This window comes from Dipteris shenzhenensis, chromosome 9 (assembly GCF_047967505.1).
Source record: "Dipteris shenzhenensis isolate YYH24624 ecotype China chromosome 9, Dip_SZ_1.0, whole genome shotgun sequence".
Classification (NCBI taxonomy): domain Eukaryota; kingdom Viridiplantae; phylum Streptophyta; class Polypodiopsida; order Gleicheniales; family Dipteridaceae; genus Dipteris; species Dipteris shenzhenensis.
Genome location: NC_141604.1, coordinates 10114284 through 10186372, shown reverse-complemented (window position 1 = coordinate 10186372; position 72089 = coordinate 10114284). Strand labels below are relative to the sequence as shown.

General features: G+C 41.8%; 2 protein-coding genes across 6 annotated transcripts in view; one reads left to right on the top strand and one right to left on the bottom strand.

Annotated features, from left to right (window-relative positions):
* Positions 1–2061, bottom strand: part of LOC147898172 (FT-interacting protein 3-like) — a 4477-nt gene extending 2416 nt beyond the window's left edge. For 2 of the 4 annotated variants that reach the window (XM_087379036.1, XM_087379039.1), the window contains exons 1-2: positions 1969–2061; positions 1–1476 (exon numbers count right to left, since the gene is read on the bottom strand). The exon at positions 1–1476 is cut by the window's left edge and continues 583 nt beyond it. In XM_087379036.1, the coding sequence (XP_087235162.1) occupies positions 1–1414 (1414 nt within the window). In that variant the 5' untranslated portion in view covers positions 1415–1476; positions 1969–2061. The other 2 variants (XM_087379038.1, XM_087379037.1) reach the window with 2 other exon arrangements.
* Positions 2062–47655: 45594 nt separating this feature from the next.
* On the top strand, positions 47656–58498 carry LOC147898171 (uncharacterized). 2 transcript variants are annotated; one of them, XM_087379615.1, is made up of 4 exons: positions 47656–48826; positions 49014–49565; positions 57709–57784; positions 57846–58498. In XM_087379615.1, the coding sequence occupies exons 1-4, from the start codon at positions 47945–47947 to the stop codon at positions 57926–57928; spliced, it is 1593 nt and encodes a 530-aa protein (XP_087235741.1). In that variant the 5' UTR covers positions 47656–47944; the 3' UTR covers positions 57929–58498. The 2 variants fall into 2 exon arrangements, with proteins under 2 accessions (XP_087235741.1, XP_087235743.1); XM_087379617.1 differs by having other exon boundaries at positions 57709–57940.
* The last annotated feature ends 13591 nt before the right edge of the window (positions 58499–72089 follow it).

Here is a 72089-nt window from a genome sequence, read left to right as displayed (position 1 = left end):
GGATTTTGACGCTGCTGAGAATCTCATGCTTGTTGGGCGCAGCGTGGTCGAGAATGGAGACGGTGAGCACTTGCTCTGTTAAGGGCTCTGAGGCTACAAACATGAACTCCTCGTCCCACGTCGGGCTGGTGGCAGCAGCAACACCGTCCCCACGACCGGCAGTAGCTGTGCGGGTGTGTTGCGTTTGGGAAGCGAGCTCCAATCTGACAATCACCTCGGGGATGCGATTGGGTTTGTCAGCGGGGAGCAAATCTTGGGCCTCATGGACGAACACACGGACGTACCACAGACGAGGGACGAGGTAAATTTGTGAGCGGGTACGAGGATCCCAACCGCTATCGGACTGGCGAGCGCGAGGGAAAGATTCATCAGCCTGGGTGCCGATCCAGCAGGCAAGCATGATTTCGCCTTGGGCACGTTTGCCGTCGTGGGGGCGGGACTCCAAGCGGTACCATTGGGGAGCAAGGGGAGAATCGGGAAGTCGGCGTTCGGGGATTTCAGAGATGTCGAAGGAGAGGAAGCCGAGGAAGTCGTTTTTGACGGTATCGTGATCCCAAACTGTGATTTCCAAGAACGGTGCCTGGTACTGATCCTGCGAGAAGGCGAACACTTCTCCCCAGAATGGATGTAAGCTTCTGGGGATGATTATCGTCGATACTTTGACATTGCCTACTCTCAATTCCGTAAAAGGATCGGAGCTTCCTGTGACGTCCTTCGCAGCCAGCCCCCGAGCTCGGTCTACTCTCACAAACAGATAGCTCAGTGGAGAAACCAGATCGTGATGCCGGATTTTGTTGTCCCTCCGAAGCGACGTAGCCTTCACGGCGAAGTCGTCCGACGAGCTCACTGCACCCTCGCTTCCGCGCTTCAGCTTCGGATTTTCTCCTGCTGACCCTCCCACACCAACAATTGAACCACCTCCACCTCCACCACCTTTTGCTGCAGCCATTCCACCACCACCACCACCACCCCCTCCCCCTCCTCCTCCCCCTCCCTCTCCTCCCCCTCCCTTTCTCGCTTCATCATAATAATAAACCTTCAAATATAGCTCCCCCTTCGATCGCATCGAGAAAATCCACCACCCCTTCTCTAGCACAAACCTCATCGGCCTCTCCCCTCCTCTTCTCGTTATGTGCTGCGGTTCCACTATTGCCCTCCCCAGCCTTGCCCTGTGCCCGCTCCTCTGCGTATACACCACCGCCTCTATGCACTCCTCCTCTAACGCGTCCCTGTCGCCCACTACGAACTCCAGGGTCTCGTTCCACACAGGGTTTAGGTCCTTTGGCTTTGTCTTCGTCCTCAGCCTCTGCAAATCAAATTCCACCTCCACGTATGGGCTTGCTGAACCTTCTCCGTCCTTGGGCGACAGGTTGGTCGCATATAACACTTCTACCACCAGCTTTATGTTCGCCATGTTTTCAACATATGGTCACTATCGAGCTCTCTTCCTTCCTCGATGCTACCAGCTCCAAGATCCTGTACACAAACATCAACATAGAAATAATGAGACCTGACACAGACGGTTCTCGAAAACGGATTACACTATAAGGAATGAAGAAGATTGCGAAAGTCTGATAAAGAGGACTCTGCAGAAACGAAGACATAGTCGGGAGAAAACGGAGACGAAATTGGAGACAAGCGAATGCTTACTATTGGAGGCTTAAATAAACTGACACATGACATAAACTACTAGGAAGTTCGAATGCACCCGGGATGTAAGGCAGGCTCAGGAAGAGAGCAGAGGACGAACTGCTCATGCTGTATAAAGGCGAATCGTAGTAATCAAAACGATCAGTAGTTGTTGTTAATTAGTCGCGCAAAATTCTCCGCCCACTTTCTACACGAAACTAGTCTACACAAGCTGCAGACCCATCGACGATACCCTCATATCCCCATTCTCTTTCCCTTCCACTCATATCGTCCTCTATTCTTTCCGTCAACAGAGAGAAAACAATCCTAAGCACAAACCTGTGAGAAGGATACACAAGTGAGAGGAGCGAAGGAGATGCTAGGATGGGTAGAAACGAAAGGAGGGAAGGAGAAGGAGCGATGGGAACGAGGAGGGGAAGGAGGTGGATGGATGGAGGGTGGTGGTCACCATCGCCATCGCCACTGCCACGATGTTCCGTGGAGAAGAAGAGATCCGCTGTTCCGGTTAGCGAAGTTGCATCAACTTTTGCACTGAATTAAGGTGTGTGCTGGGGTGGTTGTGCACCGTCCGATCATGTAGTGAGGTTTGCATCACGTAGACTGGATGAGCTTGTGAATCTAATAAGATTCATATGCACTCCCTTCTTCCACGTACTCCCCTCCATAATTTTCACCTCTTCTATTCCCTTCGAAGGCTCGAGTCGCACATAACCCAATCTCAGCCGTTCGATTAGAGATCTTGCAGATTCTGAATTTTGATCCACCCAAATGCCCATTGTCAGAATGGTACACGTGGCGCACTTCGCACGCCTCTAACGGAAGGGAAAGGGGGGTTTCAACCTTTCAAATGGCTCGCGGAATGCCCGCCTGCTCGCCATTTTATAAGGGGGTTTCAACCTTTCAAATGGCTCGCAGGGTGCCTGCCCGCTCGCCATTTTATGAGGGGGAAAGGCTTCCCCCTCCCTTTCCCTACTGCAACTCAAGGGGGGGAGTTCAACCTTTCCCCCTCATAAAACGGCTCGTGGACTGCCCACTCGCTTGCCATTTTATGAGGGGGAAAGGCTTCCCCCCTCCCTTTCCCTACTCCAACTCACTTACTTGGGTCTCTCTTCCCCTCCTCTATCGTCAAGGTCTCTGTCTCCTCATATTTGATCTCATCACCAAGATTCTCTATATCAAGGAAACTCTTCGGGGGGTTTCACACCCACCCGTAGCAGCAAAAATGCAAGTCTGCCCTCCTTTTGAAGAAAACTTACCATCCTTCTGTGGGGCCATTCACACTAAGGCAGATGGGATATGATTAAATAATAAATGCTTCATACTTGGCCTAGTTGCTAAAGTTGTGTGACTATCAGTGGCAGGTCCCAAGCTCTTCCTGGCCTGGACCCAGTTGGAAGCTAGAAGTAAAAAATTCGCATGCCCAAGCGTGACAAGGATGCCGCCTCACTTTTTCGAAGTCGGTGGACGGACGTGTGTGATTGGGTTTTCCTTGGCCGCCATTTTTTATTGGTTCTTACACCATTCGCAACTTCGCAAGCGGACGAGTGTGAAACCCCCTAACTAAAAAATCGACAGAAACTAGTCCGAAAATTGAACCGCCATCACTCTCTTGCTCACCTTGATGGGACATGGAGTTCCCCATGTCAGGCATTCACATTAGAATCCGAGAATATTCTATCTCTCGGAGTGACAGCAAATCGCCATCCCACATTCCTCCCCAAAATGCTTGTCCCTACCCCATTCACTCTCCATCAATTCTTATCGCCTTCAAGGACATCTCTTGGCCTCCAAACCACAATCCCATCTATGGTACATGTTGCTTCAGGCCTCCTTAACGGCCAAGAAGTGATGCAAATCAAGCATCTTGGTTGAAATCCTACCAGAATGTAGTTCGGATTCCTCTCCAATGGCCCTCCCCATATCACTTCTCGGCCCCTTCCACTCAAAAATGCCTTTAGCACGACTAACTCCAAAGTCTTTCCACTCGTACCCATAGTTGGAGGGAAATCCCTTTTACGGTGCCACGTATGTATGTTTTTTTCTAGAAAATATGCGGGCAAACTTCACAATGAGAGTTAGGCCATTGATGCTGCCAAGTGTGTATGTGTTTGTTTGGAATATATGGGGAAGAAATGGGGTCTTGTGTTTTTTGCAAGCACTTCCTCTAATGTGTCAAATTTCGACCCAACAACCTCACTCTGCTACTACATGTAATTAAAGAAAGGGTAGTTTTGCACAAGATTGTAGCCTCTACAAAGAGGGTCTTCTTACATTTAAAGAAAATTAATATGTTTATATTATATCGCAATGGTATATATTTTATAAAGGCACCACATACAAGGTTTTTTTAAAGCTTCAAACACCCACATGACAAGGGTCCCTATAGTGCAACTAAATCCTTAGGGAGTAGAGGCTCATTAGAGGTGTTGGATTCCCCTTTGCTTAGTTGCATACAAAGCCATATCAACTCTTGTGGAAGAGGAAAGAATGAGAATGTGCATAGTCATTTGCTTCCCTTTTTGTTTCCAATATACAAACATCAAGGGCAGCATGTTGTTGTGTATTCACACTAGACCACACCAAGTAAACCAAACATGATTAAATGTCACCCATGTTCCCTTTCCACATCAATAGTTGGCTTCATTTTGGAAATGACAAAGAGAAGAATGGCACCATAGTGTATTTGTTCTCTTTAGTTGTGATCAGTCTCTCGACATTGCATGAAAAGGGATCCCTTTTCTAACTTAACAATGCTATTTTTTCAAGACATCAATGTCCGCAATAGATCCCATAAATAGAGTCACAGCCATGTGGTATGCATGTCTCACTCATTTATTTAAGCGTTGGTTAGATTTGGGTTGATGGTAACATAAGGCCACGATGTCTAGCCCATCATCTGAGCAATCATAGCCTTTGATTCAAGAAAAGATCGTACAAAAGTGGTCCTCGAATAATAAAAAACATTGAGAGATGATGATGGTTAGGGTGGATTGTTCTTTGTCAAAGCATGCTCAAATGGCTCTTGGCTAAATGGTTGATCACTTGTTTCACTTGTAACAAAAATATATTTATAGAGGCTTATATCATTAAAAACATATTGACAAAACGTTGCAAATTTTTAGGAAAAATAGTGTCTTTTAATCATATAATATTCATAAATCATGGATTTATAAATTTAGGCTTTAAATGCACGTGATACATGGTGTGGCTCCCCCAAGTGCCGAAATACAATCATAGTGACTATCCCTTGCTTCACATGCCTGCAATGCAAGCATTGGCATTTGGATGGTCACTAATTTTCGGTAAAATGTACGATAGGGTCACGACCCTAGCAATAGGAGGGAGCATGGAGGGGGGAGGGGGCCGCATGTATGTCACGTGGAAAAAATGTGACTATTTAATGCGCTCAATAGAAGGAAATTTCTAAATCATATTTTTAACAAAAACATATTTATAGAGTCCCATATCGTAAAATACATTTTGGAAAAATGTTGTAGATTTGTAGAGAAAACCAATGCCTTTTAATAATATAATATTCATAAATGAAATATAGGGTTTACATCCCCTAAGGGCTGAGATGCAGTCATAGTCCCTTGCTTCATCATGCCTACGATGCAAGCATTCACATTTGGATGCTCCCTAATTTGGGTGAATAGTATGATAGGGAAACGACCCTAGGAGTGTGCGCACGGGGGGGGGCATTGGGGTTATGAAAAATGTGACTATAGTGTGCATTCAATAGAAGGGCATTTTTAAATCAAATCATATCTATAGTCATTTATCATAAAAAACATTGCAGATTTTTAGAGAAAACTATCTTTTAATGATATGGTATCCATAAATCATGGATTTAGAAACTTGGCCTTAAATGCAAGTGATTTGTAGGGTTTACATGCAGTGGCTCCCCGAGGACCAAGATGCAATCATAGTCCCTTGCTTCATCATGCCTACGATGCAAGCATTCGCATTTGGATGCTCCCTAATTTTGCATGAAATGTATGATAGGGTCATGACCCTAGGCGTTCAGTTGGAAGGCGTCCCCATTTGCACTAATACCCTGCAAATTTGAATGCCTTCTTTTACAAGGATGCGAGAGTAACATTCCCAAGCCTAGCTCACAATGACAAGAACACTCCTCCAAAGGGTCTAAGGTTGGGCTAGATTGCTGGTAAGGAATATTGTAGATTGTCCACCTTCTCATTCATCTCTTTCATGAAAATGGAATTCTCATTCAAGCTCATGAGATTTTTATTGTACACAAGTGGCCACATGTCTACAACTCATGAGACTTGTACTTGGGTGGTAGAGGAGTTCGAAAAGATGTTGGGGCCTAACAAAAGACAAGATCTTTTCTCTTGCCCCTTCAAAAAGTGTGTTTGAAGTTGTTGACAATTCAATGAAAGGGCAATATCTATGTAGACTTTTGTGATCAAAAGTAGATATACTAGATACATGTGAACTTCCTCAATCTTCAAAATATCCCATATTTTCATTCATATGTCGAATCCATCACATAAAACGATTAAAATCAAAAGAAGGATAATAGGAATGAAACATCGTATGCCTTTTTAAAATAAACGATTTCGTTTCAAAAAGTATAACATGAAGGAGGAAAGGCATAGAAGAATGGTAGGAACAAGTTCTTTTTTTATTGCACTCATCTCTTGAAGCTATTTCATGGTTTTTGTCTTTACTTTCTATGCAACCAATCAAAGGTTATTCATATCAATTCCCATACCTTTTTCTGCCATCTCTTTCTTTGGTATTATCTTCTTTTGCAACTCTTGAAACATTATCCTTACATATATCCCATATATTTTCTTTGCCATATATTATATTGTCTTCTTTGACAACTCTTGAATCATTATCCCTATAGAATTCTCATGCTCTTCCCATGCAACTTCTTTCCTCTCTCCTATAATATGTTTAAATTTTACCTCTCAAAAACTTGCAACAACTTCTTGATTTATATGCATGCTACGTGATGGTCAAATAGCTTTCATCTTTGAGGTTTAATTTCCTAGGATGTCCTTGCGTTGTGATTTTAGAATTTCAAGGAAAACCTATCTTATGATGGATGTGTATAATTGAGAGAAATTGGTGTCAATGATCAAAATCATGTATAATAGATTGTCTATGTAAGTTAAGGTTTGGGTTGAAACTCCCTAGTGGGAACATGGGGTCCCCATATATATCTGCATATTTGTCATCAATACCTTACATTCATTGGCCTTTCTCAATGCTTATCACCTCTGATGTCTAATTGGGACCAATTCCACTCACAATTGCCTTTCCCTCAATCTTAGAAGGGACAACTCAATATTTTATGCATCGTTAAGCATTGATCAATGCAAATCCCTTTTATAAGTCCGAGTGGGTATGCCTTTTTGGAAAGAACTTAGGGGAAAATGTGGAGTCACCAAGTATAGTGAAAGGTAGGGCCTTCAGAATTCCAAAAGTTACTTTGGTCATTGGGAAAATATGGGGGGAAACATGCTGTACCTCTGATTTTCTACTTTTCATTGGAATTTCATCACGTGTGTGTGTGTGGGGGGGGGGGGGGGGGGGTGTGGGTGTGTGACTTATAAATTAAGACACTACGTGACAAGATAATGTTTACACAGAGGGATTGAAAATATATTCAATTTTCTAAATTATAAATACCCAATGATATTGAAGGAGCTCCACTCACCTGCATCCATCCACAACAAGGACAAGTTTGAACAAGAACCTTAGATTGTGGGACTGCAGGCTTCAAAGCACAGCTCCACTTGTTATCGATGTCACAACACCATAAGATATTCATAATAGCAAATCTTATCAACCTTGGATGGCGATGCATCGTGTGGCACCCCAATGTTTGAGTCAAAGGTATCCAGGTGCTGTATGTATTTCTATTTCTAGAATTGGCACTATACAAATTCCCCAGTATTGGCTGATGAAACAATTCCCATTATAATTTATAAGGTATCCTCATCAAAAAAAAAAAGGTCAATTAGTCAATACACAAAATATAAAGACCATGATCATCATAATATAGGCTTATATCCCTATGTGGAAGCCATAGTTGCCTTCTCTCAAATGCCTCTTTTTACCAAGGTCTTTGTTGCGTTACCTCCCCATAAAGCCAAGGCCAAAAGGACTTGTCAGATTCATTTCTTATCACACACAAAAAATAACATAATCGGATTAATTCCATAGCCCAGGCGTTCCATATCCAATCCCATAAAGGATGGTAAGAAAGACAAGTCTTGATGAAAAATAGACAAGTCTTGGTGAATCAATAACCGATGTATAAAGCCACCGTGTGCATGCATATACATGACTATATAAGCATTCATTTTAAGACATAAGCCGTGATACCTCTTGGAGAATGTCTCTTGTTGCAAAGGGTAGATTAGCTTGGTACTCCGTAGTAGAGATCCACCTTTACAAGTACTCATGTACCATACGAATTGGTCGGCCTATATCGTATGCTTGCATATTCTGCAAATTTGCAGTAAGAGAAATCCAAGATAGTAATCTAATTATCTCCATGGGAGTAGAGAATTCTCACGAGTCGTTAGTGTCTTTGTTGTGTATTTACGTAGCTATGTAGCTTAAGAAGAATACACGGCTCTTACCAGTCCATCATACGCTACTACTTGCAAAGATTGCATTATTTCAGCAAATGGATCGGGATTAAGTGGCCAAAAGCTTATGAAATCCCGGCGGTAGTTCAATCTGAGGAATGCAACGACAGATTTCATCGACCACCAGGCTCTATCTATAGTAATCCTACTGTTTATACGTCGTGTGAGACTGTGAGCCGTCTCACTCAAATAACAAGCTATGCATACACAAGTTTCAGCAAATAGCTACGTAGTAGATGACACTTACCACAGTCTTTTGTGGTTGTAGACCGGTACACAAATATCTTGCCTTAGACGTGATAGCCGACTGTCGCTCCTTGTATCATGAACGAAAAACACCCAAAGATCACGTGTGGTCAGTCACTGCGTAATGGCAATGGTGCCTTCTTCCCAGTTTAAAGAGCTCGCCACCTTCTATCAACTGTGTGTAGCCATCTGCTGGCCGTGTAAAATGACACTAATCTTTCCCGTAGGCATTGCAAGCTTGATGATGAGTGTACTTGTACTGTATTGGCGCTCACTTAACCTTCTTAGTGTGGCTGTCTCTATGTATAGGAGGGTAGCAAGATTACCAGCTCAAGGGAAGAGAACCAATCAGATGTGGATTAAGGGAAGAGAGGCGAGTAGAAGTTTATGTATCTAGCTCAATAGGAAGAAGCCATGTCTATGGCTAGTCTGGGCGGTATATATAGCCTTTTCGTGTCCAAGCCGACCCAGTCGGTTCTTTTTTGCAGGTCGTTCTCTTTCCTTGTGTGGATTTCTACGTAGAATTAAGTATAATGGTCACGTAAAGTTTTTTTCCATCATTTGAATAACCTCATGCTTAGGATGTGAATCGACTAGGCATGGGTTGATTTCCACACATGTCTGCTAAAGTACCATTCTTCCTTTCAGCTCTTGCATTCTGCTGAGGAGTATCTGCACAAGTGAATTATCTTCGAATGCTGTGAGTTCTGCAAAAGTTCATGAATGTTGAAGACATGTATTCACCTCCTCGATCTGATCTCATGACTATGATCTTTCTGCCTATCTGGTTTTCTACCATGGCTTCGAATTCTTGAAATCTAGAAAACACTTCAGATTTCTCTTTCAGAAAGTAGACCCAACAATAATTGTTGTAATCGTCGATGAAAGTCAAGTAGTAAAGTGAACCATTGATGCTACAGGTCTGGGCATAACCCCATACATCTGTATGTATCAAATCAAGAATAGCTCGTGCACGAGAGGTACTTCTGCCAAACTTGGTTTGCTTTTGTTTGCCGAAGCAACATGCTTCGCAAACTTTTCCAAGAAACTGTAACTTCGGAATCCTAATTGCCATATTCTGATTCCTGAGATCTAACAAGTACTTGAAATTGACATGACCATATCTCTTGTGTCATTTTGCAGCAAATAGTGACATCTGTTGCGGTTGAGATGACATGGCATGCTTCTCTGGTACTGTAGCTACCATTCTGTACAAGCGTCCTTCCTTGACACCTTTTGCTACTAGCTGACATCTTCAAGATTTGTCTCTGATAGTGCATTCATCTCCGTCAAAGATGACTCGATAATTGTGTTCCATCGTTTGACCTACTGATGAGAGGTTCTTACTGAGCTTCGGAACATACAGCACATCTTTCACCAATCCTTTTGTACCAGTGAAATTGTTCATAGGGATAACACCTGTCCCTTGAACTGGATTCGGTGTATTATCTGCTGTGTAGATGACATTTTTCTAACCTTCTAATGGTTTCATCTCTGTGATGATTTGTCATGTGAGATGATGCACCTGCTATCGATATACCAAGGATCCTGTTGCACTTGATCGACTTGATAGCTAAAATCCTCTTTGGGATTGTAATCAGTGTCTAGGTACACTGTATCAGTTTGTTGCATTTCCTCGTTTGCAAGAAACATATTCTCATGTTCATTTGCAAAATGACTATGACTAGCACTACTACACACAGATCCTATTGCGACGTTTACGTACCAACATTTAGTGCCCGCGTAGCGTTAATCATCGGTATGAAAAGCGGCTTCCATAAAGCATCGCTATATAGCGACGCTTGCCAAAAGTCGCTATATAGCGACTTTTAAGTGTTGCTATATAGTGACACTGATATACTATTTTATAGCGACATTTTCTAGAGAGGTTTTTTTTTCCATATAGGCCTTAAAAGTTAGTTTTTTCTAATGATAAATTTTTTTTAATTTTCATACATGTTTGATCTCATAGAGAATAAAAAAATGAGAGCATGTACATCAAGCCTTTGAAGCTCATATATTCATGTCTAAGTTTGAGAATAAAAAAATCAATTAAGAGCATTTACATCAACTGTTTCATCTTGAGCCAAGTCTAAGGTGCCAAACAAGTCTATCTCCAACTCTATACCGAGTTGATCTCCTATATCATCATCGTACTCTAGCATCGTACGTTCACCTAAAAGTATTTGATCATCTTCTTCAATAAAGTGTGGTGATTCTTGATGATCGTTGTCTTCTTCCTCAATATCGTGATCTCCATCTTCCTTTCGTGCGATGTCATTATGCGCATTTTCCTCTTGGCTCATATGGTGATCTACATCTTCTTCGCTAGATTCATCAATTGGATCTGGCATTGGTAGTGGCATCTCCATATCCACATCTCTATCTTCAAAAATTTGCTTACTTCGTGGTGCAACTTGGATCACGTACCACCATCTTGGATCAGAACGATCCGGATGAAAAACCACCTATATTGAAGATGGGTGCCAAATGTCGTCAATTATATATATGTAATAATGCTCAAGTACATGTATCAATGGATCTTTAAAAACGAAAGCTTCGATTAATTAAATCATTAGTATGCACCTACTCACAGTGCTTGGGAAGAACAAAAGTATCACTTTCATCGGTCCAATGTTTGGTGGAGTCTCACTATCGCATGGGGACCGTTGTAAATAGTTCTAAACCATTTTACATCAAGAATGAAAATAATAAATTGTCTAAAATCAACTTCATAGATGTCGTGTATGGTTCCACAATAATCCAACTGTGAGGAGAGAAGATTGGTCTCCGAAGCACTTGCTCTCGGCTATCTTGTGTGAAGTTAGCCATGACTCCATAATCATACATGACTCTCTTTGAATCGATGCGTTCCACGCAAAAATGTCATCCATATGACCATAATGCACTGTACTTTTTGTACTGTAAAAGAGCATCATTAAAACAATGAAGATGCATCTATTTTATAGCATATATTGCCACAAATAATTACTTAATTACATCAAGAGGTAAGAAACTTACATGCACCATACATCCACATGATAACTCTTGCTCGCGCTCGTTTATTATCTCTCCATCACATTCGGCTTTACGTAGAGCTAGTTGTAGCCAATCAAGTGACATGTGAGTAGGGAGAAGAGCCAGATCCCATGGATATGGTTGTGATCACCTGTACATTACTTTGAATCTCGTCCTTGCATTTATTCTTTCTGCTTTGGCCACTTCATATCTCTCAATCCACTTCTGCATCTCAGGGCTATTGAGGATACAAAACTTATTGAATTTCTCCATTTGCTCTTCGCTCATCTTTCTTTCAATCCCTTTTCCTTGGGGAACCTCGCCAATGATGCGATCATCATCCTTGTTATGCCAAGCTTGCGGCATATCGGGATCCGTGGATGCAAGAAACTCTATGATATATACTAATGACTCTTGCACAAGCCATCCCTCTGCCATGCTTGCTTCTGGTCTTGCACTTTGTCTTACAAATCCCTTTAAAGTTTCCATAAACCGCTCGAGAAAAAACATCCATCGACTATGAATGGTATCTGCTATAGCCACCTCATCAACTATGTGCACAAGCAAGTGGACTTGAGTTGTCATAATGCTCGAGGGAAAGTGCTTCTCAAGCAAGCATACGGCTTCGATGGATTCCACCTTAGCCTTATCGATGCTTGATATGGAGATCTCTTTTTGAGATATCCACCTATTTCACATGTCCATGTAAGATATTTTTATAATCAGTCTACAGATTAATTAGCTTAAATTGAAGAAAATATATTCAATGCGATTTGATAGTAAGCATACCTCACAATACCACAGATCTTGAATATAGCATTTCTAACATCTTCTTGTAAGCACCCTTTTATTGTAATTGGGAGGATGAACTATCAAAGCAACAAAGAAGTCATGTCAACAATATAACATAATAATAATTACGCTAACACATCACGATTATCGGTACACTAATTCTACTTAGAATACCTGTAAGACCTTGTGCCAATCATGGGACTTGAGCCCACTAAGCTTATTGTCCTTTGAAAATGCTCCTTTCAAGCAACGCATGTACCCTGTCGGTGTTTGAAAAGAGGCAATGTCTACCTTGACCGTTGCCTCCTCCCTCGTAGAGAGGATCCACATTGCTTTCGGGAGGACAACTTTTCCCAAAGCATGCACTTGGGGCCACAAACGAGACATCCTATTCATAGCACACAAGCCTTCTTGCACTCCTCTCGAGTCTTTGGAACCAACCAAGTGTGCCCAAATAGTAGCCCCCACATTCTTGAAGATATGCATGGGATCCAAGAGATGATTGATTTGTAACTGACCCCAATAAGGAAGCTCGTGAAAGATCGATAGCCTCTTCATACCAAGAGGAGGTTCCTCTCCATTTGCCCTCCAAGCTTGAATCCAGTCACTTACCTTCAAATATGATGGTGGTGGATCAAGCTGACCTCCACATGCGAGATGGTCGAGCAGAAGGTATCGAGCATGACCTTCATAAACATTTTTCCTCATATGTTTGGAGTAGCATTTCAGAGCCGGTCCACAAATAGGACAAGCACGGTACCCACTTGTAACAAGTCCTGCATGCATGCATGAATGTGTTAGTACAAGGCATGCATGCGAAAGAGAGTCATAAAAGCATAATCCCTTATTGTACATGTAAAGACACAACCACGTACCTGCGCACTCTCCATATCCTGGGTAGTCATGCATGGTCCACATCAAGATACCCCTGACCAAAATATCATTGGTATGTCTAGGAGCTCTGGAAATATCAAAGACCTGCACTCCTCTCCATAATATCTGTAACTCCTCTATCAAAGGTGCCATGTACACATCCATATTTTTTGCCTTGTACTTTCCTGGCACAAGTAGTGGAAGCATGAGGTGTCCCTTTTTTATTGTTAGCCATGGTGGGATATTGTAACTCACCACGACTATGGGCCATGTCGAGCGTAACCCGAAAGGATTCACGCCGTCCATGGCGAGCCCAACATGTAAGTTGCATGGCTCCCTCGCAAAGTCCGGCCACTGATTATCTATGTGCTTCCAAGCTACACAATCTACGGAAATCCTCAATGTGTCATCAGTGGACCGATGAGATGCATGCCATGTCATCAACTCCGCTATGGATTTGCATCAGAACATGTGTTGTATTCTTGCAATGATGGGAAAGTGTCTCAAGACCTTTACCGGTATCCGCTCACCCTACAAGTCATCTCTATATCGTTGTTCCCCACACTTTGGACAACTAGCCAAATCTCCATGCTCACAACAAAAGAGAATACAATCATTACGGCCAACATGGATGGTATCATAATCCATACCCACCGTTGTTAGCATCTTTTTCGCTTCATGTCTTGATGCGGGCATGGTATTTGGTGCATGCAACATCTTCTGGAGCAACCTATGATAATTCAAACATACATAGGCTTCGAACAATGATGATTCGGTATACACTATCCAAATGATGATTCTCAAAACAAACAATGTCCAAATAATGAGTCAAATTAATGCAAGAGCTAACGTCATTAAGGCTGAGACACTTGTATCTGACCACCCATACTTTACTTGTAGATTCAAGATTGAGAGACAAGCACGTAGTTTAGACATCCTAGCACCCTCGTACAATTGTGTTGATTGCAACTCTCGCATTTTGACCTCAGACTCTGACATCACGTGTACATGGGATGAAGTGCCCCTAAAAATGGAATCCATCATGTCGACCATACCCTCGTCATCATCCGAGAGACTATAGTCTTGCTGAAAGTGAGAAGGTATATGCGTACCCTCGTCATCCTCCTCATCCTGTTTTAAGATTTCGTGTAAATATAAGATCTTGTATTTCCTGGTATACAATAAGACTGCGAACTTAAATAGCTTTGACTTACCGATGGTCCATCAACACGTGCAACACCAACGGTGGGTACTGGTTCGGGCTCCTCCCCATACATCTGCAAGTGGCACATGATAATACGACATTGATGTCGTACTTCTCGCTTGCAATGAGTGCAATGATAGTATAACCTCTCCGTAAGCCACTTCGTGCTCCCGGGCATTGGCGCATCATCGGACAAGCTTCCACTCGTCCCTTCCATCTACACTTATAAAATCACAACATAAGTTGCAAGAAGATATATTAACAGTTATAAAATAGCATCTATGAGCTTCCCTTCATGTTACAACAAAAAGTGACTTAAAGCGTCGGTATATAGCGACTTTTTGCTCTGTTCCATCGCTATATAGCGACAGAAAAGTGTCGCTATATAGCGACGCTATGGGTTAAAACTCAAGGCTCCTATCGCGCGGCGCTTTCTTTATCCCCTTTCTCTAATCTCTCAAGTAACCAAGGCAATCTCTCCTCCCACCTATTTTCGACGACCTCCCACCTATTTTCGACAACCTCCCACTCTATTCTCCACTCCTCACCCTTCTCCTAGCTCTTGTACTCCCTCTCTATCCTTTTTCCTCTTTGGTTTCTTGAAAGGAAGTTCTTCAAGAGGTGAGTTTGTTTCAACAATGTAGGTTATTTATTTATTAGCTTTAGTTTTGTGAGTGCTTCTCCTTGTATTGCTAAACCTGTAAACTAGTTTTCATGCTTGTTTTCAAAGGATTGAAATAAAAAACGAGATTTCAAGAAAGAAAGAAGACTCACCTCTTTTCTGTATTTCTCTTCCTTCTCTTTCTCCTCGTCTCCTCAATCTCCTCCTTTCAAGAAGTTACTTTTGTAATCTCCTCCTTCCTCTAACATCTTATTTGAAAAATGGTATGTTTCCTCTCTTTTGTAGGGCCAGTCCACAACACCGAGCGGGATGTACTATTTCAGGTAAGTGCTTCCTCTTTTTTCCATTTATTATTTTTGTTATTTGCATTGGCCTGCAGCTAGCGCTTAAGTGCCTTAAGCGCTAGCTGTAGTGATGGGTGTAGGAACCCTCTCTTCCCCTCAATCTCTTTCCTTCTTCTCTCCTTCAATCTATTTCCTCCTCTTTTTCCCTCTTTCCTTTTCCTCTTCTTCTCTCTTTCTTTCCCTCTTTTTCCCTCTTTCCTTTCCCTCTTCTTCTCTCTTTCCCCCTTCTCTTATGCTCATGCATAAACATAAGCATGAGCATAAGAGAAGGAGACATATGCTCATGCTTATGCTTATGCATGAGCATAAGAGAAGTAGACATATGCTCATGCATAAGCATGAGCATATGTCTCTTTTTTCCTCTTTTCTCTTTCCCTCTCGTTCTCTCCCTCTTTCCTCTTTTCCAATCTCTCTTCTCCTCTTTTCCCCTCTTTTCCCTCTTTCCTTTCCCTCTTATTCTCTCTTTCCCCCTTCTTCCTCACTCATGCATAAGCATAGGCATGAGCATATGCTTATGCTTATGCTTATGCATAAGCATGAGCATAAGAAAAGGAGACATATGCTCATGCTTATGCTTATGCATGAGCATAAGAGAAGCAGACATATGCTCATGCATAAGCATGAGCATATGTCTCTTTTTTCGTCTTTTCTCTTTCCCTCTCCTTCTCTCTTTCTCTCCCTCTTTCCTCTTTTCCAATCTCTCTTCTCCTCTTTTCCCCCTCTTTTCCCTCTTTCCTTTCCCTCTTATTCTCTCTTTCCCCCTTCTCTTATGCTCATGCATAAGCATAAGCATGAGCATATGCTTATGCTTATGCTTATGCATAAGAAAAGGAGACATATGCTCATGCATAAGCATAAGCATGAGCATAAGAAAAGGAGACATATGCTCATGCTTATGCTTATGCATGAGCATAAGAGAAGTAGACATATGCTCATGCATAAGCATGAGCATATGTCTCTTTTTTCCTCTTTTCTCTTTCCCTCTTCTTCTCTCTTTCTCTCCCTCTTTTCTCTTTTCCAATCTCTCCTTCCTTTCCCTCTTCTTCTCTCTTCTCCTCTTTTCCCCCTCTTTCCCTCTTTCCTTTCCCTCTTATTCTCTCTTTTCCCCTTCTCTTATGCTCATGCATAAGCATAAGCATGAGCATAAGATAAGAAGACATATGCTCTTTCTTCAGATTCCCTCCTTCTCTCCCTCTTCTTCTCTCTTTCCTTTCCCTCTTTCCTCTTCTTCCTCTTCTCCTCCACTTTCTCATTTCCCTCTTCTCTCCCTCTTCTTCAGATTCCTCTTCTCGTCCACTTCCTCTTTTCCCTCTTCTTCCTCTTCTTTCCCTCTTTCCTTTCCCTCTTTTCCCTCTTCTCCTCCACTTTCTCATTTCCCTCGTCTCTTCCTCTTCTTAAGATTCCTCTCCCTCTTCTTCTCTCCTTCTCTCCCTCTTCTTCCTCTTCCTTTCCCTCTTTCCTTTCCCTTCTCTTTCCCCCTTCTCTTATTCTCTCTTTCCCCCTTCTCTTATTCTCTCTTCTTTCTCTCTTCTTCCTCTTCTCTCCCTCTTCTTCCTCTTCTTCTCTCTTCTCCTCTTTTCCCCTCTCCTTTCCCTCTTCTTTCTCTCTTCTTTCTCTCTTCTTCCTCTTCTCTCCCTCTTCTTCCTCTTTCCTTTCCCTCTTTCCTTTCCCTCTTCTTCCTCTTCTCGTCCACTTCCTCTTTTCCCTCTTCTTCCTCTTCTTTCCCTCTTTCCTTTCCCTTCTCTTTCCCCCTTCTCTTATTCTCTCTTTCCCCCTTCTCTTATTCTCTCTTCTTTCTCTCTTCTTCCTCTTCTTCTCTCTTCTCCTCTCTTCCCCTCTCCTTTCCCTCTTCTTTCTCTCTTCTTTCTCTCTTCTTCCTCTTCTCTCCCTCTTCTTCCTCTTCTTCCTCTTCTTTCTCTTCCTTTCCCTGTTCTTCCTCTTCTTTCCCTCTTTCCTTTCCCTCTTCCTCCTCTTCTCCTTCCCCTTCTCTTTTCCCTCTTCTCTCCCTCTTCTTCAGATTCCTCTTCCTCTTCTTCCTGTTCCTCTTCCTCTTCTCTCCCTCTTTGCCTATGCTTATGTTTGTTTTTTTGTTTTTTGTTTTCGTGTTTGTGTCTATGTTAGACATGGGATCACGTCGCTCATCCGACGAGTATGGACAGCCTTGCAGGAGGAGAGCTCACGATCTATATGCTCCAAAGGACTTTGATTCCTCTTAGGCGACTACCCCAAGGACTACCCCTGGTCCAACTCCTCTCAGACCTAGTACTACGACTTACCCCTGGTCCGACTCCTCTTCCATGTAGCACTGCGACTACCCCTCAAGGAACTCCTTTGCTAGCTGCACATGGCTTTGTCGGGAGTCTCGACGAGTTTGTAGCGCAGATGAGCGATGAGGAGGCAGTGAGATTCTTCTCTCTGCTATCTCAGAGGACCTCAGCAATTCCCTCCCCTACACCGATGGCTAGACGTACTACCCAGCCGTCCCCTCGTGCCCCTTCGACCGAGGGGTCATCACCTACGCATGCCTCTTGTAAGGGAAGGAAGAGTAGGAAGGGCAGCTTATGTTGTGCTGACTCGGGACATGTAGACGAGTCAGCACACTCACGTTCCTACAGGTCTCCACTTGGTCTGGAGACACAGTATCAGTCAGGTCCCTTGCCCTCTCCTACTCCGACTGCTACTCCTCGCTCCGGAAGCGCGTGCATAGCTTCCACTCCTTCTGACTCTGCTACCATCAGTCCTCCTTACTCATCAGGGGATCTCTCCTATCAAATCACGGCTGCTGGAGAGATAATAGAAGATAGAAAGGGCAAAGAAGTGATGGCCACCATGAGGCGGTTGATGAGCCATCACTTCAAGAGCAGCATTGCTACCGATTGGCGGTATCAAGATGACCAAAAGAAGCAAGCGGTCATGGATGAATTAAAACAAAAATACCCTAGCCTGCCAAATTAGGAGTTTAATGAGAATTATATGCGAGAGCGCATGGGTTTGGTCTTAAAGCACTGTAGATCAACCTTGCATACTTCCATCACAAAGGGGTTGGCTAAACCCAGTTGGGCAGACAAAGTTGATTGGAAGTTCTTCAAGAAGCAGAATAGGGACCATCCCGAATTGTTCGAGGGTCAGAGGAGGGCTGCGAAGAGACGGCTGGACATCGTAGGTACTTCGCACCTTGGTGCAGGCGAACGGTTGGCATTCGAGGCAACTGTGGTAAGTCTACTTCTTCTCATTTAATGTATTGTTCTATTTGTTTTACTACATATTACATGCACTTTAGCTAACTCTAACTCTCGTAAATTGGATCCACAGCAAGTTGCGATGGGTCGTCTTCCTACAGATGCAGAGACGCGATGCGCATTTCAGATAGGAACAAAGCCATGGTTTATTGAGCAAGAGGCAATGGGAGCGACGGTCGATTGGGCTGAGGTGACTGCTCGCACGGTATAAGTTTACTCCTACTTGTAATCTCACTTTTTAAATTGTTTTATTCTTTAAGTTCAATTCTAATTTTCAATTTATATGGTTTACTCTTAGGGTCAAAGCTCAAGCGTCCCATCATTGGAGGCGAGCGATCACCAGGGCCAGGGATCAAATGCACGTGATGAGGATCAGGAAGAAGGTGCAGCTCACGAGGACCAAGGATCAGGCCAACAAGACGAGGACGATTCGGATTCGGATGAGTAGTAGTAGTAGTAGTGGTAGTAGCATTTTCTTCGCCCTGTATGTCATTTTGTATATCTGCTCGTTTGAGCAATTTTGTATTGCCCTTTCGAAAGGGTAATTTTGTAACAAACAATGTTGTATATGTTCAACATGTATATGCTTTTGTTGCTCGATCATTTCATTTGAGCGATTTTGTATCACTCTTTTCGCAAGGGAAATTTTGTTATAAAAAAACTTTATTTTGTAATTACCAAAAAAAAAAGGATTAGTGGGGCTAAACACGGCCATAGCAAGCCCTGTTTAGCCCCACTAATCCTTTTTTTAGTTTTTTTAATCGTCGCTATATAGTGACGTTTACCAGTGTCACTATATAGCGATGATTAACGGTGTCGCTATATAGAGACGGTTCTTTTTCGACGCTTTTAGCGACTTTTATAGCGACATTTGCACCCGTGAAAAAAAAATTTTAATGTAAAAAGCGTCGGTATTTTCGTTGGAAAATGGCCTATGCCTTGTAGTGTAGAATATTCACCACGATGATTTCCTCTGCCTCGAAAATTCCCTCGATTACTGCTAGATTGATCGCCTTGGTCGTACTGCTTCTTGTGGCAATCTCTTTCATAGTGTCCAAACTTATGACAGTAGTTGCACTGGATGTTTGACACGTTGGTGGATGCATTCCCTCGTCCTTGGAATCTTTCTCGATTAGAATGATTTTCTCTTTACTAATTCTGATGTTGTTGAGGATGATGCTAATGCTGATGCTGATGCTGACTTTGTTGATGATGACCTTGTTTTGCTGATGATGACCACTTTTTTGGTATGATCTACCTCTGCCTCTACTTCTTTCTGAAGCCGTGAATGCCTGATCATTAGAATGACCTTTACGTGCTTAAATGGCCTGCGTCTTGAGTTCTTCGCCAAGTAGGACTGACTAGAGCTCTTCCAGTGTTGGAATTTGCCATTGGATGGCAATACTCTATACTAGATTCTCGTATCCCTCTCCTAGTCCATTCAGGATTACTTGAACCATTTTTGTGGGATTCATAGTCTCTCCTACTGTTGTAAGTTGATTGTTGTAGTCTTTTATCCTGAGTACGTAAGCATGACCAGTTTCATTGCTGCTATTGCGAAAACTCTGGTTGATTTGGTTTCTCAGTGTGAGAATCCTGGATGTGTTCTTGGACTCGTAGAGAGCTGCGAACATATCCCATGCTTCTTTTGATGTCTTGACTGTGTTGAGTTGTCCTAGCATGACATCTTGCACATTCTGTTTGATCAAATGATGCATACTTGTCTTTCTTAGCCCATTCTGCCTGAGCTCGGGCAATGGCAAGATTTGCTATAGGTGCAAAAACTATTTGTGTAGCTGTAGATCCCGTTGCTGGTGTTGTGACAACAGGTGGAGTAGAGCTACTGGTGGCTGGATCGTCCAATGGTCTAGGTGTAAACCCATCGACATACTCCCATTTATCATGAAGTACAAGAATGGTCTCCATTCGGTATTTCCATGTACTACGATTGGAGTTGTCTAGCTTAGCATATGCCTCCAGATTGAGGTTGCTAGTCATAGACATGGTGCAAGAAATGTACTCAAAGTGTTGTGAAAAATCACTGTATAAATCAACTGCAAAAACATTGACTGTGGCAAGTGAAATCTCTGAGCTGTCAGTGAAGGTAGAACTAGAATATATAAAATTCCGATCTCTGTTATAAGGCTTGTGGCAAATGATGCTGGGAATAGCCAAGAGACTTTACGAGGCTGAAATGATGTGCACAATGCCGTGAAATAGCCATATAGGCTTGACAATGGTGGCATGTGCGTGTGAAATCAAATCAAGCGACTTTTCTTTTTGGAGCGCCCTCAAATTCTTCCTGGATCAAGAGATATGACTTGATCTAGGTGGACGGGCAAAAGGAGTGCAAATGGTGCTCAATGATGATGTGTCACTGTGGTCACATGCAGTGATGCTTGACTCCAAGGTGCTTAGGTGGCTCGTTGGAGCATGCTATGGGAGTGCTTAGGAGCCTTGTAGCTAGAGTAGTAGAAGGTGCAAGAAGCTCTCTCACAGAGGAGATTGAATCACAAAGAACCTTACAAACTCAAAAAACACTCAAGGTCTCTCTTAAAGAATACTAACAAACACTACTTATCTCTCTCTCTCGAAACAGAAACTTCTCAAAGAATGAACTCTCATAATAGAATGGAACATGAGTAAAATTCAACGAAAACTCTCTCAATGAACTCTCAAGTCCTCACAAAGAAATCACTCATGAGTCTCTCATGAAATGTATGGACGGAAATTCTATCACTCATCGGAAGTGAAAGGACTCTGGATCTCTCAATCTCTCGATCACTCAATCTCTCTGACAAGAATGGCGCCTCAACGGAAGAGGGGAGAGGAGCTCTAATACCATGACAAAATATGAAGAGGGGAGAGGAGTTGAGTGGAGATGAGGGAGCTCTAATACCATGACAAAATATGAAGAGGGGAGAGGAGTAGAGGGAGATGAGGAGAGAGGGCACAGCTAGAGAGCACACCACAAATGACTAACTGTACACAATAGATTTAGTTGATAATGTAGAATATATACAAACCCATTTAGGGTTAGGGTTAGGGCATCTAACCCTTTCCTTTATAGCACTCTATTGGGTTAGTGCTATGCAAATATGATCACATGATGGTGCTATGCACACATGATCACATGATGTTGAGCATGAACTCTCAACACACCCATGTTTAGTTTGGAACAGACTTGGAATCAATTCTCTATCAGATGTATATCATGAGGAAAAATCATCATGGTCTAGCAAAGATAAGATTGCCAACCCAAATCATGTATACACAGGCATAAGTGTGTGTGTGTGTGTGTGCCCAACCATATGCCCACACAATCACAAACCCACACCCTACGAGGGTCACCATGCCCCCTCGTAGGTTGGGGATCATGGTGCCCACCTTTAGAAATGAATGATATCTGAACAAGCTTAATTAGATCATGAATGTTGATCAATGTTCCAAAAAAAACCATTTATTATAAATCCCATTGTTATCAATTTTGATGAATCTTGATACTTTGCAAACGGAGAATTTATACAAATTTTATTAGATCCTTAGTTTTGATCAAAGTTCGAGGGAAATCACTCTTGATAAAGTTACACACAATCCTTTTGAGTCTCAGGCTATTGCATCCATTATCAAAAAAGTATATGAACAATTTATGGATAAAATACCTAGCCTGCTTAGGGTTGTTACAAATGTAAATGATAGGCATAATTTGAGAGCATATACCCATAAAGCATAGCTTTGATGGTCTATTGATGTCCACTTTGATGCATTTTGACACCTTAAAAGGGAGGGAATCCTTCTTATCATATTTGAGGATGGTGAATGTCCCATAATGTATGGATATGATAATGATCTCTGTGTTAAGAAATTTAGCACTGGTTCCAATTATGCAACCATTCTCTAGCTAAAAAAATGTTGTGGTGTCAACTATAATCTCCACAAAATCTAAAGGGTAAATACAATATTCACCATGGGAACAAAACCTCATAGGGTTAGGTATATTTACCAAGCAAATGTCATCGATATATCTAAAGGGATATTGAAACCATTTCAACATATCCAAATTAATGCAGAATTTGTACTCAAAGTAAAATAGGTATAAATTGCACCAAATGGGTGAGCACAATAAGCCCATAGGAATTACCATCTTCTGCCTCCAAGTCATATTGTCTAGTTGTACGTACATGTTCAAGATAAGCCATGAATTAATTTTAATGACAGTTTCCATATCATAGTTCAGATCAAGTCCATCTGTCGTGGTCCAAATCCCTTCAATGAGAGAATGGGGCATCTTTTGAAAAGAGATGAATTTGAAGTTACTATCCTAAATGCATTATTTGCCTTATGATGTTAACTAGACCATTTTCACCTTCTAGAGGAATGTTTTCATAGCATTGTGCTGTCAGTGGAAAAAATAATAAATATTTTTGGGAAGATTTAGAGTGTAGTCGTAAAGGGATTCAATCCCCCACCAACAAGAACATTCAACTCCACTTGTGAGAAAGATCTCATTTTGAGTTTTAGCACATTTATTTTTGAGTTGTGAGATGCATGTTTTTAGTAAGCACGTATTGATAATTCCAATTTCATCATATGTACACCCAGTAGCATTGGTAATCCATCTAAAGTGTTTCTATGGGCTTTGTATATTCCCATAATAAATGGCAATTTGGTGGATAAAGGTGTCATAGAAAATGAATGGACTTCGGGTTCTATTTTAATCTCTAAATTTAATGTGTTAATAATTTTGAAATCTCCATCATTAAGTCTCTTGTATGCGGAGTCATGGGCAAGTCATGGGCAAATTTCCGACAAACCAATGTCAAGTTATTAGAAGCTTTTCAATTCCATACATGAAAAAATGTTCTTTGAGAATCCTTAAATTTTCCCAAAAGTGTTTATCACTCCATACATCTTTCATAAGCCTCTTATGGTTGGGTTACTTGTTGCAGAGATCTTGCAGAATCCAAATTTTGATCTGCCCAAATGCCTGTTGTCAGAATGGTACACATGGTGCACTCTGCACACCTCTGACAAAAGGGAAAGGGGGGGGGTCAACCTTTCAAATGGCTCATGGGCTGCTCGCCCACTCGCCATTTTATGAGGTGGAAAGGCTTCCTCCCTCCCTTTCCCCACTCCAACTCAAGGGGAAGAGTTCAACCTTTCCCCCTCATAAAATGGCTCATGGACTAAAGGGGCAAATTGATGTGTGTGTGTATGCCTATGGGCTTGGAGTCCTATGCAAGGAGTGTGTGAGTGTAGGTGTGCTAGAAGGTTCTAGTGACTCATTAGTTAGGTGTGTCAGGTTGGTGTGATGTGTGAGTGATCATGGGAGGTGACTGATTGAGATAATCATGGAGATAATTGTGGATATGGGATCTACCAACATGGAGGCCGTTGCCTATATATGTAACCACTCTTTGAATAAAGATTTACATTTGTGCCTCATTGGTTTCTCTATGGATTCACAGATGGTATCAAAGCTTGCTAAAGATCCTAGTGCCTAGAAAGAGATTCTTTGATTATTCCCTCTAGATTCTCTCTTATTCCCCAAATGGAGTTTTCTTCTTCCTTCCTTCCATGAATTTCCTTAAGCTCATTCTCCTCCTACAGGCCACCATTGCTCCAGCCCTTTCAAGTGTAGATTCCCCTCATCAGGGTGCCCTTCCAACTGAGAGAAATTGAAGGATTATGGCTTCTACAGCCCGTGCTTACACTTGCCATATCCCATGCCATTTCTGTTGATATAGCTTGCTGGAGCCACCATTTCAAAAACGGTATGAGGTACACTTAGATGACCCTATGGGATACCTGTTGGTGAATTTTGAGAGCAAATGAGGAGAAACTATAGAAAAACCAATCGGGTTTTTCAAGAAGACATGGTTTTTGGAGGCAGAGAAGATGCTGCTACCCCTGGAGGTGTGAAACTTATTTTGGTCTGAGACTTGCCAGTGACTCTTCTACTCCCAAGGACCATTAATTGTGCAGAAAATGCCCTCTGGTTGATGCTTTGTGGTGTGAGGTAGCAATCCTCCAAGGTTACTCTATTTCTACAAGCATTTCTTGACTATTTTCAGAAAGATTGATCTTTTGTAAAGGGATTAGACACTGCCATTAAATTGGTAAGACCTTCCCAAAATGGCTTCCAAACTAAAAATAAATAAGTTTGAAGGAGAGGGGTTCCACACTTGGCAAACAAAACTGAAGTTTATTCTCATGAAAAAGGGAATATGGAAGGTAGCAAATGGAAAAGAAACTAAACCTACAACTAGAGAAGGCGAAGCTTCATGGCTTCCCAAAGATGAAAAAGCACTTGCTATAATTGCTCTTGGTTTGAGTGATTCCTTTATTAATCACATTGATGGATGTGAGACTGCTCATGCTGCATGGACTCATCTTGACCATGTTTTTGGAGCACAGGGAAGATACTCTAAGTTTAGCTTGCTTATCAAGTTCTTTGATTTAAAATTGGATAGAGGAGAATCCATCTCTTCACATCTAAATTCAATGAAGAGCATTTTGACACAATTATCTAGCATCAAGTTTAATCTTGATGAAGATATTGTAATTGCCATCTTACTTAGAAGTCTCACTAAAGAATATGGCACTATTGTAACCACACTCACCAATATACTAGAGATAAGTCAAGTAGAAATTGAAACATCCCTCTTGGAAGAGGAAAGAAAGATCAAACAAAGAAGTGATTACAAAGAAGGGGCATATTTGGCCAAAAGAAACTTCAAGGGAAAGAGCAAAATGAAGTGTAACTTTTGTGGCAAACCTAGACACTTTGAAAAGGAATGTTATGCCAAGAAGAGATGTTCAGCCAATCTTGTTGAGGAAATATAGACCAAAGAAGAAGAAGAACCAGAGAATGTCAAAGCTCTCACTCCTTACAACACCCAAGTCAATTCTAACAAGGGTGAGGATTCATATGTTTTCTAAGTTATGTGTGTGTGAGGTCAATAATGCTTCTCTGCCATGGATAGTCCATCCTTAAATGATTGTTAGTCTTTTGAGATTCTTTCCTTGTTGGACTCATTGGGCTTTACATACATATTCATTGTCTATCTCCCAGTTGTAAACCAAGAATCCTAAGAGTGACTCACAAGTTGGGGCCATGTGTCTTGTCACATGATGGTAAGCAAGCCATGGAGCATCCCATGTACTACTGCTGAGGAATGAGGTCATCAATTTGTGGGGGGGAATGAAGGGGCAAATTGATGTGTGTGCGTGTGTCCCTATGGGCTTGGAGTCCTATGCAAGGAGTGTGTGAGTGTAGGTGTGCTAGAAGGTTCTAGTGACTCATCAATTAGGTGTGTTAGGTTGGTGTGATGTGTGAGTGATCATAGGAGGTGACTGATTGAGATAATCATGGAGATAATTGTGGATCTGGGATCTACCAACATGGAGGCAGTTGCCTATATATGTAACCACTCTTTAAATAAAGCTTTACATTTGTGCTTTCTCTATGGATTCACATGGAGTTCCTGCTCGCTCGCCATTTTATGAGGGGGAAAGTTTTCCCCCCTCCCTTTCCCTACTCCAACTAACTTACTTGGGTCTCTCTTCCCCTCCTCTATTGTCAAGGTCTCTCGTCTCCTCATATTTGATCTCACCAAGATTCTCTATATCAAGGAAAGTCTTAGGGGGTTTCCCACCCACCCGTAGCAGCCAAAATGCAAGTCTGCCCTCCTTTTGAAGAAAACTTACCGTCCTTATGTGAGGCCATTCACACTAAGGCAGATGAGATATGATTAAATAATAAATGCTTCATACTTGGCCTAGTTGCCAAAGTTGTGTCATTGTCGGTGGCAGGTCCAAAGCTTGATTCCTGGCCTGGACCTAGTTGGGCGCTAGAAGTAAAATATTCCATGCCCAAGTGTGACAAGGAGGCCTCCTCACTTTTTCAAAGTCGGTGGATAGATGTGTGTGATTGGGTTTTCCCTAGGTGCCATTTTTTATTGGTTCTTACACCATCCTCCACTTCGCAAGCGAACGAGTGTGAAAACCCCCTAACTAAAAACATTGGCAAAAACTGGTCCGAAAATTGAACCGCCATCGCCCTCTTGCTCACCTTGATGGGACATGGAGTTCCCCATGTCAGGCACTCACATTAGAATCTGAGAAGATTCTATCTCTCAGAGTGACAGCAAATTACCATCCCACATTCCTCCCCAGAATGCTCATCCCTACCCCATTCACCCTCCCTCAATTCTTATCGCCTTCAAGGACTTCTCTTAGCCTCCAAACCACAATGCCATCTATGGTACATGTTGCTTCAGGCCTCCTTAACGGGGCCAAGAAGTGATGCAAATCAAGCATCTTGGTTGAAATCCTACCATAATGTAGTTTGGATTCCTCTCCAATGGCCCTCCCCATATCACTTCTCGGCCCCTTCCACTCAAAATTGCCTTTAGCATGACTAACTCCAAAGTCTTTCCACTCGTACCCATAGTTGGAGGGAAATCCCTTTTACGGTGCCACATATGTATGTTTTTTTCTAGAAAATATGGCGGCAAACTTCACAATGAGAGTTAGGCCATTGATGTTGCCAAGTGTGTATGTGTTTGTTTGGAATATATGGGGAAGAAATGGGGTCTTGTGTGTTTTGCAAGCACTTCCTCTAATGTGTCAAACTTCGGACTCCAACAACCTCACTCTGCTACCACATGTAATTAAAGAAAGGGTAGTTTTGCACAAGATTGTACCCTCTACAAAGAGCGACTTCTTACATTTAAAGAAAATTTATATTTTTATATTATACTGCAAGGGTATATATTTTATAAACACACCACATACAAGGTTTTTTTAAGGCTTCAAACACCCACATGACAAGGGTCCCTATACTGCAACTAAATCCTTAGGGAGTAGAGGTGTTGGATTCCCCTTTGCTCAGTTGCTTACAAAGCCATATCAACTCTTTTGGAAGAGGAAAGAATGAGAATGTGCATAGTCATTTGCTTCCCTTTTTGTTTCCAATATACAAACATCAAGGGCAGCATGTTGTTGTGCATTCACGCTAGACCACACCAAGTTTAAACCAAATAGGATTACATGTCGATTGACATGAATGTCACATTAAAAGAAGTACTAAAGGTCTATGATAGTAAAGAGGCATGGGTTCCTCTTCTTCTTAATGGTAAATTTAAAGAGTCTAGTATTAGTGTTAATGGTTGAGAAAACGACTACCCATGTTCCCTTTCCACATCAATAGTTAGCTTCATTGTTGTGGAAATGACAAAGAGAAGAATGGCACCATAGTGTATTTGTTCTCTTAAGTTGTGATCAGTCTCTCAACATTGCATGAAAAGGGATCCCTTATACCCTCGTCTCAAATGACAATGTTATAGCTATACGGGAGGCAGGCTTAGCTTGCATTAACCACCATAGACGATGGCGCATGGTGTGCTATCTTAACCAAGCCATCAAAGAGAATGCACCCATCATCTGGGAGATGATGTTCGGAAAGAAACCTAATAGAAGAGCTATTCCCCTATGCTTTGCAAAGATGCTATATGCAAAGTTTGTGCTTAGCGGTGAAGTGGACTTTGCCTCAGGTTCTCGAGTATATGAGCAACCACAAGTGATAAGCGCTAGACCTGTGGTAGTAGAATCTCCTGCACACATTGACAGTCCCAACATCAAGTGACTATAATATTTGAATGTCTTTTTGACCATTTGCTTCTTAACAATGCTATTTTTTCAAGACATCAATGTCCTCAATAGATCCCATAAATAGGGTCACAACCATGTGATATGCTTGTCTCACTCATTTATTTAAGGGTTGGTTAGATTAAGGCCACGATGTCTAGCCCATCATCTAGGCAATCATAGCCTTTAATTCAAGAAAAGATTGTACAAAAGTGGTCCTCAAATAAGCAAAAACATTGAGAGATAATGATGGTTAGGGTGGATTGTTCTTTGTCAAAGCATGCTCAAATGCTCTTGGCTAAATGGTTGATCACTTGTTTCACTTGTAACAAAAACATATTTATAGAGGCCTATATAATTAAAAACATATTGACAAAATCCCGTCGAGAAAATGGATTATCCTGCCAGGCCCTGGTGGGAGAATCCATTTTCTCGGCTAGCCTCGGTGGGATATTCAATTTTTTCGCCGAGAAATTTTATTCCCAACAGGCCCCGCCAGGAGATGACTAAATCTCGGTAGGCTTCCTTAATACATAATATAAACGTCCCCAGATTTGGAGAAGCATGTAGAGAGAGCTCCTATATAATATTTATAAATCATGGATTTTTAAATTTAGGCCTTAAATTCACATGATACATATATTGTTTACATGGTGTGGCTCCCCCAAGTGCCGAAATACAATCATAGCAACTGTCCCTTGCTTCACATGCCTCAGCTTGCAATGCAAGCATTGGCATTTGGATGGTCACTAATTTTGAGTTAAATTTACGATAGGGTCGCGACCCTAGGAAGAGGAGGGGGGAGGAGGGCTCGAGGGGGGGGCGCACGGAGGTCACGTGGAAAAAATGTGACTATCATATGCACTAGAAGGAAATTTCTAATTCATATTTTTAACAAAAACATATTTATAAAGTCCCATATTATAAAACAAATGTTGTAGATTTGTAGAGAAAACTAGTTCCTTTTAATCATATAATATTCATAAATGATATATAGGGTTTACATCCCCCGAGGGCCAAGATGCAATCATACTCCCTTGCTTCATCATGCCTATGATGCAAGCATTGGCATTTGGATGCTCCCTAATTTTGGGTGAAATATATGATAGGGCCGCATGACACTAGGAGAGCACGCGCAGCCGAGGGGGGGCATTGGGGTTGGAAAATATGTGACTATATTGTGTGTTCAATAGAAGGGTATTTTTAAATCATGTTTTTAACAAATCATATCTATAGTCATGTATCATAAAAAACATTGGAGATTTTTAGAGAAAACTATCTTTTAATCATATGGTATCCATAAATCATGGATTTAGAAACTCGGCCTTAAATGCAAGTGATATATAGGGTTTACATGTAGTGGCTCTCCGAGGACCAAGATGCAATCATAGTCCCTTGCTTCATCATGCCTACGATGCAAGCGTTGGCATTTGGATGCTCCCTAATTTTGGGTGAAATGTATGATAGGGTCATGACCATAGGCCTTCAGTTGGAAGGCGTCCCCATTTTCACTAATACCCTACAAATTCAAATACCTCCTTTTACAAGGATGCTAGAGTAACATTCCCAAGCCTAGCTCACAAGGACAAGAACACTCCTCCAAAGGGTCTAAGGTTGGGCTAGATTGTTGGTAAGGCATATTGTAGATTGTCCACCTTCTCATTCATCTCTTTCATGAAAATGGAATTCTCATTCACGCTCATGAGATTTTTATTGTACACAAGTGGCCACATGTCTACAACTCATGAGATTTATACTTGGGCAGTAGAGGAGTTCGAAAAGATGTTGGGGCCTAGCAAAAGACAAGATCTTTTCTCTTGCCCCTTCAAAAAGTGTGTTTGAAGTAGTTGACAATTCAATGAAAGGGCAATATCTATGTAGACTTTTGTGATCAAAAGTAGATACTAGATACATGTGAACTTCCTCAATCTTCAAAATATCCCATATTTTCATTCATATGTCGAATCCATCACATAAAACGATTAAAATCAAAAGAAGGATTATAGGAATGAAACATCATATGCCTTTTTAAAATAAACGATTTTGTTTCAAAAAGTATAAGACGAAGGAGGAAAGGCATAGAAGAATGGTAGGAACAAGTTCTTTTTGTTATTGCACTTGTCTCTTGAAGCTATTTCATGGTTTGTCTTCACTTTCTATGCAACCAATCAAAGATTATTCATATCAATTCCCATACCTTTCTTTGCCATGTCTTTCATCCTTTTGCAACTCTTGAAACATTATCCTTACATATATCCCATATATTTTCTTTGCCACATAATATGTTGTCTTCTTTGACAACTCTTGAATCATTATTCCTATAGAATTCCCACGCTCTTCTCACACAACTTCTTTCCTCTCTCCTATACTATGTTTAAATTTTACCTCTCAAAAACTTGCAACTACTTCTTGATTTATATGCATGCTACATGATGGTTAGATAGGTTTCATCTTTGAGGTTTAATTTCTTAGGATGTCCTTGCATTGTGATTTCATAATTTTAAGGAAAATCTATCTTACTATGGATGTGTATGATTGAGAGGAATTGGTGTCAATGATCAAAATCGTGTATAATAGATTGTTTATGTAAGTTAAGGTTTGGGTTGAAACTCCCCAGTGGGAACATGGGGTCCCCATATATATTTGCATATTTGTCATCAATACCGTACATTCATTGGCCTTTCTCAATGCTTATCACCTCTCATGTCTAATTGGGACCAATTCCACTCAAAATTGCCTTTCCCTCAATCTTACAAGGGACTTTTGAAGATCTTCTGCATCGTTAAGCATTGATCAAGGCAAATTCCTTTTACAAGTCTGAGTGGGTATGCCTTTTTGGGAGGAACTTCAGGAAAAAATTGGAGTCACCAAGTATAGTGGAAGGTAGGGCCTTCACAGCACCAAAATTTACTTTGATCATTTGGAAAATATGGGAGGAAACGGGGCATACCTCTGAATTTCTACTTTTCATTGGAATTTCATCACACGTGTGTGTGTGTGTGTGTGTGTGTGTGTGTGTGTGTGTGTGTGTGTGTGTGTGTGTGTGTGTGTTTATTTCTTCTTTACTTATTTATTTATTTGTTTATTTATTTATAACTCAAATTTCAACAACCTCTATGTTTGGCACACATGAGAAAGACTTGAGGGACTCACTCTTACTACCATACTAACCACATGCACATAAGGACATGGAGAAATTTTTAGGGTGTAATATAGGCGTAATATATAGAAATTACAATGAAGGTTCTTATGATATCTAAGAAAATTTATGATTGTATGATATACTCAAAATTCATATTTTCTATAGAAAACCCTAAATTATGGCATTTTCAATTTCAAGTGGTCATTTGAGAAGGTACTATTTGTTTTAACATGAAAAGATACACTTCTTAGGTATTTTAATGCTTCTCTCCTCTTTTTAACTTTTGAGAGCTCTCCTCCCTCCCTTGCTTTCTTTGGCTTTTTGCACCCTTGAATTACTCCCCTCACTGCATCTTCCCCCCCCCAAAAAAAACACCCATTACTTGTTCCTACTATCTTCCCCTTCCCTTTATAGGAGAGCTTGGAGCTTGGAGCTACAAACTAGATATTCTCTCCTCCAACAAGCAATGGAGATTGCTGGATCTACATCCTCCATGCATGCATCTAGGTAAGAAATTTACATACCTTTACACTATCAGTTTTTTAATTCCCAAAAATATATCGTTTTTTAGTTTTTGGTCCCCAAAAGTACATATTTTTTTAGTTTTCCAATTCCCAATACCTTTTTGAGTATTCCAAGACCAGAATCAGCCTAGTCTTGACTCTTGATCTCCTTCTAGGAAACACTGGTAACAATTTCTACCTATTTCAAGGCACATCATTGAGCCTCCTTCTTGGAGTGAAGGGTTATAATGTTTTTCCTTAATTGATAGAAACGCTTGCCAATGTTTCACAGAAGGAGATTTGGAACTTTTATGTTTTGGTCATACATGAAGAGCACTCATCATTATTAAAGATAACCGGTCAATTGATATAAAATTAAGAATTACTATGATTTTTTCTAAAGGAACTTGCCCATAGCTCTAGACCTTTCATAGGCAAGGATTGTTGAGTAATCCTAACTAGAAGTGCGATTGGATTGTATGATTGTAGTTCATGATCTTAAAGGCCTAAGGAGAAATTTTTGGTCTAAACGCTTCAGTCATTGGAGCTACACCCTCTTCACATTTTTGGTATTGGAGCATTATTCATACTTTTTACAAATCCACTGAGGTGAGACACCAAGGTAAAAAATATGGAAAAGGGCCAATAGAATTCTACATTAGTTGCTTGGAAGGTTTATGCTTAGCAAAGTAGGGTTGACGGTTGGAAGATTGACACTCAAAAAAGGAGGATCTCAACAAAGGAAGCGCTCAATAGAGACCCAAAGAGATGGAGGCAACAACAAGAGGTTGAGCTAGCATTTTTGTAGGTATCATTATCTTTTTCATTAATGCATTCATTTGATGTATGTCCTTTTTCATAGCTATTGTCTTATCTTTTCTAATGGGAACCTTTTCTTCTTACTTGAAACTCATGTGGTTGGGATGTAGCTTGCATTCAAGATAAGCCTTCATCTACTATTACTTCCTTAGTATAACTAGCTTCTTTTGAGTTATATAATACTGATGTACTTAATAAACTTTTGATTCATGTTGCATGCGGCTTAACCCAAGTGGTCACTTTTGACAAGATGTGGGATCTGAAATAAAAGATGCATCTAGAGTGGATGAGGGATTTGGAATCAGTGGAGGTGGATATAAGGATGAGATAGGTTTGGCCTATGAGAGTTATACAAATTCAGGAGATCAATGAGGGCTCAATGAGCGCTTCAAATTGTGTCTAGTGATCTCTCTTTTTTGTTGTATAGAGTATGAATATTTTGTATACCCTTTTTGTTTGTTCTTGAAAAGGCATCTCCATTCTTCTTAGATTAATATCCTTGGCATCTCCTTACTATTAGATTTTGTCTCTCCACTCTATTTTCTTGCGCTATATGCTTACACTGTGTTTTTTAAAGCATCCTCTCTCTCGGTGCTAGTTTTCATCCCCCCTTCCCTTCCTCTTGTCCTACAATCCTCTTGGCTCCTACCCTCCTTTTCGTTGCTCAATATTCTCCCAAATTTCCATTTCTCCTAAAGTAGAGCTCCTCACTTTCATCCATCTTCCTATGCTATATCTTCTACTTACATCCATCATCCTATATTATGATTTCTCACATGCCCCTCCATTTCTTCATGCTTAGATTTCTCACTTCCTTTGATTTTCCACCAATACCACCCTTCACTTCTTATCACTATCACTTCTCACTTTGCAATCATTCTAAAACATTTCCACTTCTATCTATTTTCACTGTCCTTCACTTCCTATCACTATTAGTTCTTGCTTAACACCATATTGGAAAAATAAGGGACTCGCCAAATTGGCTGTTGCAAAGCAAATATTTATGCACCTTCATAGATATTTTGTTCAATGGATCATTCTTGAAATTCTCACCTATTGCTCTTGTATCTTTTGTCCTTATACTTTTTCTTCACTCCCTTCCTGCACTACATTTTCACACTTGTTGTTTTTTCATGAGGGGTCGTGGACTTTTGAGGTCGATACATCCTTGGCTCCTACACTACCTTCTCCTTTGTTGTCTCCATCCTTCTTGGTATTCATCTTCTTGGGGCCTTGGGGATGGGTGAGCAACTACAAGATATCTTTGGCCTATTTTAGGAGCTCATTGCATTGCCTTGAGATCCCCTTAAACGCTTTGGTGCCCTCATGTGTTAGGTTGTATTGGAATCCTATTAAATTGCCCTATGACACCAAGACCTTGTCCGCGGTCCTTTTTCATTGTGCTTTCAAAATGATGGCTTGAGTCTTCAACTCAATATTTTTTGTATTGACCTTTTCACTGTGTGTTTGGGTGTGCTTTTCCTACACCTTCCTTCTTCGGTTTGGTGCATCAATTTCTTCACTTACTCCATAATGATGCCACTTCTCTCCTTGCTTTATTGGCCTTATGAATGGCTATGACCCATTACTTGATGGCCTTGGCCATTTCGACCTGCCACATCTTCTGGTCATCAGCATGCATGTGGCTTGTAGTGTGTCATTCTCCTCTTTTAATACTTTGGATTGGTAGTCACCCACACTCAAGATAGGATGTTTTGGCAACATAGCACATCATGTTGTAGGCTTGTCAAACCTTTAGTGCATATTTGTTGCAATAGTGGTCAACATTGACTCGATTACAATTCACAATATTGATTGAGGGGGTGGTGTCATAGGCCTTTGTGTCTTGGGTCATTTAGCATTCCAATGACATCACTTTGATTCAATAAACTCTAGAGGGTATGAAGGGTCAATATGATCCATGTCCCATTCTTCCCATCACATCCTCCATGAAGTCCCAAAAGAAGAACATAAGTGAATATTAACAAAAACACACATCATCATGGATATTCTAGAGCAAGAGATTTCATTGAAGCATTGGGGAAGCAACCTTATAGCCCAAATTCTCTCTTTTGAGCACCACTAGTGGTGCAATGCATCCATATATTGTAATGTATTTTCCTATCCCTCAATCCCAAAGGTGTTTGCTTTAGGTTTTGTGCTCATTCCATTGCCTTCTCTCGTTCCTTCTCCAAGGATTGTGGAACCTTGAAATAGATAGATGTTTCCAAATATTTTTTTCTTCCAACTAGCTTACACATGGCGTCTTGCAATTTCTATCATTCCAAGTTCAATCCATTAGCTTTTTCATGAATATCCTGGCTCTAGAACTGAAAATATTGTATGGAGTGCATTTTGACAGTGCATTTTGACAATAGTGCTATATTTCCCAAATACATGTGCTAGTTGTTCTACTTCGGTTTGCACCTTGTTTTCTTGCATAGCCATTGTTTGATCATGGTTCAATTGATTGCAAGAACCAAGAAAATCTAGCATGTCCATTTCCAACAAACCAAACAAGATAGTGCATCATATAAAATATTGCAAATAACAATGTACCAACTTGACCAAGCAAAAGGACAAACATGAGAAAAAAAAATTGAGTATGAATGCAAGATATGTAGTTGATGTAAGATCAAGTGGCAATGATAATAATTTATCTTGCACTTAACTTGATATGGAGACCTATTGGGTGGAGAACATCTAGGAACTAAGTCAACCTTATGGCCTTCAGGCCTTTCTAGTGGTGTTTAGAGTAACTCGCATTATTGTAAAAGGATAACTTTGCATGTCATGTTGATTATTCATTGCAAAGAAAAATTTTATATTTTTGGTTGAAAGCATAATAGTTTGTTGATGCACAATTAAAAACCTTGAAATAAAACATGATTCTAAGAAACTCTTAATTTCTAGCCCCACGGAAATAATGGCACCACTCCACAATCCATTGGAGAGAATGGCACCAGTGCAACTCCTTCAAAATACATTATGAATTAGTTATGAGCATGTTCGCATATTATTCACACACAACAATTATGCACCAAGCTACACAGCTGGCAAGAGCGTAGTAATTCCCATTAGTAATGAATGCATAAAGAAATACAATATCTTTAATCAAAACTCATAGTCTGTAAATAGCTTCTCTCCTACATGTATATCATCTATGGATTCAATACAAATGTGACCATATTCTACAATATCTATGTTCATCATGGGGTCAGACCAAGGTGGAATATCGGGGGGAAATACATAACAAATGTTTGGCTTTTCATTGGTATTTCTATTACTGGTGATAAACCCCGCCACATTGCCATATTGAACATCACCAATAATGTGCACCATATCCTTCATACGGACATTGGGGTCCTCTTGGATGGAGTACTTCTTTAGCTTTGGATGAACTCTACATAATTCTTTCCAGTCTCTATAGGAGTACTTATCACCTCCATAATGGAGAATAATAGTTCCTCTCTTAAGGGAGTCATGCACAAACAAGCCCAGGCCAACACCTGTAATGGTTGACTCATGCACCTCGAAAGCCACATTTTTTATTTGGAACACTTTGTTGATAGGGATAGGTAACTTTGGTGGTCCAAATGGATTTCATTCTGGTATGTACCTACTCAACCATGATTTGAATGTATCTCTCTCTACATCACAAAAGACAAGTCCAATTATCTCCAAAAACAGTTATAGTCACTTGAGATAAAATCAAAGAACACTTTGACATCAATACCTTCATGGGAAATGCACATTTTGTAGTCGGTTTATGTAGGCCTTAGCAATTTGTTTCTTGATATAGCAACCTTTGTACCCTAGGTCTATAGCCAACTGAGAAACTTGCATATCATTCATGCTAGAGAGTTGTGGACCATTCCTTAAAAGTCTTATTTGGGATGCATTGAGTTCACACACCTTGCCATCACCGCCATTGATTGGCCTAGGGTGTACATCCTTCCACTTTGTATTATCACCTATAGCCCTCTCTCTTAGTTGGTCTGCAAGAGGAAGCTTTCTTGTTTTGTATTCCATTCTTGACCATGTATGATTTAACTCCCTCCATTCATCAAGAACTTTTTGGATGAGGTTGAAATATTTATGCCCCTCCATCTCAGGCAACTGTCCATATTGATTTGTCTCAATCATGCTACGCACATCTTTAGCTTCATTGAGCTATAGTAAGGCATCAACTCTCCAAATAGAATGTTATCCTCCTTGTCTTGTACATCAAACATAGAAGGAAATACGCAATTTGATGGAGGAACAACTAATGCAAGCCTTGTATGGTGAGTCATCAACAAGGATTGTCCTTCTAGCATCACATCCAAATGACTTTGAGATTTTTGCTAAGGGCTTAAATATTGCCTCAACACCACCTTGTCGGCCTATTTATCCTCATCTTGCTATAACTGTAGCATCCTTGCTGAGACCATATAACAAGAAATGGAGGCTCTCACTTGCATGACTTTGCATCTTTCCTACCATATCAAGTACATTATGATCCATTGCAGTTGACCAGATACTACATTAGATCTTTGTAACAAGATTTTTAGGAATTCTATGCACCCAGGACGAATAACCATATAACTATTTTTGCCGTGCATAATAGATGGATGTATTGGTGACTTGAACAAGCAACGACTCAATAGCAAGCCATTCAATTCTAATATGATTGTCATTCATGGCATATCCAAAGAAATTGGATGTGGATGTAGATCCAAATTCCCCTTGAAATTACTGGCTTCTAACTCCTCCCAACTGCCAAGTGCTACGTTTTCATACATGTTTGCAACAACAATAAGATTATCTAGTCTTGCTCCCAATGTTGAGTCACTATGTTTATCCATGTTCTCTTCTAAAAGTATAGGATTAATTTTATTCCTTGCAACTGTCCCCATTTTTGGTGCTACTTTTTCTTCTTTACCTCTTGTTTCCATCATGTCATTGATTGTCCCCGTTTGGGTGGTATGTTCTCCTCTACATTTCATGTCTCCACATCCTTACATGCATCATTGATCCTAGTAAAAGTTGAGGATAATAGAAACAGTTCCATTCTTTAGAATGTCAAAGCACAAAAGCATATGAAACCAATAAATGGCCATAAAGTACAACCATTATCCATCACCTCTAGATAGAATATCATTGATTCCATTGTCCTCTTAGGGAATGGCACTAGCACCAATCACTCTAAAGGGCCATCGAGAATGCCAATAGTGCAACTTTTCTCTCTCAACTCATAGAGAGAATGGCACTAGTGCCATTCTTCTCTTGGGGAATGGTGCTAGTGCCATTTTTCCTATAAGGTTATGGAGAATGCCACTAGTTTCTTTCTCTATATCCTCATTGGGAGGAGAGAATAGCACTAGTGCCTCTCCCCATGTCCCAATAGAAATATACAATGCATGCTCTGAAAGCATAGATATTGTATTACATTTTAATTCTCTTTGTTTTACAGTCAAAGCACACAAGTGAAGAAAGGAACATAAAATATCCATATCCCCATAGAGTGAATGACACAAGTTCCATTCTCCAAATGATGACATGGAGAATGCCTATAACCTCATTGGGAGAATGAAACTAGTGCCATTCCCCATGTTCCAATAGATTTGTATAAAGTACTCAAATCCAAACTTTGATAGAATAGTTCTTACAATACAATTGTTAATCTTTATAATGCTTTCAAATCACATAGAATCAAGAAAGGAGCATAGCATTATTACCATTCCTACATAACCTCAGAGAGAGAATAACACTAGTGCCATTCTCCATATGAGGCCACATAGAATGCCAATAGTACCTCTTATCTATAACCCCACATTGGGAGGATGACACTAGTGCCATTCCCCATGTCATTATATCACAATTTCATCATATCAAGTGTTCAATCTCTTTAATAGAATGAGAGTATGTGAAATCAAGTAAATCCATAAAAGTGATTATTATATTGTTAAAATTCTTTTGAAACTGTTGAGTAGCTAAAGACCTTATTGCTAGCCTGGCAGGGGCCAATGCTGACTATGTTGCTGATGTGGCACTGCTTGACCTAACTAAGCTCATGCTGACCTAACCATGGTTAGACTGACTAACCTAGGTCTAGTTGACTAACCTAGGATCAAGTTGACCAAGGTCAAGTGGTGACATGGCAAATGGTGATGTCAGCTGATGATATGGCAGATGATGTGGCCAAATGACATGGATGATGGCGTGGCAATGTTGATGTGGCAAATGATGTGGCCAGATGATGTGGCTGATGATGTGGCAGATGCACATGTCAAGATAAGGTTGATGTGGCAATCATGCCACATGTCAAAATTATGAGAAACCTTATTTGCCATGTGGTAGATAAGATGATGTGGCACATGGGCCACGTGTCACCTAACTAGCCACTGGAATCTTCTAAGATTTTGACAAAATCTAAGAAGATTCTATTGACATGTGGATTTCTATCATTGGAGGCTAGCAGGAGATCAGATGGAGCACGGGTGTCCCTAACAAAGCACTCTAGCTGGATGGAGAGCTACTCAGGTGCTATGGAGATCGTAGTGGAGCCGTCGTAGGAGGTGTTGTTTGGAGAGGTGATGGCGACCACGTACTTCATAGCTAGAGCTCTTGTGGGCGGCCATAGGGAGTCATTGAGGAGTTGTTGTCTAGAGAAGGGTAGTTTCTAGAGGCTTGGAGCCGTTGTAGCCCGAGGCAGGTGTGCTTGTGGAAGGAGGCAGGTGCTTGAAGGAGGTAGTCACGAGACTGTTGGCTATTGCACTAGAGCTTGGAGGTGCGGAGTCAGCCTGCTATTGGCAGTGGATGGTAGAGTCTAGCTGAGACGTCGATCGTCTGCTAGTGAGTGAGGTTGGTGTGGCGAGGGAGCCACAGCACCAAGGCTTGGAGAATGAAGCTTGGAGAATGTTGGCGGCTCATTGGCGGTGGATGCAGTCAGGCGTTGATGGCACTGGAGCTTAAGCTACTTGCCACTGCTATCATTGATGGCACACAAAGTCGTGGAGGAGTCGGGTGTATCAGCTCGTTGATGAGCTATTCGTGGAGCAAGGCACTAGAGGAGCTTGAGTTGATGAAGCTGTCGAAAGAGCTTTGAGTTGTGTTTGTAGGAGGGCTATGCATACGCCGTGAGGCTAGAAGGCCCTTAGAAGCTCGTAGTCGGCTACAAGCCTGTGGTTTGGCGTTTGGAGGCTACAGTCCCCGTATCGTTGTAGATGGAAGCGTCAGTTGTTGCATGAAGTCTTGGCCATCGTCATGGATGCCGCTACTGCTCAGTTGTTGTGTGTAGCTATGTGGTGAGCCATCATGGGGTTGAGCCAAGTTGTTGTTTCTCTCAGTGAGCCAAGGTCGTTACCGGATGTAGCACTCAATCATCGTCACTGAGAAGGTCCCATAGATTAGTTGTAGTAGTTGTATAGTTGTAGAAGCTTGTATTTTGAAGCTTGATGAAGTAGACTGCAAGGCTATAGTTGAGGGAGCTACAGTTTGCTCCAAAGCTATTTCTCTCATACAAAGTCTCACAAAGATCTCAGATCTCTCTCTCTCAGAAAAGAAAGCACTAATGAACGTCTCACAAAGTAGATCTCTCTCTCACTCAATGGAGATCCCTCATAAAGAAACTCTTTCTCACAAGAATGAACACTCAAAATGTCTCTCGAAATGGATAGACGGGAATTTTCTTTCAATGAACAGAAAATTTCTCACTCATCGGAAGTGAAAGAACTCTCGATCTCTCAATCAATCACACTCTCTCATACTCTTGCATACGGATCGTAGCGCCTCAGCGGAAGGCAAGGGAGCTCTGATACCATGACAAAATATGAAGAGGGGAGAGGAGAAGAGTGGAGATGAGGAGAGAGGGCACAGCTAGAGAGAACACCATAAATGACTAACTATACACTAGATTTAGTTGAAAATGTAGAATATATACAAACCCATTTAGGGTTAGGGTTAGGGCATCTAATCCTTTCCTTTATAGCACTCTATTGGGTTAGTGCTATGCACATATGATCACATGATGGTGCTATGCACACATGATCACATGATGGTGCTATGCACACATGATCACATGATGTTGAGCATGAACTCTCAACAACAGCACATCCCTTATCTGTTTTTTCCATAGAGAAAAGTTTGTCCCATCAAACTTTTAATGCTGAAAAACTCCTTTTTAGACATGGAACAGGATGCCATGATGCAAAGAAATCAAAATCCTAAATGCTAGTTCCTGTAAGAAAGAATCACACCAGATACCAGGTGCACGCAAATATGTATGCTACAATGGAGGGTAATATCACCAAAAACTCAAAACTCAAAGCATCAAAATGAATTTGACTCATGTGCATATACTATGCATCCATATGAGCAAATCTGGCCCAAAAGAAAATGCCAACCTACAATGACAAACAATGGCAAACCCAATGCCAATAAGAGCCAACTGCCTCAAGCATAAACACCATTCATGTGCATAAGCATCAATAATGTCTCATCCAAGAGAGCATAGCACTATCAGTACATCAACTGTGCAATATGTCAAAGTAGTCCCTCAGCATAAAATAGCATCTTTGTGCTAAACGTCCATCAAGAAAGCATCCCATAAGGTAATATGAGCCTATCGGTGCATCCAACAAGGATCTCAATGCATCCAAATGGCTTATAAATCATCCACTGCAACCCAATGCACACCACCAATGAGCGCACATGACTCAAACTACAACCAAAGTAATCTACATAAGGCATGCTCAAAATCATAACCTCAAGGAAATGGCTGATACTAAAAATAGAACCTGAGATGCCTCAAAACATGGGCATCACTACATAATCGGACTCAACAAGACAATATGCAAATATCTCTCTTTTGTTTTGGAACTCCAAAATCCCAACCAATGAATCGAAAACGGGGAGTCAACCTTTGCAATTGACTTGTAATCAAAAAATCAAAGCTTTGAACCTTTGAATGGATTTTTGACAAAGAAATAGACAATTCCACATCTTAGAGAGACGGAACTTCTCCAATTCTACATAGAATCGCACAAGAGCTGACAGATAGGGGTTTTTGGGCCTCCAAAATGCAATGGAACATATAGTTTTGGAAAGTGTGGTCCCAATCACTAGGTCCAACACACAGATTGAAAAAAAAAATTTGCAAATCAATCTGTTTGTAAACTCCACCAAAGTGCAAATGATGAGCTACACAAAATTTTTAGGACCTCTTGAGTCCACCGGAGCTGACAGATCTACAAATGGTTGCTTCAAACTTGAAAATGTTGAAGCAAAGACAGGACTCAAAAATTCATTGAAATGATCTTAAATTCAAGAATGAAGGGGTTTTTAAACTCCCAAAATGCAATGGACACCAAAGTAGGAATGGTTGCCTCTACAGATTATTTCGGACTCTCAATCTCAAAAGGAACAGGGGAATCATCAAAATACATCCTTTTGCTCCAAAACCGCCTGCAAGGTTGTAAACCACCACTCAAAGAATTCCAGACACCACTTGCAGGCTTCTACAAGGTTCCAATACCACCTGGTCAACTCAAACAAGCACCCACAGTCTTGCTTCGTCCTCCCATAGAGCTCTAGCATCAGTAGACTCCAAGCTCCAGGCTCACACACGGGCCCAGCTAGACCACCCACAACCATTAGATAGACCACCCGAGCTCTGATACTTGTTGAGAGTGCTCTCAACAAAAGTGTAATAGAAGAGAGAGAGAGGGGGGGAGAGCCAGAAGAGAGCCAAACAAGTTTTGGTGGGTGCACAACACCCTAATCTTCTACATCATCCATATATATATGTGTTTGAGTATTGTACATAACCCTTACATAACCAAGGTTAAGGCATAGTGGCCTTTAACCCCCACACAAACTACTTGCTTAGTCAGATTATGACCAAACCAATTTAAGGTATGACACCTTATGAAACATTCACTGGATCCAAGCCATGCATTGGGCATCTTTGCATATTTGTTGCATAGCATATGCCCACATACATGATGATCATCGCAGAAATTTGGATGTGAATGTTGAGAGACCACGCTCAACATCATGTGATTACATGTGCATAGCACTAACACATATAGAGAGCCATAAAGGAAAGGGTTAGATGCCCTAACCCTAACCCTAAAAGGGTTTGTATATATTCTACATTTTCAACTAAATCTAGTGCATGGTTAGTCATTTGTGATGTGCTCTCTGGCTGTGCCCTCTCTCCTCATCTCCACTCTTCTCCTCTCCCGTCTTCATATTTTGTCATGGTATTAGATCTCCCTTTCCTTCCATTGAGGCATTGCAATCCTTGAGAGAGTGAGATTGATTGAGAGATTGAGAGCAATTGATTGTTCTTTCATTCTGGTGATGAAAGGTTTCCATTGAGTGATAGAGAAAATTCCATCCATTTGAGAGATATTTCCGTCCATGTGAAATTGAAAGGTTTCCTGCTGTTAATCTTCTTCAATTAGATTTATTGCTTCTTTGAGATATATATTGTGTGTGAGAGAGAGAGTATCCTCTTCTTCTTGCTTGAGAGATTTCATTCACATAGAGAGAGAGAGACATAGAGAGAGAGAGAGAGAGAGAGAGAGAGCTCTTCCTGAGATAGTCTACTCTATTGAGTGAGATTGATTGAGAGATTGAGAGCGAGTGATTGTTCTTTCCTTCCGATGATGAAAGGTTTCCATTGAGTGATAGAGAAAATTCCATCCAATTGAGAGGCTCAAGATGTGAGAGCGTACGATGCAGGTAAGTATTCCCATCAAGATCACCTCCATCGCCATCGCCACATCACCGTCTTCCATCTTTTTTCTACTGTCCTTTCAAACACCAGTAATATTTCATATAATTTTGAAGCCATAATTCACACATGGACTACTAACAGTCATCCTCTACAATTCCAACTCAAAGTCATTTGCCTTATATTAAAGACACAATCCATACAAGTTCTTACAAATAAAAAATCCTAAATTTTTATTCATAGACATTGGTCACAGGCTACAAGATTTACTGCAAATGAAGTAAACTAGTACTGCCAGTTTTTCAACTGTCAACGGCTCGTAGAAAATTTTAGCCACATGTTTTTTTAACTTAGAACTACCAGTGTTGCCAGTTTAGATCTATCTACTACGGATTGTCAATATAAAGTAAAAAATCAAAAATCTCAGTTCAAGTATACACATTCAATATTTATATCTAGTAATGCCAGAATAAAGTGTCCATTGACCACTGCAAATTTTTTTTACCAGTACTCCAGCAGTCAAACTGTCCGTTGATTGGGAAAAACAAGAAATATTTCATATTTTTGCTTAAATGAATGCATTAAACATTTTTTGCTGTGAAATGAAAGCACTAGACATTTTTGCTTGGTTATATAGTAAGTAGAAAACAAACAAGAATGCCTATATTAGGCTTATGAAACCTTAACTTTAAAAGTAGAGAGAGCATCCATGATAGTATTCACTAGTATTAAACAAATCCCCACTAAACTAATTGACAACAATTACAAGCAATGAAATGAGCATGCTTTAAATAGCCACTAGGCTATCAAAAGTTATTGCATTAACCAACATGAATACTAATGCTTAGAAGCACTAGTTACAATGCTTAGAAGAACTGTTTAACCAACATGAATACTAGCTTAGAAGCACTGTTTAACTAACTCATAATGAGAAATAAGAACTACAATAAAATGGTGGATTTCCTCACGTGATCCTAAGAATCATAGAATTGAGGTAACACTAACCACAATCTCTTAGCACCATGTGGCACATAATAGAGCACCTACACTAAAACACATTCGTTGCACCACTTACCTTGTTTCTTAACAATATAAATATGCATGGAATGCACTTTGCATTGTAATGACACTTCTTGCTACCGTTTAAACAAAAGTGTGATTAATGTAGAAGTCACTCCCTAACACTCTGTCCAACTACCAAGAACTTTACAAAGCACTCATACCACCCTTTCTACTTCGATCCCCACAAATCTACTATACACCACTATAATCCCCACAAACCTACTAAAGACCACGTAGAACTCCTATTGCATTGATTTTTATCATCACTTTAATTAATACTTCATCAACTTAGGAATGGAAGGATAGACTCGGACATGGAAGGACAGACAAGAAACCTTTTTCACATAAAGAGACATCGACAGAGAGACGTGAAGAAAAGGGAGAGAGTGGCTATCGTTCGGAAATGTTATGCATGTCACGGAGCAACAGAGTGCGGATGTCAAGAAAGGAGAGAGAGCAACTATGATGCATTTAAGTATCTACTAAGAATCGCAAAATGGACCGAGCTTCTTACTATTTCTATCATGCATAAAAACCTCCACTAAGCATTCGTAAACGTCAGAGAAGGAGAGCACATTCACAAGAGAAAGGAATTCAAAAATCTGCAATGCAACGCCGAGAATCCGTTTCAGCCTCTATTCTATGAGAACCCCACCGTTGAAGGAGACAAAGAATACGACTCAAGAAGCACACCTTATGTATTCTAATTACAACATCCAAATCCAGGCAAGGAGAGAAATAGGAAGGCAACATAGGCAAGAACTTATATAAGGCTATATGGAAAGAGGGAGACACACAAAAATAGAGCCCATGCGAAATGTGAGAGCTGACAGATGACTTTATCAAAGAGATTTCCGAATCTTCTCCAAGTAGAAGTTGCGAAAGCTATGACCAAACATGCAACCGTGAGTTGCAACAAGAATAGACAAGAAGTGCATCCTGTTATACAAAGAAGAAAGAGGAATATCCGCAACGATAGAAGAATAAAGTATGACCCGAATCATTAGATCCGCAAGCTACCATGAGTATCACCCACCCTAATCACCACCCACACTGCATGCAAGAAAGTTTCTCATAGCAAATATTCAACTATGCTATGAATGACCTTACAAGGCAAGAAAGAGGTTCGATAGGAATGCATCACTTGCAAGGGAGGGAGAAGCCACTGTAGCCATTGGAGTTAAACACACACAAAGGAGTTGCCATGAGTTGGAATGAAATCGCCGCCATGGGCCTGATCGAACTCGCTGTCATGAGCCAAGTTGAAGTCGCGTGCCAGAGAGAAGGATCTGATGTGAGGCAGAGAGTAGCAGTCGGGAGCCAAAGAGCACATGCTGTGAGCTAGAGAGCAATCGTCGTTGAGAAGAGTGAGCCACAAGAAGGCGCCACCACCATTCATTACCACCTGAGCAATAGGCCGCCTCGACAGAAGGCATGCAAAAAAGAAAAGAGAGACTTTAGGAAAGGGTGAGGGAAATAGGGCAGGACATAGGATTCCCTCACCCAACCCTAAAACATCCACCTAAACACCTCAACTAATCACGATTAGCACTAACCACGACTTAATCAAGGTCAACACTCTGTGTTTTGAACATGTACACAAAAAGCAACCACAATCCATAGGCCCCTTGCAGGGCCAAAAATCAAAGGAGATGAGCAATGTTTACCCATCCATATCTATTTGAGACGAGTTATGCTACTTGTATGTTTAATCACCATCGCCCTCAAGAGCTGGAAAAGTAGATGCTGAGCCTCGTTTCGAGCGCCCTTGTCTCCTAGCACTAGTGCCTTTTCATTTCAATGGAAAGTGGAGGTGTGCGAGCTAGATTATTAGAGGGAACCTACCCTCCCTTGACTTGACCCATAACTACTACTTACCCTTCCATAACTTGACCCACAACTATTACTATGAACTCACAACTCTGCCACATGTCATCTAACAGAACCCCTCCCATCGGCGCTCCACGTGAGGGAATAAGTGGGAGTTGCGGATGTCGAGCTGGAAAGTGCTCCAAATTCGGCTCACGGCCGTTGGCCGCCCTCTAAAAAGTGGTCGCGAGGGAATAAGTCAAGGTGAGGGGATTCCGAGCTGGAAAATGCGCATGGTGGCCGGCAGCGGGATGCCGAGAACTTTCGGCGGGAAGCCGCTCCCAAGGGCCAATTCCCCAACTCTAATGAGCTCTCATAGTGGATGTGAAGGTTTCAACTTTCTCTATCCAAATGGACTGTGGGACTTGCAACGCTCCACGTACAAGTGTTGATCTGCATGCATTCGAGAGGTGGTTGGCTTGAGGCTTGAGCCTGCAGGCAAGAGAGGCAGCTTTCTGGGAAAAAGATTTGGAAATTGGATCACCCAAATGGCGTGGGACTCACTCTCATGAGTCAGGAGCCCTTTTCGAATTTGAATTCCTTGTTGGCTTTGTCACACTCGGGATAGTAACGACAGCTTCCCCTGGCAACTCGCCTTGTCCCTTAAAGCTTTGACCTGCCAGCCCAGCGTCAGCTGTTGCTCAGAAGCTCAACCGGGAGTATTTAGAAATCCTTGCCCCCTGTCAATGAAGAAAGAAAAGATCAGAAATTAGAATCGTTCTTGGAGCGGATCGATTCATGCGTGTGGGAGGGAGAATTTCTGGGCGATGGAGTGGATTGGTCGAGGTGAGAGGTAAAGAGGGAATCTGAGAAATTTGAATAGGTCGTCAGCGCAAGGGAGCGGATCGATTTATGCGTGTGGGAGGGAGAATTTGTGGGCATTGGGAGCCGATTGCTCGAGGTGAGAGGTAAAGAGGGAATCTGAGAATGAGTGAAAGAGGGGTAAGGACTCTGGGGAAGATGAGTGAAAGAGGAGTTACGATCGCGGGTGCAGGGGGGAGGTAAAACGGGGAGGGATCGGGGGAGTGGGTGGGGCTGGGGAGAAAGATATGCTGGGGTGGACTGCGGATTGCGGAAGTGCCTGGCACAGAAAAAGCCGGCTCGCAAAACAGAACAAAACTGGGGTGGTGGTGGACTGAGGAGGAAGGCGAAGGAGAAGGGAGGCGAAAGGGACAGGGGAAAGGGAGATGGCGATGAGGAAAGCGAGGAAGGGGGAGCATGGGAGGTATCGAAGGAGGGGGGGGGAGCAGGGGAGGCAGGAAGAGGAAGAAGGATGAGGAGGAGGTGGAGAAGCAATTCGATGCAGAAGAAGAGGAGGAGGAAGAAATCAATGGCGATGGCGATGGCGAGCTCGCAAAACACATTCCTTTCGTCTCCTCCAATCATCCATCGCTCCCTTTCCCGCTCCCATCCATCCATTTAAGCTCGCACGCTCCCTTGCTCGTTCATCCCCCCTTCTCTCTCGCTTCTTCCCCCTCCTTTCACTCCCATGGCAGCTCCCTAGCCCATCCTCCTTCCCCATCTGTGGCGATGAGACCACCTCCGCCTCAAAAGAATGTCACACTACCCCATAGAGCGGTCCTTGACTAGGAGCAAGAGTAGACGATGGAAGCACGGTAGAGGCAGTACTACAGCCTTCCTCGTTTCCGGTGCACTCGCGCTCGCGACTTGCATCTGGGTCTGCCTCGTTTTCGCGTCGCGCAGGCATTGCTTCCGCGCTGGGAAGACTTGGCAGAGCGGTCCTCTGGCATTCCCCTGGGAGCCTCCAGAGCCAGAAAAGCAGCTGAGCAACGACCGGTCCTCGAGCCGATGGCCTCGACACAGCGTGAACTCCACCCGGGATCTAAATTTGACCCATCTCGTCTTTGGGATAGCAGGATCTGCGAAGCTCTGGCCAAAGCGCAAGGAGTACGTCAAATTATGGTGGAGGCCTGCAGAAATGCGAGGATTTGTTTGGTTGGAAGAGAATGTGAAGCACGAGGCTGATGAGCCACTGCCTCCGGTGAGGGTGTCCGAAGACATAAGCAAGTTTAGTTACAGCAATCCAACCGGGCATCCCTCTGGAATCCGAATAGCAAGAATCGTTCAGGAAGCATTCAAGCTGAATCTGCGAGATGTGCGTTGGTTTGTGATGGGAGATGATGATACAGTATTCTCAGCAGACAATCTTGTCCGAGTATTGCAGAAGTACGATCCCAAAGAACTGTATTACGTAGGGAACCCTTCAGAAAGCCACTCATCCAACACCTACTTCAGTCATGGCATGGCATTTGGAGGGGGAGGAATAGCTATCAGCTACTCGCTTGCAGAGGCTCTCTCTAACATGCTGGACGAGTGCTTGGAACGGTACCCCTTTCTTTTTGGCAGCGATGACCGGCTGCATGCCTGCATCACTGAATTAGGAGTGCCTCTAACCAGAGAGCCTGGCTTTCATCAGGTACTTCACCCTTTATTTTATTAGGTGCTTTGTTCAGAGGACTTACAGGGCTCCTCTGTTAGTATTTTTTAATACCTCCATTTGATACGAAAATCTCTTTTTAGTGTCTTGCAGAATGATACAATCGAGGCATCCACCTGTCTCTTAGGAGGAGTGGTTCGCTGATAAATCATTCTTTGTTTTGCAGTTTGATGTCCATGGCAATGCCTTTGGTCTCCTGGCAGCTCATCCTCTCACACCTTTCATATCTATGCATCATTTGGATGAGGTCGATCCTGTCTTTCCCGGATACAGTGGCATGTATGGCATGCAACAACTATCAAAGGCTATGCAGACAGAGCCCAGTAGCTTCCTGCAACGTTGCATCTGCTATGATCGGAACAAGAGACTCACTTTCTCCATTTCTATGGGTTATGTTGTACAAATGTACCCTTATGTTTTGCTTCCTAGAGAATTGGAGAGGCCAGAAATAACTTTCAAGGCATGGAATAAAAAAAATGGGGGAGGGGAGTTCGATTTTGACACTAGGATGGCTGTCAAGTCTGTTTGTAATAAGCCATTCCTGTTCTTTTTGGAAGACATCCATCTTGAAGGGCCGAACGTGGTTAGTATTTATAAGCGTGACACCAGCATGAAGGCACGAAAGTGGTGGTCATTTTGCTTTCCTTATTTGGCTCGACAGGATGATATGCAACAGATTCGTGTAGTCAGCAAGCCGATGGACGATCACTGGTTTAGGGTAAGCAGTCCTAAATAACTCCTTGCATTTGCAGATGGTGAATGAGAGAAGACGATATATTTCTTGAATTGAAAATATCTCTATTCATTCTCTTGCTTTATAGCAGACTTGTTTTTGAGTCCCTTGCAAAGAAAATGGAAAATATTTACATCTTTCTAATGTTGTGAGAGGAATTGGCTTAAATTTTTAAATATCAACGCTTTCTCAAAAGCCTCTGCAATGAATTCAGCAACTTAGCCTCAAATGAAAAGTTACTTAGGCAAGACTTTGCTTCAAAATGTAACCCAGAGCCCAGAGTCACACTGTTGGTAAGAAAAACTGGGGTATTCTTGGTCTGGCTGCGCACCTATGGCTCTTCCATGCATATACATGTCTGTAAATTTGAATTTCAAAATCCACTCCTTATATGTACAATCCCTGCAGGAAACAGACCGGCACACGTTGGGTTTCTTTTATGCAGAATGGCGAGAGACCACGTATCAATGTAGGATGTGGTATATTGACAAGAGAGGCAGTACTGTTGTTCACTGGAACCTTAGAACTGCAGTTGCCAAAGCTCTCTTATACAAAGATACCCCCTTCTCATCAAAGCTTTCTGGTCCCTCTCAAAACCAGATGGAGTTCAGAGTAGTGGTTAGCTAATGGGGTTGCGAAAAACAGCTTAAGATGGGAGCTAGATTCTCTGCTCAAGTGCCAACAAACACCCTTACTGCAGTCTGCATCTCACTTCATCCTCTACCTTATGCCTCTCTCCTTTTGCTCTCCCTTGCTGCTCTTTATCTCCCTGCTAGTAATTTCCCTGCAGGAGATCTCCCTCCTCTCAACCACACCCCCTTATTAGTGGTAAGCTAGAACCTATACTGCTATCTGCATGTTAACTAGCGTTCCAGAGGATCTTCAGCTCAGGTTTTCTTCCATGGTTACTTAATCGGGGTGGATTTGTTTGATCCTAAAAAGGGGAGACCAATTAGACATTTGACAGTGCGTTTGATCACCCTGTCGAATACTGCCTACAGGATCTTAGCCAATATCTTGAGTCTATGGCTACGGCCCCATCTTGTTGACATCAATTCATGACAATAATCAGGTATGTTTTGTTCAGGAATGCAGCATCCTACACAACATCTTCACATTTTGGAGGCAGTGGTTTCAGCTCGGGAGAAGTCCCTACCTATCTTGGGTGGAGGTTGGGCTTCTTAGACAGATGGATTCAGCGGGTCCCTTTTCTGCTTTGTATGCCAGGGCTGCCCTCTTGCCCCATTCCTATTTCTTTTTGTGATAGAGGTGCTTGACTATATTCTAATGCACAGCAGTTTGCAGCAGCAGCAAGGACACCGAAGGATCACAAGTTGGACTGGAATCAGCTCTTACCTTTGGGAGCACTTCTTGGTGCATACCTACAGATGTGGGAGAGCACACGTCTGCTGGAGGTTGCTGTCCAAGAAACCAACACTACACCAGGTCATTTAAGGTCACGGAGGAGCACGCAACCAAACGAGTGCAAGGACGGAAGAGGAGCAAAGTTTGTGCTCACCACAGAGCAGATGATTGCAGCAGGTTTTTTAGATCATTGGTGCAGCTTCTTTGACTCAGATATCTGCAATATATTCCTAGGCATTTTGTGAATTGCTTGACCACTGTCTATCCATCTTGAGTTTGGTGTTCTGTGAGTTCTATCTTGTGGACACACAAATTCAAAGTTTTGACAGCATTCCCTTCTCCTCCCTCGATTATTTGGTTGCACACACATTAACCATGTACTATTTCTGCTGTGTGGAAAATCTAGCCACAAAGACTAGAATATTCTAACATGGTATCAAAGCCACGGCTGCCTATGTGGAGAGTTGTGTGACGGTGGTGTGCTTGGAAGTGAGATACGTGAGACTAGGTTTATGTTGGAGGTAGAGATCTTAAGACAAGAAGTGTACGCCTTGGTGATGAAGCCATCCAAGTAAGAGATCAACTTTGATAATTGAAAGAGGAAGGCAACTTTTGATCAGTAAGGTGCGACAAGAAGGTCAGTGTATGTTTAAGAATTTTCTTTGAAGTAAAATCTCACAAATGTAGAGGGGGATCCATATGATAGAGCCCTAGGCGCCTTCCACCCTATGCATTATAGAGTGGGCCTGAGGGGCTTTATACGTTTTGAGTCAAAGGGAGATGAAAACTAGATGGGACCTAAAGACGCTCGAGTGGCAATAGATAAGAGTAATGGGTTGTCTAGGCAAGAGTTGGTGCATTGATCCATTGCTAGTCAGTGTGGGGTAGGACGGGTCATGTTGGCAGCTCTAGTTGTGGGGACCCCCCTGGTCCCTGTTTCGAGAGGTTCAATGGGATATGGAAGAGTGGTTTCGGGCCCTCCAAAGTGGGGCACTCGGATAGAATTATGGATCTCTCTTTCACATACACTACATGCATCAGACCACATCTTCAACTAGAGTTAGTTATTTGGCCCCCCTCGAGAGAGCGTTACTGGGCATACTTCTTAACTAACTTAGGGGTTCTATACTTGTCTCTATGCTTGAGCTACTTGCAAGGCTATCAAAGGTAAGTATACAAACACAAGGACACAACTGCTACATGCTTGATCATCCAACCGTGGATCCTTGCAAGAATCACCCCACCATGCAGCCCCATTTTTGTACAAATCTCTCTAGGGAGACATAGCTAGGTATTCTCAAGAGCCTCCACCCTCAAGAATGCCCCAAGTGAGCCAAGGCTCACACTTACATAGACATAGGGTGTCTTAGGTATCTCAATCCTAAGATGAGCTACTCTAATTGTATCAAGGGTACCTCTTGTCCTAGCTGTCCATGGTTGACCTCCATAACACTAGCCAGACACAACATTCTCCTCCCTTTATTCAGAGAAGGGCTGCGACATAAGTTTTGGGAATTGGCTTGGAAGTGATTAATGCTTTCCAAGTATAATCCTCTTGTGAGCAATCCTCTTACTTAGCATCATCTTCGGAACAAACCTATGCCTAAGATGGTCCTTATAATTGAGAAGGCATTTTGGTTCATGGGTACAAGTGTTACAAGTTGTGCTTAGCATAACTTTGTGCTCTATCCTAAGCAACAACATATGTTTTTGCTGTTGCCACCAATTAACAACATGCCAACCTTGATATTTTGCAATCGAACTACCCATGGGACTTTGGGCTGTAGAATCCCGTAGGATAGAATAGATGCATCTTGAAAGAGGTGTGAGAGCACAACGAAACAAAATGTAGTTCTGTATGATGGATTGTGAGAGAGAGGACTCTCTCTTATAGAAAAGGGGAGAAGGTAATACCTTCCCTACATAAGTGGCAATCAGCCTCTACATAAGTGGCAATCAGCCTCTACATTAGTGGCAATCAGTCCCTACATCAGTGGGATTGGCCTAAATCAAAGGAACCTCCCATGTGGGGGCCTTTGGCTTGCATCATCACTTAGGTCACACACTAGATACATCATAGCACTTGATGTGCCTTTACAACACACACAAACACACATGTGACTCCCCTAGATGCACACATGCACCATAGAGCAAGCCCTTGATCATACTTATGCCAACATACCCCCCCTCAAGGGGTTGCCTCTTGCAGTGTCAAGGATACATCTAGTCTCATAGTTTCTCATGCCATCTCATGGTGGTCAAGGATAAATCTATGGCTAGGATCTCATGCTAGCAAGGGTTCCCAAGGGTGTGAGGTTCACAGAAATGGGATAGTCAAAACACATATCACATGGTCTACATCATATGGTGACCAGAGGTGATTTACAAAAGACATAACATATTCTTTTTGGAGTACTACTCTAGGCCGGAAGCGGAACCAGACCTGGTGGAGCAATTTGAAGCAAATAGCTCGACATTCAAGCTAACTTAATGCAGCACCAACAGTGCTTGAACTTGCAGGGTGCAATTCTCACAGCTCATAGCTCTATTCAAGGGGATTTTTATGCAGGAAGAAAGGCCTTATACCAGAGAAGGTCCTCCACCAAGGAAGGGCGCAATGTTGCGCCAGGTCGCCATAGCCAAGCTTGAGAAGACCAACTGGTTTTTTGTTTGTTGTGCCTCCATTTCTTGACCAAACGAGCTCAGATTTCAACAGCAGCTTGCTTGTAGTGTCGTGCAGCTCGGGCTCAGAGGAATTTGCAAAAGGGCAAGCACAGAGGCGGTATTACGCGATAGATCGTCGAGTAGTCTTTGTGTTGGCGTTGTGTGTACAAAGGAGAACTCTCTAATTGCTTGCAGCTAGAAGGTCGCCCGTACACTAGGAGTCTACAGCTCAAAGGGTTTGAACAATGGTCGCTTGTAGGTAGAGAACAGAGCTCTCACAGATTTGGGGAAGAAGGAGGAAAATGAAGAAGACGAAGAAGCTTTGAGAAAACTAGTAGTTTATGCTAGAGAAAGCATCTAATGCTAGGCTAGGCTAGATCTAGAACCTAAAGCTCTGATACCAAGTGTAGAATCCCGTAGGATAGAATAGATGCATCTTGAAAGAGGTGTGAGAGCACAATGAAACAAAATGTAGTTCTCTATGATGGATTGTGAGAGAGAGGACTCTCTCTTATAGAAAGGGGGAGAAGGTAATTCCTTCCCTACATAAGTGGCAATCAGCCCCTACATTAGTGGGAATCAGTCCCTACATCAGTGGGACTGGCCTAAATCAAAGGAACCTCTGATGTGGGGGCCTTTGGCTTACATCATCACTTAGGTCACACACTAGACACATCATAGCACTTGATGTGCCTTTACAACACACACAAACACACATGTGACTCCCCTAGATGCACACATGCACCATAGAGCAAGCCCTTGATCATACTTATCCCAACATGGGCTGGTAGCCATTCATGCTGCATACATCAGCATTAATGGACTGATTCGGATGGCAGAATGCTTGTAGACTGATTCGGATGGATGAAGCAAACTCCAATAGTGTAAGATACCCTTTCCAATCAGATTGCCTTTGGTAGACATAAGCTCTCAGCATATCTTTTCTAGAGTTGATTTTGACCCTCTTAGTATGTCCTTCTAATTCAAGATGATAAGCTGAACTCATATCGAGCTGAGTGTCCAATTTCTTTAAAACAACCCTCTAGAAAGCACAAACAGGTGAGCAAGCCAGGTGGCTGAGATATTCTCTCTTGTAGGAATGAATTGTAACAGTTTGGTGAGTTGATCCATGATCACCCAAAGTGCATCATTCCCTTGGGAGGTCCATGGTAAAACTACCACAAGGTCTCTAGAAATACCTTGCTGTATCTTTTTGGGTATCCCAATTCCCAAAGGATGCAATAGGCCACCTTGTCTCAAGCATTGAACCTTATTGACTTGGCATGGTTGACAGTTTGGAACATATTAGACCATTTCGAATGGAATACTCTCTACTTTTGCTAGTAGGAGGGGTATTCTTTGCTTGTACTTCATTCCATATATGTCTGATGAAATTGTCTTAATAATAAAGGTGGGACTGGGTTGCTGAAGTCTCTAAGCCAAAGATTGCCCTTGTGGTAGACTTGGTGCACCATAAGGGTTTGACAAAGGGCTAGGAGGAGATTGTGAGGGGGTGGCCCGGTTGAGAGGGGCAAATTGTGGATTGCCAGGGGGGCTGGCTGGTTGGACCTTAGAGGACGGGTAATTGGGGTGATGATAGAAAGGTAGGCCAGCTCAAAGGGGGAGAGGGAGTGGTTAATGTCAGAGGTGGGGCAAAGCCAGGAGTCTTCTAGGATGGGGGAAGTGATAGAGGGAATCAATGAGGAAAGATGGTGGGATCGGGGGGTTGGGGGGGATGAAAGAGGGTGTGTATGTGGGTGGGTGGGGGTACTTTGGCGGTCGAGCTGTGCTCACACCCATGTAGGCTTTAAGGGGTAGAGACCAATAGTTCCTGAAAAGCCTGCTGGACCAAGGTTTTAGGCAAAAGGGAAGAAGAAGGGATAGAGGTAGGGACAAAGGGGAAATTGTAAAGCTCAAAATAAAGCCCCATAGACCAAAGGGCAACGTGGTGCTTGGTGCCCAACCAAGATGAGAGAAGGGAAAAGGGGGTATTGGAGGCTGTTAGAAATAGTCCCCCCTTTTCTGCCACAAGACAACCCATGGGCTCCCTTAGCAGTCTGCGACAGCCTTGAGGGTGCAATGAGCAGGAGGTCAGCCCTTCTTGGGCTGGGAGTAGGAGAGGCACTGCCAGCCCTGGAAAGGCATCAAGCAGGCCTCGAACAGCCCCAAGGGGGCTCAAAACAGCCTGTCACCATCGGCCGATCGTGATCTTCTCTGAAAGGTTTGAGTGGGAGCATACCTATTGGGACCAAAAGATGAACTGTGCTTGAGTAGGGTAAGCAAGTGGAAACTCTAGTGGAGGCTTTCGATACTGAATGTGCAAATTGTTCGTCAAACTTGGGTATAGGGTCTAAAGGCTAATCGAACCACTATTTGTTGGTTCCTTTTGAAGCTTCCGTCAGGTAAGCTGGATCTCATTGTGCAATCTTATCAGGTAAAACAAATGATTAGAGGCATTGGGGTCAGAAGAAAGGTCCGAGGACAGCTGTAGGGCTGCTGACAAGATGCACAACTAGCACACGGCCGGGCAAAAGATGGGCACAGTGGGCTGGGCCTAAAGAAGGTCTAAGGGAAGGGGAGAGAGCTCAAGGATGGGGGGAAGGAAGCACAACTGTGACAGTAGGAGTGGCAGAAGGAAACCAAGGAGAGGATGGAAAAGTGGGTAGGGGAGGCTGTAAAAAATTCCAGACTCAGGCATGGAATTGTGACCTTCTGGGTTGTGAAGTCATGAGCGTCCATTTTCCACCTGTGATGAGATCGGAGAAAGGCCCCTTTGTAGCCTGAGCTGGCTCACCTGACTTCACCTCTATGCTGTTGCCTGGCTCCTGTAAGCCCAAAGTAATGCTCGCGACTCGCTACACATCTTTCCTCAAGCAGCAGGCAGTCAAATAAATGCCTTTAGGGTTACAGAATAGCTTCATGGCATCAGTTTTTAGCTCTTCAAGAATATCTATTTCCATCACAGAGATTGAAATATGACAGGGGAGATAAGAGTTTCTGGTAGCTTAAAGCAGAAGCACGTGTGTTGGAACTGAAGGTCTGCTTGATCTTAATTTCTGGCAAAAACCCTTTTTGTTCGTCTCTATTCATGCAATTTCTAAGACACGTGCTCCCCACCTGAAGGCATGCCCATGCATGTCAAAAAAAGGGATGGGTAGTGTTATCAAAGACAGTGTCCTTTAAATGTCACTTCAATAAAAATGGATGAGGGCTTGCATATGCATGTGAGAAATGATGATGCTGCAAACATGTTCACCATGATCATAATTGACAGTGTCCTTTAAATGTGTCCTTCAAATGTCAATTCCAGTGTCACCAGAAAACGTGTTTCGGGCATCTGAAACGTGTAGAAATGTTTCTGCCCGAAACATTTCTTAGAAACGTGCGAAACATGGCATTTAGGGCGAAATGCCTGGGTACAAAATGGCACACATGGCTGTTTTTCTGCACCGATTCGATTTGCCTCTCCTGCTGCCTGCAAAACACTACTCTGTACCCAGCCTAAGCCCTCTACTCCCCTTCCCAAGCCCTCTACTCTACCCAGCCTAAGCCCTCTACTCCAGTCTGCTGCCTAAGCCCTCTACCCCCTTGCTAAGCCCTCTACTCTACTCCCTTGGTAAACCCTCTACTCTAGCCTCCCTTGCTAAAGCCTAGCTGCAGTATTATTTATGAAGTATATATAACATGCATAAAATACAGTAATTTTACGTGTTTCTAGGCGAAATGCCTGCCAAAGTCTAGAAACGTTTCTAGAAAGTTTCTTGTGACTTTGATCAATTCCATGGAACCGGAAATAAATGGAAACATACAGTGGGAACTCTATATTTTTGGAATGAAACAGATAAGAACTACAAAACGTGACTCTTACTCCTGTGGCCAGTAGGCTAAAATATGGTGTGGCAAGATTTTGCTAGTTTTGGAAATGGATGAAATGCTTCTTTCAGTTTTAATTGTAGTACTGGCCAGCATTTATTTCTGGATTCTTCTATTTATCAGTTTACATATTATGTGTCCCTCTGCCATTGTGCAAAGTTCTAGGAAATACTGGGCTTTCCATACTAAACAAAAAGCTTTGCTTGTTGATTCGCTGGTTGTTTAGGTTCCAAGGAGACAGTGCTGCAAAGTCATGAATCTGCCGGATCAAGAGTCGGTTATCAGTGTTGATTCTTGCCAAGTTGCAAGGGCTGGCAATCAATAATACCGAACGTGCACGTTTGCTTTGCCACATCAGCGTGCCTCATCTCCACAACATTTTAGGCATCGATCATGCAGCAAAGACTAAAATATACAAAGAAGCAAGTTTGCAAGAACACAATTGAAGCAGTTGTCAGCATACACAAAGCACATGGAATGCTTATGTCTTCTTGTGGGCTCTTGCTAAACTTGGTCACATGTCAAAGGATTATTGGTTGCATGAGATGCACCCGATTTTGCAAAAGCACAGCATTTTTGTGCTTGATGTGTAAATCAATTCTTTAGTCCCTCTGTGAAGGGAAGGATTCACAAGGTTTCCAGTAGAGTTGCCCTAGTCATCATTTCTTCAGTTGTCTAAGTTGCTCTCTCTGCAAGTTGGGACAACGAATAGGGCTCCGATGTAAACATGTGTTCAGAAAATCTCAGATGGTAGGTATTTCATTCATTCAAATGTTTTGCTATGGATTAAAAAATCAGATCTCAGATCAAGAGAACCCTTTTCTTCTTGTTTTTCCTCTTGTGAAGGTCGTGACGAAATCTCTTTCGGTAAGGTATGTCTTCACATGCCTAGAATGTATTCATAGAATTTTAGAGAGTTTCTCTGACTGCATACACCTGCAAATTAGTACCAGCATTTGCCTCAATTTGCATGGATGTTGAACTAGTAATATGAATTTTTTCCCAAGGATTAGGGCAACATTTGAAGTGCTCGCTTTTGGCAACATTTTAAGTGCTCGTTTTGTAAACACTCAGTGCAAATACTCTAACCTTTTCAAAATTTGGTCTCAAAACATTGGGAGAATCAGTTTATCGCAATGTGGTAATTGTTTATATGAGTATTATGTGTACAATGTTGACATGATGTCCCTATTTCAGCTTATATTGTGAATCTTTCCATATAAGACATACAATTTAATTATGTGCATTCAGTATCCACAGTTCATAGCTAGGCTTCTAGGCAATGCGACATCTCTATTATAAGAACAATGGCAACACAAAAGATTTTTTGCAAAAAAAATATCGAGCAATAAAGAAATTTGCACAACCAATCTCAAAGATGGACAACACAAACTAGTTTCTAAAATGTCGAGAACATTCTACAAAGTAGAATTGAAAGAAAGAAAGAAAGAAAGTTTATTAAAGCATTTGGAACACCGATGAGTCTTTGAGACTAAGAGAAAGCTAATAAGCTCAAAGGATGGAGCTACTAACACCCATGCTGAATGCTAAGTGCTACGTACATAGTCATATCATCATCATCATATCAAATCCAATATCAACTCTAGTTAGATACATCAAATATGTGATTGGAGGTCCCAAAAAGGTGTTGGATATCATGAAGGTGTCGATGGTGGGTAGGGTTGTACTGGGCATGAGGTTAGAGATAGGGCATTGGTGGCTATTTATGGATGTGGTCCATCATGGCCTTGTAGTGATGGCTTTGCGTCTAATAAGAGCCACGGTTGTGCTTCAGTCATGAACATGGATGGGATATCAACAAGCATGATCTGCGCGTTTGTCCTCTGTCGAGTGTGTTGTGTCGTTGGTTGGATCTCTACCTTGCCAACCACCTATGGTTTGGTGGTTTGTGTCATCTGCTTGGACTTCGTAATCATACTCTGAGATGAGTCTAACTGCGCCTGTTTTTGCAATCTAAGTAAGCGCTTTCTATGCCTAATTGCCTCACGGATGAAGGTGGCGAGGCATCCTTGATTTGGATTGGAGAGGAATCGGGAGAGAGATTCAAAACCATCTCTGAAGAGACAATTATAGTTGTCTTAGATCTCACAGTATGCAGGGCTTGAAGGTGAAGTGATCCTTTAACTCGAACTCCTGTCGATCATACAAGGTGCAGATGTGGCTCTCCCTAGGTACTCCCTTAGCTTGCCCACTCTCAATACGGAGTTGGTGTGATGAAACACAGAACTGTCTGATAGAGATCCTTAGTGAACGTGGAAGGTGAATCTAGGTATGCCCTGGTGGATCAATGAAGCCCTCCTTGAAGATAAACAAGCAATGATCCTTGTAGAAGTTGAGCTTTCACTAGGAGATCACTCAGTGCCACCAACCAGGTCCTCTTGTAGCTGTAGAAGGTCATCTTGGATGACCTGGTTGACCTCGTGATATCTAAACGGGATAGTTGGAGTCTCAATGGTATACTGCAAAGGGATAATCTGTCCATTTAGAGCCTCAATCTCTCAAACCACCTGCATGTGTGCGCAAACCAACATCTCTGATCACCCTCGTGCTATCCATGGTAGTCTACGTCACCTTGAGGTGCAGAAGCCGTACTCCCTAAGGCAATATAAAGATGTGATGACCTGGAGTGTCGCATCAAGCTGCAATGAAGATGACCCAAACTTAGCCAATTTAATTTGCTGGGAATTGATGGTTTGTTGTAGATCATCCGTGATAACAGGAGAACTTGGAGCCGCTCTATCCTAGCCCAATTTGCATTTAAGAGATCAGGCCCTAACAAGGGTTGCCATACATGCCTACCCATGGAGGACATGGATGCCTTATTTGTAGGACAAATTTACTATTCATTTTTCAATGTTTGGGATGTAAATGTGGAGTAAAAGTAGCATTGATTTCTATTTGGAGACTCTTAGGCTGTCTATATCTTGTTATTAGCTTCGTCTTATATGTTCTCACATTGGTGATAGAAACATGGAGCGTTGGGACAATGGTAGAGAATCGAATTGGATCTACATAGGGGGGGTGGACAAATCTCTCTCTCACTCTCTCTCTCCCTCTCCCTCTCTCCCTCTCCCCCCCCCCCCTTCTCTCTCTCTCTCTCTCTCTCTCTCTCTCTCTCTCTCCCTCTCCCTCTCTCTCTCCCTCTCCCTCTCCCTCTCCCTCTCCCTCTCTCTCTCTCTCTCTCTCTCTCTCTCTCTCTCTCTCTCTCTCTCTCTCTCTCTCTCTCTCTCCCCTCCCTCCCTCAACTCTCTATCATTTTTCACCTCCCTCCCTTGACTCTCTATCATTTTTCACTACTCCCCTTCACCTCTATTGTCCGTGGGATGGTTGTAATGGAGATGGAAGGCATGGTAGACACCCAAATACAAAACATAAGAGAATATATAATTTGGGTATGACCACTTAAATTTAGTGGGAAGCCTTGGACTATGAATGCACTCTGTATTACACTTAAGGGAGTTATACTTAAGAGGGAATACCAATCTATATCAACCTTGACATGGGAGTAATATCGTGCACTCAAAAGGACAGTCACACATAGATTACTTTAAAGACCAAAAGAGAGAAAGATTCTCAAACAAATTCACTATCAAGATATGTATAGCGAAAGAGTTGACTAACCAAGCATGAAACTTGCTAAGCTAAGAGAGGCTAGGAAGAACAAGGTAGCCAAGGCAGTTATTATACATTTCCAGACTAGATCTACATATCCTCACTCTACAACTAATGTACCCTACTATCCACTATGTATCTTTGATAAAAGTGGGTAGTAGGGATTTTCTCTTTTCTAATTCAGTTAATCAAAAAGATGCTCCAAGCACTATGGCTTTAGGAATTGAATGTAATAGCTGTTTATTGGTTCCACAGATCTTTTTGATCTTTCAGAAACATTTGAGCACATGATACGCTTCATTAGCCCGACTAGAGGACCCTCAGACCAAGGCTCTCCTTTTCGACTCCTTGGCCCACAATCCCCAGGTGCCTAGGAAAATACTTCCTCTAAGTATGATTGACATCCTCAGGGCACCAGAAGAGGTCCAAGTGGTGCAGAAAGTTAAGATGGACCTTTGTTGGTTGAGGTATGTGGGTGTCGTCACTGCACACCACGAGTATTCGATTAATTAGGGAGCCAGGCTAGATAAAATCAAGGCTCCCTCAGGATCCTTAATAGCAGGGGGGATACCTCTACATATAGTCGATGGAAGGTGATCCACCATGAAAGGATAAGGCTCCAAAAGTCAAAACCCCCAAGACTTCGGGCCACAAAGAAGCAGCCCTCATCAAAGGTCTTGGAAGACGAGGAGAAAGAAGAGGTTGATTTATGTCAGGTCCCCAATCACTTTAAGGCATATACAATCCAAGACTGCAAGATACAATCACTTCAAGGCATATACAATCCAAGACCGCAAGATACTTCTTGAGTAGGCCAAGTGAACTATAGGATAAGGGAAGCATCAAGGGTATGACGGTTCGACAAGGAAGTGGACCTGGTATCAGACGATGGAGACCCTAAACCGGTCTATATAGCCAATGGCCTCTCTCCTGAGCAAGAGGAAGCTCTGATTACCCCTGTAGGAGTTCCAAGATTTCTTTGCTTGGAAATATACCGACAGGAAGGGTGTGCTGCCTAAGGTTGTACAACCCACCATCCCCATGATGGATTTCTTTGATTGGAAATATACCGACAGGAAGGGTGTGCTACCCGAGGTTGTACAACACATTGATGATGGGTGACATAAGACCGATGCATTAGAGACCCTACCTAATGTGCACGACGATCATTCGCGAAGAGATTCAAAAATTGATCGATGCAAGATTCATCTATGAGATTGACCATATAGACTAGGTATCCCCAATAGTCATAGTGCTGAAAAAGAATGGTAAGATTAGAGTATGCATAGGTCTTACGTGAGAGAGTATGTGTGTGTTTAAGTGTGTATATGTGAGTTGATTAAGCCATACGTGTATGTGTGTGTGTGTGTGTGTGTGTGTGTTCGTGTGTGTGTTAGATTGGCTAAATCGACCCGAGCAATAATGAATGTGTGTGTGCGTGTGCACACACGCATGTGTGTGTGTAATGAGCATGACAAGATACAACCATTTTTCAAAGCAGTAACTCGTTGGTGGATGATAAGGGCCAGTGCACACGGAAGAGAAAATGATGAACCACTATGACATTGAAGCTTGTAATCAAATAAAGTGTGAACAGATTTTGGTGGGCATTTAAGTACTTTGAAGACTTGCAGGGAGATCTAAAGGTGCTTCTGACAAGTTGGAAAGAGTTTGCAAAGTGCTCAATAGCATTTCTCATTAGCTAGATAGAGCATTGGAGACACTCGAGTGAGTACAAATTGGAATGCACATCTGGTGCCCAAATTTTGAATTGCAAAATTGAGCACCAGTGGCGCTTCAAAGTTTTTGGAAATCTGTGACATCCACGACCAGCTGCTCATTTCATGAATTGTGTCTGCTCATTTCACAAATCGTGTGCATTGGCTCTAAACGCTCAAACTACATAGAGAGAGTCAAAAGTGTTCTAGGCTCCATGAAGAAGATACAACAAGAAGAGAGAGCCTGCTGCCTAGTAGATGATCCAAACAGGGGAACAACAAACATACTATCAGCACTGGTCAGAGCTCACGGGTATCGAAAGCATCACCTGGGGAGCAACTCGCTAACGATGAAGACGCTCAAGCATAGGCGAACGTGACGTAGCCCGTTAATTCATCCCTGGCACACATAGTAAAAACTCCTACCATCTTCTAAACTCCTGACTTGAAAACTCATTGAGCCAGGCTTGAAAGCATGTGACCAAACAGTTGAAAAGTCAAGAAACCAAAGCACTAGAACTTTAGAAACCCTCTAGGGAAGTACAACAAAAAATTAACTAGGCTTACAACCTTCTACCTACCTAGAATGAACACGCCTCTGTGAAAAGCTCAAAAGGATCAAATTACCAAACCAACTCCACCCCAAGCATAACTATCTAACAAGGGCTCAATGCACACTTCAAAAAGTAATATCTAAAAATTCATCACTTTGATGCTTGTTGGTACTAGAATTTCATAGGAATTATAGCTTCAAGCTTGTAAGCCATCCTAAAAGGGGTCAGGGTCATGGTGACTTTGTAAGCTGTGCTATATAGCCATAATGTAGCATGCCGAATGTTATCCCCATCTTGGTAATGTGTGCACTTTGATGCTAGACTACTACACCAAGGCTTGGTACTAGATCATTCCAAAGGAATCATAGCTTCAAGTCTCTAAACCATCCTAAAAGGAGTCAGGGTCATGGTGACCTTATAATCTATGCTATATAGCCATGATGCAACATGCAGCATGTTATCCCAATCTTGGCAATGTGTGCATATTGTCTTTGTAAGAATGGACTCGACCTTGTTGGTTGACTCAGCTTGTCCATTGCGATGTGAATAGTAGGTGGTTTCTACCTATGAATAATCATGAACTCGGTTGTGATGAAATGAAGACCTCATTCATAAAATGTGTGCATTAGTCACTTATAAACTCAATTGGGAGACCATAACTACAAATGATATGCTCGTAGATAGATTTATCCATGCTCGGATCCTGCAATGCATTGGCTTCTAACCATTTGGTGGCATAATTTGTGCTAGCAAGTATATGCTTGTTTTGTATAAAATAAGATGAGTTTTTGGATGGGACCGATGTAATCCAAGCCCCATCATTGGAATAATTCCTAAGGCTAACTTGCATTGAGGGCATATGATGTTGTAGCAATAAGCAATCGGTTTGTTGATATACATCACACTCCAAACAATAAGCATGGGAATCATAGAGCAAGGTGGTCCTTCAACATCCTACTTGGAGCACTTTTTGAGTTGTGAGTTCTCTCCTAAAATGACATCCAATAGGTCTTGCATGTGGTTCCTTGAGTACAATTTCTCATTCATGAGGAAGAACCCATTTGTGTAAGAAAACCCATCTGCATAGGAGTCTTTCTACTCCATCATGATAGAGTTGCCTACGGATTATACTATGCATCCAAGCTTCTAAGGCAAGCTATTTGTGCCTATCTAGGGGAATATTCTCAATAAACATGATCTAGAGCAACAAGTACTAGATCATCTTGTCATACTCAATTTCGGTGATGTCAATACAAATAGCTAAGCATCTAGAAGCTTGGTAGTGAGTTTTTATGCTTGGTCTAGTGTTGGTAGATGTGAAAGGTATTTTGCACCTAGATGAGAATTTCTTGGCTTGTGAATAACAATATCGCCCAACGTATAAGGCATCCTTAGATGACTATTTTGTTAATTATATACAAAATCCTCCAAGGATGCTTGATTATCAACATACAAAATAAATTTAAAGGATTTCCAAGCAAATAATGTCAAAACTTGTGGACACTATACACCGTTCTGAGGAATTTGTACTAGGTAGTATTACAATTACACTTGAGGGAGTCATAAGACGGCTTGCATATAGACTAGGTAATCCAAATTACCATCCAATTGTGCCAAAAGAGAACACCGTGAGGAATCCACATGAACGTGAAAAATTAACCTCACTTGGGCTAACATAGAATGTGTATCATGGTTGCTCATCCTTTAGTTCTTTTAAGGTTGTTGATAGCTCCCATTCCAATGGAACTTGGTATCCTTCTTGGTAATCTCATAAAGAGGTACTCCAATTCTAGCAAATTCCTACACAAACTTGTTGTAGAAGCTAATGTACCCAATAATTCTTGGGTTTGGCATTTGCTTAATGAATTGGATCTTGTTTGACTCTATCCTTATCCCTTCCTTGGAAATAACATGGCTAAGTAATATACCGACCTTGACAAAGAAGACACACTTGGTCAGATTCAAGGAAATTCTTACATGCTTGCGCTTAACAAAGACTTTCTTGAGGCAAAAAATGTGAGTGAAGGTTGTTAAATAAAAATTAAATTACTCGAAATACATTGCAATGGACCTGGTCAAGTACTTCCTAAAAGGCATACACACTCCACTTGGTGATGAGAACATGTCTTCTACTAGTCCTCATGTGCCAATTAGATTTGATTATGTTGGAGTCTCTCATATAATGGAAGCAAGACATGAGTAGGTAGATGGGTTTGGCTAAGCTTGAGAGGATGATACAATGATGTGAGGGTGAATGGATTAGGGGATAAGGACCTCGATCCATTTTTTAAATAGTACACACGCAACTAGAGTGTTGGTGTGAAATGAGATAAGGACCTCAATCCATGTTTTTGTATAAGCGTACACACAATTGGTGTGTGGTGAGGAATGGAATCCAAAATTTGCTGTTGGATAGATTGGCTCTTGCTCTCTCTTCCACATTTTGTTTTATAGCTGTTTTCTCTTGTGAGCTTCCACCATTTTGTACTTGATCCTTTGCACTACAAATTATAACAAGGTATCTAATCCTAGGATAGCTTACTCTTTTTAGAGTTTTGAGTGTTTTTTTTTCTATATAGCTATCTCATATTTTTGAGTTAACACGGTAGATTTTTGCCCCAAGGTGCTATTTATGTAGTTTTCTATCTCGGTGCACGCTGCGTTAATAATCCAACAAACATTGCGATAGCAATCCAGTGTACGTGGAGATGATGCTTGATGGATCTAGAGCTCCATCTCCTTTTTGTCAATAAACTTTTTGATTTTATTTCACTTGGAAAGGTCTTTATAGAAGTTTCCAAAAATTTTGGTATTATAAAGGCATGGTCTACTTTTAATATTGGCTTTGGATGGAAATTTCCCAAAAACTTGGCTGCCACTTTCTATAGACCTTTGGACAATTTTGTGACTTCTCTATGGATTCCCTAACCTGCATTTGTACCCTTCGATGCCTCACTAATGCCCATAATTGTATGTTTACTAATATTACCAACCTTATTACTGAAATGCTTATTGCACTAGATTCGAGAATTCAAGAGTATATTGAAATGCTTCATAGAGACCTCTGGACCTTTACCCATACTCGTACTAATGCATATTGGATTATCCATAAACAATATGATTTTTTGATTAATTTATCGGGTAGAATGTTCTCAACATATACCTTCGACATCATGTCAGGCTATGAAGCCATACCTCACCAAGGAAAGTATAGCCTCATTGAGTCTCTCCAAGATTTTATCAATATCCTAAGCAAAGCTGGCTATCTTGGCTTCAAGCAAACCCGAAAACAATTTGGGCTTACAAAGAAAAACAAAGAGTGTACTGTCAATTTTAAAGACATTATCAATCTAGACCTATTTATCTTAGACAAGTGTTTTACAAAACTTGGTGCAGAAGTTTATGCTCAAACAAAAGGTATTCCAATTGGATACTCATGCTCTCCACCTTGGTGCAGCTTGTATCTTGCTTGATTTGAAGTACAGTATATTCATAAATTGTCTAGACTTAAAGACATGGAGAAACTCAAGGCCTTTTATCTCTCGGCACAATTTATAGTGCACGATTTAATTTTTATTAATAATAAGTTTATTTTGGACTGTTTTACTCATGATAAATCATTTGCTCTAGCAGATCCACTTTGTATTACCCTTTGGATATTATTACCATCTAGCCCACTTTTGAAACTTATTCTTTCACTTATTTGAATGCTTCCATAACACTTTCAAAACCTTTTATTGGTTGCTATGAAACCCATACCTTTTGAAAAAAAGATCAACTCCCTTGTACTAATGTTTCGTTTATTCATGCAGCTAGCAATAAACCCAAAAAAATTACGTACAAGCTTTGTATTTCACATGTGGCATGGGTCATGGGATTATATCGATTTGTTGAGATTAATTGGTCTTTTTTAAAAAATTGGGTTTAACCCTTACTCGATCACCAAAAATATTGTGCAATTCTTATATAACACCACCTTTCCTGGATTATGGTTTGTTATCAAATATCTTATTAATCTCTTTGGTGAGGGGTAAGTTCTGCATGGTGGGCTTACCCCTCACCATGTGGTGTTATCCTCTGGGTTGGGGGTGGACCACACACACACGTATCGCTTAATCACACTCACATACACACACACACACACACACACACACGCACATACACACACACACACACGTGCACGCGCACGCGTGCGCGCACACACACACACACACACACACACACACACACACACACACACACATGTATGGCTTAATCACACTCACATATACACCCACACATACACACTTAAACATGCATAGTCTTTTTCATGCACACACACACTTTTGCACGGCTATTTGGCACTTTACCAAGCGACATTTATAGAACTTACAGTTCGTTATTTGAGTGATCACTAATGCTCAAACTTATATTGTTGGGTGCTTTCTCTGGTTTATGTAGGCCACCATCGCTTTGACTGATGAGTGATCTACTGGTGATCATACATGATGATGGAATGCTATCACTAAAACTGGTGCAAATATATTTTCCTTACATTTGCCTTGGAATTGTGTGATTTGTTAGGATTGTGCTAGAATAAATTGTGCTAGTATTAGTTAGCTCATTGGCACACTTTGGATGTATGATTGGGTTGATTTTAAGAAAATGGTGTTTGCTATCATAATGAATCCTTGGAGCACTCTTCATGATTGCCATAGAAATATCTTGGGCTTTCTATGGCCCTTTGGTTTAATGCTGTTGTCCGTTACGCAACCTCGTGTTTAATATCTTCCGTTGGTTAGTTTATACATATAAATTAATTCTTTTTTGTTTATAGGTATGGACATATAGGTTAATAATCCCTTTTTTGGTTTTTATATTTTTAGACATATGGGTTTCCCTTTATAAGTCTCGACATATGGACTCAAATTTCCCTTTACAAGCATGGACACATAGTTAACCTTTTATGGTTTTCTTTTTAGAATTATGGAAGTATAATTAAAGGATCCTTTTTTCTTTTTAGAACTATGGAAGAATAGTTGAATCATACCTTTCATTTCTTTCTTAGCTTGACATATTGGTTTTGGTCCATTTATTGCCCATGTTGTAAGTTTATATTGGTTATTAAAGTTGCTCATGGTTAGAGTTGGTTGCAAAGATTGTTAGCTTTAGAATGATTGTAGTTTCTTTTACATATTTAAGCTTAATTTTGGAATTTATATTTTGCAGTTTGTAATGTTATACATTTAAATAAAATTCCTTGCATTGTAATGTTACTTGCGATGAATGTTTAGTTTAGGGTACTTGTTGTTAATTCTACGTGTTAAAATTGAGTGTATAGATGTATATAGTAGTGTGACTATATGGTGAATACAACATGGTCACCTTGAAGGCAAGAAAAGTGACCTGCTAAGAAATGGGATGGATGTCCTGGGAACCAGCACCATTCTTAGTCCGCATGGCTGATCAACACCGAGTTAGGCCACTCGAAATCTTACGAGTAGTCGTCTTGGAGGTGGCGGGCATCTCGTTCATGGTCTCATTTGTGGTGCTAAATATGGAGGCTCTAACACACCGGAGTATAGTGTACTCTTGGGCAGTAGGCCCTGGTTGTGGCAAGCAAAGGTCAAGCAGAATTGGGAGCATAACATCATCTCCGTGCGAAGAGGCAAGAAGAAAGTGCAGGTCACAATGGGAGTGGCAACACCCTTGGCGGATGCGGTGCGACTTGTGTTGGCCGAGACGGTGAACCTGGCAGATGGTCTGGAGGATGAGGAGGAGGAAGCTTTCCTTAAAGCAAATCCGGAGTTGGTCCCAATATTCACCATTGATGTGGAAGGCATTACAAAGAGATACATGCATCAAAATCTTTTTGCATGTTCCATCAGCACAGTCCAAGAGGAGGTGACTGAGCAGTAGTGGATATGGATTTGCGGGATCTCCTGCAGCAGGAGAGAGAGTTCAAGGAAAGGATGAGCCAAATCACATGGGTGCAAGAAGATGCTTTGGATAAGATTTAGTTGGGGGATGATGGTGCACTTAAGTCTGTCAAAATTAGCACATTGTTGATGGCCGATTTCCACACCGAACTGATAGCTTTGTTGAGGGATTTCTCTGATGTGTTTGCATGGGATTATGCTGACATGAAAGGATTGGATCCAAACTTTTACCATCGGGTTAACCTGAAGCTAGATGTGACTTCGACAAAGATACAGTGCTATTGCATGAATCCATATGTGGCCAAGCAAGTGCGAGAGGAGCTGGAGTGCTTGTTGTGGGTGGGATTCATTGCACCGATCGAGAATCCGGAAAGGATTTCACCTATTGTCATCGTGCCAAAGAAGAATAAGAAATTATGGATTTGTGTAGATTACCGCAAGCTGAATGTGGCCACGATACCAGATCCCTTTCCTCTACCATACATGGCTTCCATGCTGGACGAAATGGCAGGTCATGAGGTATACTCGTTCATGGATGGGTATAGTGGATACAATCAAATCAGGATGGCTCCTGAAGACCAGCCCAAGATAGCATTCATCACATCATGGAGAGTCTATGTCTGGTACAGTCATGTGGTTTGGATTGTGGAATGCTCCCTCCACTTTTCAACAAGCAATGCAAGAGAGTTTCGGCTCGTACTTGTTGACAGACTTCATGCAGATCTTCGTGGATGACCTCAGTGTGTTTGGAACATTCACCAAGCACCTGGAGCATTTGCAGAAGTGTTTCCAGCGATGTTGGGAGGCATCCTTTAGCTTGAATCCTATGAAACATGCATTTGCAATGCATAGCGGGAGACTCCTAGGTTACATCATCTCAGCGGAGGGAATTGTTGTGGATCCCGACGTACCGGCAACAACCACTTGCATGAGATAACAATAACAGCTTCAACCCATGGCCAAGCCATAACACCTAAGGGTCACAGTGAATATCCCAACCCATGGTGGCTGGGGAAACAAGGTCTCACCGAGGCGCATAAATTGGAACGCAAGTGCTAAGAGGAATGTGAGCAAAGGCTCAAGGCAAGAAAGAGTGCTGATACAATTCATCCAAGACATGAGATAAACACTCGAGCCTCAAAGGCCTTGCAAATATCTGAAAGGGTAGATGAAGAGGGTGTGTCATGCCCTTCAATAGAGGGATCATGGATGTTTGAAGAAGGCCCCACCTTGCAACAACCAAAGGAGGATGACAACATGTCCTTATATGGCTTAGAAGAGTCAAAATCAATAGACAGGGAACCTATCACTAGTCTTGGAGACATCGTAGGGTTAGCCTCATTCCTATCCACCACTGAGATCAACATGCCCATGGTGACACTATTATGGGGTAATCCTACTCTATGGAGAGACCTCTCGTATTGGATGAATGGGAAAATAGTGACACCCCAATCCACAAATCTTGAGAATGTTGGATCTCCCAATCAAGCTCAAGACCTTCCAAGGGTGCCAGTAAACAAACTGGGCTAATACTTTGAGAGTGATGACACGAATGCAGTGTTACCCATCTCCTTCCGTGATAAGAAAGCCATTGCAAATTTAGATTGGTGCTCCAACAACATTTATCTAAGGAAAGATCATCAAGTTGTGAGGGTTGATCTCCAAACATGGAAGGCTCACACTAGGTCCAAAAATCTATTTGCAGCTGAATCGGACACCACTGATAGGTATATGCCTGTAAAGCTGGTTTAAAAATAGGATAGTGAGAAGAGTCTTGATGGACCTTGGTGTGCTCCTTTACCAAAACTAGAAGACTCACTTGATTGGATCCATACACTGGCGGCAATAGATCTACCAACTACTGAGGACACTCAGGCGATGCACCTTGATGATGAGCAACTTAACTCCATTACAGCTTTTTACACCATAAGAGCGGTACTACCTAATCAAATTGAACTAGGAATTGACAATGCCATTGATCCTAACGAGATAGATATGACTCCATCTCAACTTTGGGTAGAGCTGACATCAACAAGTGCAAAATGTCGAATACAAGCTATGGTAGATTGGCAAGCAAGCCACAACCTCATCTCTTGGGAAACATTAAAACATCTCAGCCAGGTACGCCTTCAAGTATGTGATTCTGAAATTCAATCCATAGAGGGTACCTCTATTAAGGTTATTGGTTCGTTAATGTTGAATGTTTCCTTGGACAATTACATTGTGCCTTGCAAGTTTTTTGTAGCTCCTGCAAGTACCTTAACGGAAACCACCATTCTTGGTAAAAGTTGGATACAAGACACTTACAAAGGGATATTTGGTGATGAATCATCCCATCAAGATGCACCAATCACTAGCCAAGGATCAACATTAGCAACTACTTCCACCTCCCCACCTCGACAAGCACACCACCAAGGAAGAAGACGAAGACAAAAGGCAACCAAGCAAAGATGGGTTCGAAAGGATCTATTGAAGGCTCAAGGATACTTTGAGGGTGAATCATATTTTTGGATTCCAAAGAAACCTCAACATATAAAGCCACCCCCTCCTCTAAACATCAAGCCTCACCATCGCCAGCCACCCCCTGATTTAAACAACAAACCTCAACATCAAAGAAGAAGAGGACACCATCCAACAAGGAAGGTACATTACCAATGGGTTCCCACAAGACTACTCGAGGCCCAGGGATATTACCTTGGCAACTCTTATATATGGATACCCAAGCCTTGCCAGAGAAATCAATAGCCCATCCATGCTTGCCCTAAGCATAAATGTACACCATAT

What these genes read in the sequence shown, in the direction of transcription:
- LOC147898171 (XM_087379615.1), top strand. Translation starts at nt 47,945, where the DNA reads ATGTCACACTACCCCATAGAGCGGTCCTTGACTAGGAGCAAGAGTAGA. An exon ending in GAGAGCCTGGCTTTCATCAG is followed by an intron (nt 48,827 to 49,013) that starts GTACTTCACCCT and finishes TTTGTTTTGCAG; the next exon opens with TTTGATGTCCATGGCAATGC. An exon ending in TGGACGATCACTGGTTTAGG is followed by an intron (nt 49,566 to 57,708) that starts GTAAGCAGTCCT and finishes CTGGTTGTTTAG; the next exon opens with GTTCCAAGGAGACAGTGCTG.